Source organism: Camelus ferus, chromosome 12, assembly GCF_009834535.1.
Source record: "Camelus ferus isolate YT-003-E chromosome 12, BCGSAC_Cfer_1.0, whole genome shotgun sequence".
In the NCBI taxonomy this organism is placed as follows: domain Eukaryota; kingdom Metazoa; phylum Chordata; class Mammalia; order Artiodactyla; family Camelidae; genus Camelus; species Camelus ferus.
Window position 1 is genome coordinate 62,099,367 of NC_045707.1, and position 72,089 is coordinate 62,171,455.

Below are 72,089 nucleotides of genomic sequence, written 5' to 3' on the forward strand. Positions count from 1 at the left end.
AATATGCACACCATATTTATCTTATTAAAAATATTAAATACGGGGGAGGGGAGGGTATAGCTCAGTGATAAAGAGCATGCTTAGTATGCATAAGGTCCTGGGTTCAATCCCCAGTACCTCCGTTTAAAAAAAAATAAATAAAAACATAATTATCACCCCTAAAAAGAAAAAAATAAAAAAAATTAAACACAAGGATGGGGTGAAAAGAAGTGATGTCAGTGGGTTTTGTGTTTTCGGGTGATTAGGGGGCTCTCAAGTGAAGTGATAATGTAGAGAGATCTAAGCAAGGAAAGCGATCCTTCCCAGAATACGGAGAGGGCGAAGAGCAGGGCATTCCAGGCAGAGAGAAGAAATGCCCGCGCCCCGAGGTGGAAGCTTACGCGGTATGCCTGGCGACTCATAAGGAGGTCATTGTGGCTGGAGCTCAGGTGCCAAGTATCAATGCCTGTTCAAACACCAAGTGGCAGTGGCAGTGGCAGTTCAGGGGAATGTTGGGGCTGGGAAAACATTGCAAGATAATCAACTTATCAATGGCATCCAAAGGCACAGGACAGGATTAGGTCATTAACAGAGTAAGGTAGTTGACAAATGAGGTCCAAAGACTGAACTTTGGAGCACTCCAGACTTTAAAATTAAAATAAATAAATAAATAAATGAATAGGATCTGGAAAATGCCTGAAGAGGGGAGAAAATGAAGAAAAAAAGAGAAGGCCAAGAGGAGGAAATATTTCAAAAAGGAGTGGTCAGTTTTGTCAAATGCTGGTCCCATAAGATGGTGGATAATTATTGACATTGGGTTTGCCAGTGCAGAGCTCAATGGTGGTAGAATGAAATTTGGAGAGAGTCGTGGAGAGGAAAGTCTGTTTAGAGTAGATTTAGAAGAAAGATGAGGCAGTGGTAAATATACAGCAAAGGTAAATCATTTTAAGTGCTTTGTAGAGAAGGAAAGTAGAGGAAAAGGTTGTAGGTGGAGGAGAAGTGTTTCAAGGGAAGTTTATTTGCTGTGATAGGAGATATTATAGTATGTCCATGTGATAACTTTTTAAAAATCGATGAAGGAAAAATTCTGATAATCTAAAAGGGGACAAGTGGGAAATAGTCTAAGTGAAATCCTTCCAAAAATCAAAACATTGAACAGGGTAGAAGAGGCATTTTTATCAGGATGGAGATACCCTCAGGGGCTCTATATATTTGACCACTATGAGAAACTTTTACCTCTGTGCAACTCTGTTGAAAATGACTTGGAAATAGGCTAGCTTGTGGCTGGATACAATTTATAAGAAAGATAAAATCTATGTATTTATGCATCTAATAGGAGCTATTTTAAATTGTTAGTGTAAGAAGTGTATTTATGGCTTCGTGTGGGGACTCTTTAATAATGCCTATTATCTTTGGTAGATGCACATGGATATTGACTCATCTGAATTAATTAGTACCATTAGTCATAGAATCTTACAATATGTCTGTGGATTTGCTTTTGTCTTCACTTTTACTGAAGTACAAGGAGGCTAAGTGACTTGCCAATGAACATCAAACATGTTGGTAAAGAAGCCAAGAATAGATCCTAAGATCTTGACTCCAAGTTATTTATGTCACTGTATTTATTGACTTCACCTTCTGCTTAGTCATTTGTTGGGCACATTTACGATAAATATAATGAAAAGCGACACTCCAATGCTTTAAATAGAGGCCGTACTTCACACCCGTGGCAGGATGGAAAGAAAATAAGTCTGTGAGGCATATGGATTCTTGACTGAAGTTTCATAATAACCAACTGGATCATTCACTTAATGGTCTAATTAATTCTTCGGGCCTCAGTTTCCACATCTGTAAAATTGATGCAGTGGTTTCTTAGGTCCCTTTTAAGACCCACACTCTGTTTTTCTAGGAGATGATAATTGAGGATTTGGTCATTTTAACTTCATCTGGATGGTGACTGACTTTATCGTGGAGGGTTCCTTAGTCCCCCTGGTTTTTATCAGAAATTCTTAAAGTACACATTCTTAGGGATTATCTCATCACAGGCTCCACTGGGAAGTCCATGTCCTTCTCCCAGAATGTTAGCCAATTTGGCTTCCTTAACATAGAATCAAAGAAGTATATAGCAATATCATAACGTTTCACAAGAGATCTCATCTGTTTTTTTGGGGATCTATCTATCTACCTACCTACCTACCTACCTATTATCTATCTATCTATCTATCTACCTATCTATCCATCCATCCATCTATCTAGTGACTGAAAAAGTGTCTAGGACATAGTAACTCAATGAAGACTTGTTTTATGAATGAATTATTAAGGGAAAAAAAGAGCTAGAAATCTGCCCTCAGTAATTCCATTGGCATAATGCCCATGATAAATGTACTAGACAAATAATAAAGTTATCATGACTTTAAATGTTTCTCATTACCCCTCCTCCACTTCAAGTCCTAATCCTCAGAAGTTATCTTCTTTAATTTTTTGTTTTCAGTTTCTGAGTGTTACAACAATTCTAATTAAAGTGCGTTCACCTGTATTTTTTGTCGTCAGTTCTCTATGCTTTGAAAGATTTGACGAAGTGTTTCCCTGCACTAGTTTGCCCATCTGTATACTTTCCAAAGTTTTGTTTCTGATGATATTAAATTTTAAACTTTTTCTGATGTTTATCTCCATCTATTCTCTTTTAAAAATTTATGTAAGTAAAATATAGTGATTCACAACTTTTAAAGGTTATACTCTATTTTTAGTTATAAAATATTGAATATATTCTATGTGTTGTACAATACATCTTTGTAGCATATTGTATACCTAGTAGTCTGTACCTCTTAATGCCCTACCCCTATATTGCCCCTCCCTCCACTCTCCTCACTAGTAACCACTAGTTTATTCTCCATATCTGCGAGTCTGCTTCTTTTTTGTTCTATTCACTAGTTTGTTATGCGTTTTCTTAGATTCCACATATAAGTGATATCACACAGTATTTATTTTTCTCTGTCTGATTTATTTCATTTACCATAATGCCCTCCAAGCCTTTCTTTATTCTTAAATCTCTGTTTCTTTTTATTCCAAATCTTTTAATATCTTTTAAATTCTATATTTAAATGGATTTGCTTCTTGTCTCTGCTTCATAAGATGAGGAAATTAGCACCCAGCTGCTGCCCTTGGCTGCTTCTCATTCTCTACACGCAGACCTTCCTCACTGTGTCACTCATTTGACATGAGGGTGTGCTGGTTCCTTGTGGTGACCCAGCTCCACCGTCACCCTCGTGAAACATTTCTCCCGGTTGCGATGAGATTCTGCTTTGATTCTGTAAATGGAGGCAATTAATGGGAAGGGGAGGAGATAAGACGTATTTTCCTGATGCTGGTGGTCAGCACTGTATATCTTTCCCCAACCTTTTACTTTTAACCTACCTGTGTTTTTACATTTAAAGCACATTTAAAGTAGCATATGTTTGGATCGTGTTTTTCATGCAGTCTGACAACTTTTGTGCTCTAATTATAGTAGTTAGTCTATTTATATTTAACTTAATTACTTATATGGTTGGGATTTAATCTACCACCTTCCTGTTTATTTAGTGTTTGTTTCACATGTATGCCTTTGTTCCTTTCACTTGGATTAATTAATTTATTTTGGAATTTCATCTAGAACGTGTTGCTGGATTTTTAGATACTTGGGGACTCCCAGATATCCTTCAGGTACTGTTTTCTAGTTTAATCTTGTAGTCAAAGAGCATGCTTTGAACAATTTGAGGTTTTTTTTTCTTTTTTAATTGAACATTTGAAAACAGCTGTGTTCAGCTGTTACTGAGTGACACGTTCTTTAAATATCAGTTCGGTCAATTTTCTTTTTAATGTCCTTTAAGTCTTCTATAGTTTTACTGATTTTCTGTCTGCTTGTTCAACATAAAACCGAGAGTAGAGGTTTGAAAACTCAAAAGACAACTGCCCCTCTTCTTCCCTTTTAATACTGTAAGAGCCTAATATTTCTTCCTAAGAAGATTCTGTTGCAGTGGTCACCGAGGCCCTGCTCCTCTTTATCCAGCCTTTTCCCCACTCTGCTTCACTGTGGGTGTATTCTACTTCGACATCCTAATGTACAGTAAGCTTCCGTTCTGCATCATCTATTCTGCCATCAGGCTCATTCAGCAAATTTTCACATCAGATACTGTCATTTCCATAGCTAGCAAGTCCATTTAGGACTTTTTATCCCTTCCATTTTTATCTTCAGTGGTACATTCACGTTTCCTTTTAAATACTTTTACATAGTAGTAGATATTTTAATGCTCTTGTCCGTCAATTCTATTATCCCTCTCCTTTCTGGGTCTATTTTTATTTACAGTTTTTTTTTTCCTTGCCACCTCCCTTTCTCGCTTCTTGCGATGACCAGCATTCTTTTAAATTGTAAGCTGAACATTTTGACTCTGTGCCTGGACTTTGTTTTCTTCCTTTAAAGGATTTTGGGCTTTGAATTTTAACTTGTAGGCAGTTAACTCACTAGTGGTTCTATTTGCTACTTTTGAGATTTGTTCTTAATATTTATTTGGTGGATCCTGAGTAGCCTTTTATTATGTAAACAATGCAGTTCCACTACTTAGGTGGTATTTCCGTGGTCTCTACTCAATGTGTCTAGTGGTCAAGAGGGACCCCCGTCTCTGGTTGACAGAATTCCAGTGCTTCCTTGTGTGGGTTCTGGGTCAACTCATAGCCCTTTTGGTTGCTCAGCCTTGTGGCATTTCACCCCAGGTATGTACATTTTAGTAGTTGTGATGGTTAATTTTATATGTCAACTTGGTGAAGCTGTATCACCCAGTTATCTAACCAAGTACTAGTTTAAGTTTTGCTGTGAAGGTATTTTATAGATGGGTTAATATCTACAATTAGTTGATGTTAAGTAAAAGAGATTGGTAATGTGGATGGGCCTCAACCAATTAACTGGAGGCTTAAAGAGCAAAATCAGGTTTTCTGGAGAAAAATTCTGCCTCAAGCCTGTAACATCAGTTCCTGCTTAGTTTCCAGTCTGCCAGGCTGCCCTATTGTTTCAATCTTGCCAGCCCCCAGAATCACACCAGTCAATTCCTTAATTCCTTAAAATGTGTGTCTGTCTGTCTGTCTGTCTGTCTGTCTATCTATCTATCTATCATCTATCCATCTGTCATCTATCTCCTTTTTGTTCTGATTCCCTTGACTGATAATCTATAAATATTCAAGGGATAGCTGCTTGAGAATTTCTGAAACTGTTTTTCTTTGCAGCTCTCTCCTCTCTGGATTTCTGTGCTGCAACTTCCAGCTGTCTCAGCATCCATGAAGTCCAGTCTCTGGCTCCTCAGTTAAACAAGGATGCATGCTCTGCTTAAGACTCTCCCTGCTCCTTGGTTTGTCCGGGCAGAACTCTGGGACAATCATAGAGCTAACTTCTTTTATTTCTCTTCTTTCAGTGATCGTGGTCCTGTACTGACAGCTGTCCAGTAACCGAAAGACATTTCGTACATTTTCTCATTTTTTTTCCCCCGGTTGTTTACAATGGGAAGTTAAATTCAGTCCTTCTTATTCGATGGTGTCCAGAAGTTTGTCTCTTCATCTACAACATTAGTAAGGAAAGAACTCAGTGAATTAAGAGTCTCTATTTAAAAATCATATTGGAAAAGTTCATATTTTATAAAGAAAGATATTCACTGCTCCGTTTTCAGTAAACTAGAAATAGAAAAATTTCATATACAGGCACTCTCCTTACATGTTTACACCTGCAATTTATTTTCAACTGGGGTTGTCTTCCTTTTTGATCTCAGCTAGTGTATAGTCCATCTTTTCTGTGTTCATATACTGTCTTCCTAGGGAGTCTGAGTAAATCATGGGTGCACTGAGAGGTCACAGTCAGTTTTTTGCTTAATATGTTGTTTTATGTTTGCTCAGAACTATGCTTTTTGGGCTTTCTTGACAAATGTAAGTAATAGCCCTCTCATCTCTGCACTGTGATAGGACTGGCCAGCTACTTCTTTTACAGATTTCTTTCATTGCTTTGGGACATCAACTTGACATTAGGTTGAAAAAAAATTCCTCTTTGAGCCTAATGGTATAATTCCCATTTCCTCCTCTTCTCACCACTTTTCTGGGCTAATGAGTTTATTCAGAACTTTCCCGCCTGTGTTCACATACCGCTGCTTCTTTTCTTCTTTTATTGATTCATTTCAGGTCGAGGATAGTTGGAAAATTACTCCTTTCACAGCATTAAAGTTTTGTATTATTTTTTCCATTTCAGTAACTATATGATGGATATAAGACTTAGTTTCCTTTCTCATGTAATAATGATTGAGTTGCATATAATGGACAAATAGAAAATGTTTCATATAAAATGGCCTAATGGAAGCACTTTCCCTTGTTTAAAAAACACAGTATCCTCCATTTTTATGTCTATTTGATGCTGTTTCTCAACTCTCAATTTAGCTTTCCCTGGTGGGAGTCATCATTACTGGCTCTTGGCAAGCAGAAAGATTGCAACAAAGTCATTTAGTTTCTCCCATTTTCTTTATCCCATATTTTTGAAGTCACCTCTGTAATGAGATGGCTGTAAAGCTATTTCGTTTGCATTCTCCAATGCCATTTTTCCCCTTGTTCTGCAGTATTATCCTATGTGACTTGTACTCTATTTGAATCCTAGGTTAGAACTCGCGTGTGTATGTATGCGCCCGCGCGCGTTAGCTCAATGTATTTATTCTCTCCCAGTCATGACTAGAGCAGCTGTATTTTGACTAAAATTTACAAATCTTGAAGAATATGATTATTGTACAACTCTGATTTGTATGATGTCAATAAATTTGATAATTACATTAATATCATTAAAATATGAATAAGTTAATGTGAGATTGGATGCCATCATTATCTAATGCATTGTTCACTTTTTGTTTTGTGGTTATCTTATTAGAAAAAATAAATTAGTTAAGGACAATCAAAGAGCGTTACTCAAAAAACCTTTACTTCGTTTTGTTCCTCAGCTTATACAGTAATCTTATTTGCAATCAATAAGATCATTTGCTTATACAGTAATCTTATTTGCAATCAATAAGATTATTTGAGGCATTTTTAATACATGTTAGAAAAGGTTTGTTGTGATTTTAACATATAACATTAAGTAATAAATATTTTATAGTTAGACTTGTGCCAGTCCAATTTTGTTTTTCTTTATGACATGGCATTTCACTTGGCTGACATTCCTTTAAATACAAAATCTGGAACTACGTCTCTCTGAAATCCTGTCAACATTAAATTCAGGACTTCTACATATGTTGCTTAAAATAAATGTCACTTTTGTAGGTTTGTAGGTTCATTTTGATTAGTCATTCTCTGACCATAGAGGAGACCAACAGCATTTTCCATTTTTCGATGTATCTGATCTAAATTATTGTGGTTAAGTAAAAAGCTATGAAGACATGAGGATCAATGTTACGATCTTTTTAAGTATAATATATCCATTTTAGCTAATTTAAAATCAAATTTTCCCTTCTATAAGATGTAGTCATCTCTATTACTTCCTATGTCCAATTCTATAACAGGTAATTTGGATGTTTTTGTTTTAAATCTTGCAATGATCATATAATTTAAAAAATATTTCAAAGTACATAGCAAATAAATAATCAATTTTTATATTTATTATTAAACAGTCAAAATACATTTTTTGTTCTAAATGTTCACTTAATAAGCATTTTTTCTCAATGTTAAAATTTTTCTTTTATTCTTTTCTATTTCTCAAAGATGATGATAGCAAAAGTAGATATGGAAATATAATATGAAAAGATAAAATATCTAAAGAATTGTTTCATTAGACTAAGTTTTAAGAGAAATTTGCAAATTATATTCCTCAACTTCAAATACACAGAAACATGGAGCCTCCATCAGCCCTTGAATTGCTATGGTTATTTCACATCTGTTTTCTCATTTCTGACTCCAATAATCTGCTACAAATCATACTATCTACATAGCAGTAGCAAATGCAGATACCATAGGCTTTCGATTGGTATTGATTTCTATATGACTATTCTTATAGTCAGATATCTAAGGTCATTATCTCCTTCTGCACACTTTTTTTTCACACTTAATTTCTGACTTAACTTTCTCTGATGTTATTTCTACAGGTACAAACATTGATTTTTATATTAAGAGCTTGATAATAAAGCATCACAGTTTATGACATGTCAAATTGTTTTAATGATGTCACTTATGGTGAAATTATACCTTTTTATGGATATTGCATTACTTTATTTATAGGCGGAATATATGTTTGTTTCCTGTTAAATAATTCTTTTCACTTGTTAAAACATTTGGGATGAAATGGCAGGCACCATAAAAGAATGGGCTTCCCTCAACTGCTACTATTCCTCTGAATTTTAATCAGTATTTAATTAAACATTATTGGTTTCTTTCTCTGATACAGTGAATTATTAAACTGGATTTTCTCAAAATTTTGCAGCTTTTAATTTCTAAGAATCTAGTTTTCTGTTTCACATATCTAATTAGATAACAATTGTATAAAAGCAATTTTGGTCAGATGAGAAAGGACTCCATTAGGTTAGACAGGTGATCACTGGCAGAGGGTTAAAATGGAGCTCAGTAATGTAAACTAACCATAAATACACTGAGGTTCCACACTGGGTCATTGTAATGATGCAAACCATTTGTGATTACACTTCATCTCTACTTCAACTTTGTCCAACATTTATGCCACGTGAAAGGCCTTGCTCAAAATGCTGTCCTTTTAATTCTTCAGGAAACTTTATTTTGATAGATTTATCCTCCACTTCATCAACTCCTCCTAAACACTTCATCAACACTAAAACCTCTATCTTTCTCTGAAAGCACAACAAACATTACACTCCCCCAACATAATCTCCAATCCTTTCATTTTCCTTTTCAGTTATAACTCCTGCAACCCTTCTCCTTATATTTTGTTTCCTACCATTATAATCTCATTGGGACTCCCCCCTCCTACTTATGTGCCTAAATTCTCCAGTGAAACCCAAAACCCGGAAAAATGTAATGTTGGCTTTCTTCATGTCTGCACTTGGATTGCGGAGCCCTGGATTAGCATCGTAGTACCAGGTAGTGATAGAACTAACCATTTGTAATCACCAGCATCAGGGACCCTTTTGACTACCTGGGCAATCGATTACTTAAACAATTGTTTTCAGCTTTGTCAAACTTCCCATTTCTTTCATCACATGCTGTCCTCAGCAGAAAACTTTACTTTCAGAGAGAAAAGGGGAAAATATCAGTAAAGATTCTCTCAGATTCCCACTACCAACCTACAAACCACTGTACATTTTCACCCCTTCTCTATTCTTTCCTTTCTGTCACAATACTGGGGCTGTCATTCTTCCTTTCTGAAATCAGTCTTTAAATTGTCCTTTAAGTTATTTCATTCCAATTCCCTTTATATTCAGTACCTCCAACTTTTTCAACTATCTCTGCCTATACGTATTTATACATATTAAAAACATTTCAACATGAATCAAAAATGCCCTTTCTTAAAGATGCATTCAATTTCATCTATTATTCTATTTCTTGCATTTTATAGTTTATAAAGAAGTTTCTAAAATCTTTATTTCTATTTCATCATGTCTCATTTATTTGTACACTTACAATTCAGCTGAAACCACCTTGGCAAGTGGCACTAATGTCTTCAAAGTCACTCTAATCAGTGGCCACTTCTCCATCTTCTTGCTTACACTACACTTCTGAGTAAGTGACATTTTTATTAAAATACTTATCTTCTCTTCAGATTTGATTCCACTTTCTCCAAGTATTTTGTCTACTTTTTTCAATTCTTTCCAATGGTCTATACCATCTTTAAATGTTGGAATTCCACGTCTTCTTCCAACTGTATTTTCAATTTACTCTTACTCTTGTATATTACCATGCCTTGTCAAAGCCTGTAAATATGTATTTCTAATACTCTTTTTTGAGATTCAAGTATGTCTATTTATCTATCACCTACCTGTCTATCTGTCTATCATCATTGTCCATCATCTACCATCTACCTACCCCCACAATTTAAACTCAAGAAGCAAAACATCTATCAATCTGGACTTATTATCCATTTCTCACAAGCTACCAGAAGTGTGGATTTCTTCTAGATAGCACTCTTGTTCTCTCTCTAACCTCTTAATCACTCCTTGATTGAATAAGGAGTTATCGGATTGATTTTTGGAAAAAAAGAGCAGAGCAGGCTTAGCTCAGTTCTTTCTTTCCTATATCATGACTATTCCTTCAGTATGCTGCTTTTGTTTAGCTGTATGGTATACTCAATTGCTTCAGTCAGAAAGACACAAGAGAGAAGTTGATTCTGTCTTCTTTTCCCTCATGACCTTCATCCCCACATACCCAACCAACCTTGTACTTCTCCAAACTCTCACTGCTACCCTTCTGTTTCTGCCTTCTTCACTCCCTTTTCTGGCTACTGCAACCACATTCTAAGTGGTATTCCCTCATCACTTCTTGCACCCCATACAGCTTCAATGTATCTTTTACAATGCACAGTTATTTATATCACCACATCACTTTAAGAAAAAAATAGTCCACTATCTGTAGTTATCAATAGGAAAAATTCCAAACTTCTTAATCTGGCTTAAAACTGGTATATGATTGGGTTCCTGTACTTGCCTCCCTTACTGGCTTCCCACCAGCCTGTTCTTTAAGCATCAGCAATAGCCTCCTTCTGAGAATTCTTCCATGTGTTACGTATTTTTACCAACTCAGAATTTTTATGCAACCTGTCCCTTCTCTCTGGAACAGTCTCCACCTCCTCCATTTGTACCCCTTCACTTAGATAATATCCACCCTTCTTTCAGATTTCACTTCTCAGATTAACAGACAATTCCCATGGAAGCTCTTTACTGATTACCAAAATAGATTAGGTAAACCAGTTGTATGCTCTATATTTGCATTCTGCATTTTTCACAAAATATAATGGAAATTGTAACTCTAAATTACTTATTTGTAATAATTTGTATAATGTTTGTCTTTCTCACTAGACCAAAGCCCACAAGGACAGGGCCTATCTTTTTTATTCAGGGCCACAGTAGACTCTCCAACATATTGAGAAGTTCAATAGGTGTTTGCTTAATAAATGAGCATCCAACAAAGTAGAAACTTCACAAAAAAACTAAGACACAAGGAAGGCAAGGAAAGAGAGTATGGAAATAAGGACGATCATTTTGCATCCGGTAGATGTAAGTAAGAGACAATTACGAATATCAGTGGGTTTGAAATAGCATAGAATTTTGTTCTGTGATTACTGAAGTACTTAAATGATGTAAAATCATTGTTTCTTTTCAGACGTCTGAAATTATAAAATTGAATATAACATTAATACCATCCTATTACATTATAAAACCATGATCTAAAGTGCCATCTTTGACTCAGTAGAATAATTATTATGTGTATTATTTAAAGGTGAAGATTTGGCATTGGGTTTAAAAAAATACCTGAGCTCTAAGGAAAAACAAAATACGAATTAATGCACTGCTTTTTGTCTTTGTTTTTGGAGCACCTATAATGTCAGTGTAAGTATCAATTTCTCCCTTAATTTGTATGGTCAATGTGAAAGCACTGAACGGATATCACTATTGTGAAAGGCAAGAGCAGATATCCCTTTTACTCTTCTTTGTTATCTCACTCAGGCAGAACATCTCGAAATAAAACAGATTAAAGTGAAACATTTTGGCTACCTACCTCCTTTTAAATGTATTTGTCTTTTCTTGTGTGTTCCTGATTTTTTCTTATCTATGAATAATTACTACTACTACTGAATAATTATAACTACTGCTACTGTTACAAATAACATATTTAATTCTTGGGCACTTACCTCCCGGGGCATTTTTACAGAAACTTAAAGAGGTAGGTCTTGGGATACTATTGCTACCTCCCTTTTACATATGAGGGAAGTGAAATGCAGGGGGGATTATGAGATTTGACCAGGATCCCACAGCCAGGAGGGGCAGCACTGATTTGCACACTCAGCAGCAGGACTGCAGGGCCACACTCTTCAGCACTATTTTGTAATTCTCAGGCCACTATAACCACAGACTTACTAACACCTTTTCCACTCTCACTTCCACAGTCAGTCCTGATGTCCCCCAAAATACCATTTTCTAAAACTGCCATTCACCTTGCTGGTCTACTAGTTTAGGTCTTTCAAACGTGGTGGAAAAACTAGGTGCTTCCTTTCCAGTTTACTCTTCAGTTATTGCGATGACAGTTCCAGAGGACACAACCTTGGACGGAGATGCACCGTCTCCTGGGTGGGCCCCACGTACTCCTCTTCGCCTGCCCTTTTCGCTCTGGCACAGCTTTGTGATATTGGGGTGGCAGAGCTTTTCCATCTCTTTTTACTGATGAAAACATTCTTCATTTTAAGAGGACAACTTGTCATCAATCCACTTAAAGATTGCGTTACAATTATTAAGAAACTTTTTTAACCTCTTTGTTGACCAAGACTTGAAGTTTCCCGTATTTCTTTGCACACTTTGTGATGAGAGCCTAGGATTTTAGGAAAGAGCAGTTTGTGATTCTCGGTATCTTCCTATTTGTCTCAGTGGTTTGCCCCATGTCCTGAATTCTCTAATGGAAACAAAAAAGAGTTGCTGATTTTCACCTTGTTCAGCTTTCTTCTTGTGAGGATGGGAGTGATGACTTTCAAGCTCCATTAGTATGAATGTGTTTGTTTAACCATTCACCTTTTGAGGGACATCTTGGCTGCTTCTAGTTTTTAGCTATTATTGATAAACTTGCTATAAACATTCAGGCATAAATTTTTGTAAGAATATAAAAGTCTTCATTTTTCTGGGATAAATACCCAGGAGTGAAATTATTGAGTCTTATGGTAGTTGTGTGGTTGGTATTAAAAACAACAACAACTGCAAACTGTTTTCAAGAATAGCCGTGCCATTTTGCATCCTAACTTGCAATGTGTGAGTGATCCAGTTTCTCCACGTTCTCTCCAGGATTTGATGTTTTCACTTTTTTTTTTTTAAACCATTCTGCTAGGTGTTTCGTGATATCATCGAGTAGTTTTGATTTGCATTTCCCTAGTGGCTAATGATATTAACATATTTTATGTGTTTATTTGCTATCTGTATATCCTCTTCAATTAAGTACTTCTTTATATCTTCAGCTCATTGAGTAGTTGTTCTATTTTTTTTTTCTTTGACTTTGAGAGTTCTTAATATATTCTAGATATTAGTTCCTTGTTGGATATGTGTTTGCAAGTCTCACAGTCTGTAGCTGGTCTTTTTATGTTCTTGACAGGGTCTTTGCAAAACAAGAGCTCTTGAGCAAGTCCAAGTTATCAATTTTCCTCCAAAGGAATGTGCTTTTGGTCTAAAAACTCTTTGCCTAGCCCTAGATCCCAGAAATTTCCTATTTCTGGGTTCTCTGTTCTGATCTATTGACATGTATCTAACCTCTGCCATACTGCACCGTGTTGATTGTTTTAGCTATACAGTAAGTCTTAGTGTCAGGTAGAGTGATTCCTTCCACTTTATTCTTCTTTGTCAAGATTGTTTACCTTTTTATAAATTACAAAGGTAATATATTAAGGCACTCTTGTAATTTCAAATGACAGCAGATTCATGTGTTTTTGGAGAGTATATTTTGGTAACATTTTAAAGGAAAATTCCCCTTTTCAATCACAGGGGAGGGGATGTATTTGTTTCCGAAATATGCATCCTTTTTGATGGGCTTAAAGACTAATGCTTCTAGCTCCACACAATGGCTGAAAGGTCTTTACATTTGTAACTGAAAAGACCTGAAGCAGAAGTGGCCCTAAGGTGGAATTCCTCTTATACTGTAGTGAGAGATACTGACAAGATCACGTAGGTTTGCTTCCATCACAGCAACACAGGATGGTTGGAGGCCTAATCTTTTGTGTGGTATGACCAGGGAGAAGCCTGGAGCAATTCTGAAAAAGCAGCCTTTTGAGCAGAGTTATTCCCATATAGTTAGAGAGGAGATTAGCCTTAATCCCCATATGTTTCGTTTCCCTGGTGTCAGAAAGGCTCATGTTAAGCTGATGTTGTCCACACAAATTTGGAGATAAAGTGATTAAGCAGAAATGCCCATGAGCTATTACTTCCAGGACTGTATCAAATTATTCTACACAGGGAATTTCTGGTGCTAGGAAATAGGGCATCTATCTCTCTTCAGCTGATTTCAAGCTGGAAGTGTGTATCGCTGCCTAACAGGGATTAAAATGACCCTCTACTAATCCATAGTCAGAACGCTTCAGCAGGAAGACTGCCTGTTAAGGGGTGCTGCATCCTAGAGTAGACAGCATTTTGTACAGTGGATACTGGAGGAAAGCAGCATCTTCTATGGCAGTAATTTGGGGAGACTTTATGGAAAAATAATAGTTTTAATAAAAGTCCAAATATATTCCCTCTGTTACATCATCTTGTTGCTGAAAGATGCAAACAGTGTTCCAGGTTCTTGTCCCGTCCCAGAAAGAATTCAGAGACAAGACGTAGTGGTTAAAAAGGTAAAGTGAGGATTTATTAAAGGATGGATAGTGCACTCTCAGGGGAGAGAGGGCAGGCTCAGTGAGCGGCTGCCCTGAGTTTCTTTAGCAAGTTAGCTACATAGGGTGCAAAAATAAGTGGGCAGAATATTCACTGGAGAGGGAAGGGTTTGGGGTCGTATTCCCTGATTATCATTCCAACTCCACCTTCCCAAAGGGAAGAGGGATTTTTGTTCTTATTTAGTCTGGATCGAAAGTGTCACGGCATCAGTGCATGACGGGTACTTCTGATCTGCAAGGCTAATTTTATTGAAATGAGGCATAATGAGCAAAAGGTTACATTCAGACATTGGAAATTCCTGCCTTTTCTCACCTCTCGTTGTTCTTCTCCAGGCCACTTGTCACCCCAGAAAGCATGATCCCTTATCAGCCCAAAGGTTCCTGCTTTTCTTTCTCTGCCCAGGGACCCCTGCTGCTTACATGATGTGTGGTTTCCTGCATTTGGCTTGTGCCCCTACTTTATACCCGATTCCTGCTATTTGGTCTGTGTCCCCCTTTCTCTGTTCATATCTAGCTATCTGCCTGCTCTAACAATTTGACTTCAAAAGCAGGTTAAGAAAAGACAAGGAAATATACATTCAAGGAGAAAGTGATGTAAACGTGACATCAAGAAATTTAAATTGTAATTTTCTCTGCTAAGTAGTTTGTAGACAGAAAGAGGCTTGAGGAGGTAACAGCTTGACCCACATTACCCAAAGTGGGGTATTAGTGGGAAAGATACCCATAGAACAGAATGTTTCCATGTCATGGACCTTCGTCACCCAGAAACTTCCCTGCACCATTTTATTTAGTGAGATACTTCTCCCCTCATTCAAATCAGGGGGTGGAGACTGTTGATGACAGTGTTCTCTCTCTTTGACCACAGGGGTGACAATATGACCCAGTTAGGCCAACCATAGAATTTAGGCTCCTAGCCATAGCAATTGTTTCTATATGGGCTCTTGTCTGAGCCACATTTGATCAGACTCATTGTCTACGACTTCCAGCTGCAACTGACTGATAAGCATCTCACAGGTAAGTCAGAATACTTGGAGTCAGCATGTTAGACTTAGGGAAAGTAAGCCTGAAAAAAATAGTAGAGACAAGATTCTTTGGATCCATTTTTCTCTGAAATCTGTCATACCCTTTTAATTTTTTTTCAGTTTGGTTACTCTAGCCAACAAATGTTTTTCAACCTGTTTGTGTTTTTGCTTATTTTTTCATTGATGTTTTATAAAGACTTATTTGTTAGAGTAATTTTAGGTTTTCAACAAGATTGAGAGGAAGATACAGACTTGCCATACATTCCTTGCCCCAACACACACATTTATCTTCCCCTAGTATTAACATCAATCACCAAAATGATACATCTTTTACCAAAGATGAATTCACACATCAAAATCACCCTAAGTCTGTAGTTTTCCTTAGGGTTCAGTTCAATCTTGCTGTTATATATTCTATGGGTTTGGACAAATGTAAAATGACATACGTACATCATTATAATATTATACAGAAAATCTGCACTACTCTAAAAGTCCTCTTTTCTCTGCCTTTTCACCTCTCCCTGCACACTACCCTCCTCCCAAAGCCACTGATCTTTTTACTATCTCCATAATTTCACCTTTTCCAGAATGTCATATAGTTGTCATCAAGTAGTATGCAGCCCTTTCAGATTGGCTTGTTTCACTGAGCAATACACATTAAGTTTCTTCTATGACTTTTCATGGCTTGGTAGCTAATTTCTTCTCAGTGTTGGAAAATATTCCATTTTCTTTATGTAGTAGAATTTATGTAATCATTCACCTTTGGTTGCTTCCAAGTTTTGGAAATTTTCTTTTATTTTTTTTTTAACATTTTTGATTGATTTATAATCATTTTACAATGTTGTGTCAAATTCCAGTGTAGAGCACAATTTTTCAGTTATACATGAACATATATACATCCATTGTCACATTTTTTTCTCTGTGAGCTAACACAAGATCTTGTATATATTTCCCTGTGCTATACTGTATAATCTTGTTTATCTATTCTACAATTTTGAAATCCTAGTCTATCTCTTCCCACCCTCCGTCCCCTTGGCAACCATAAGTTTGTATTCCATGTCTGTGAGTCTATTTCTGTTTTGTATTTATGCTTTGTTGTTTGTTTTTTTTTTTAGATTCCACATATGAGCGATCTTATATGGTACTTTTCTTTCTCTTTCTGGCTTACTTCACTTAGAATGACATTCTCCAGGAGCATCCATGTTGCCGCAAATGGCGTTATGTTGTCAGTTTTTACGGCTGAGTAGTATTCCATTGTATAAATATACCACCTCTTCTTTATCCAGTCATCCGTTGATGGACATTTAGGCTGTTTCCATGTCTTGGCTATTGTAAATAGTGCTGCTATGAACATTGAGGTGGGTGTCATCCTGAAGTAGGGTTCCTTCTGGATATATGCCCAGGAGTGGGATTCCTGGGTCATATGGTAAGTCTATTTCTAGTCTTTTGAGGAATCTCCATACTGTTTTCCACAGTGGCTGCACCAAACTTCATTCCCACCAGCAGTGAAGGGGGGTTCCCTTTTCTCCACAGCCTCTCCAGGATTTGTCATTTGTGGATTTTTGAATGATGGCCATTCTGACTGGTGTGAGGTGATACCTCATTGTAGTTTTGATTTGCATTTCTCTGATAATTAGTGATATTGAGCATTTTTTCACGTGCCTATTGATCATTTGTATGTCTTCCTTGGAGAATTTGCTTGTTTAGGTCCTCTGCCCATTTTTGGACTGGGTTGTTTATTTTTATCTTATTAAGTCGTATGAGCTGCTTATATATTCTGGAGATCAAGCCTTTGTCGGTTTCATGAAATCGAAATAGCAATAAAAAACCTCCCTACAAATAAAAGTCCAGGACCAGACGGCTTCACCAGGGAATTCTACCAAACATACAAAGAAGAACTCATACCAGTCCTTCTCAAACTCTTCCAGAAGACTGAAAAGGAGGGAATACTCCCAAACTCATTCTATGAAGCCACCATCACCCTGATACCAAAACCAGGCAAAGACACTACTGAAAAAGAGAATTATAGCCCAATATCACTGATGAACATAGATGCCAAAAGCCTCACCAAAATATTAGCAAACAGAATCCAACAGCACATAAAAAAATATTATACATCATGGAAATTTTAAATAAAGCTACTATAAACATCTATGTGAAGTATTTTCTGTGTGATCATAAGTTTTGAACTCCTCTACCAAGGAACAATTGCTGGATTGTATTTTAAGAGTTTGTTTAATTTTGTAAGAAATTGCCAAACTGTCTTCCAAAGTGGTTGTATCATTTTGCATTTCCCCAGTAATGTATAAAGATTATTGTTGCTCCACATCTTCATCAGGGTTTGGTGTTATCAGCAATTCAGATTTTGGACATTCTAGTAGGTATGCAGTAGTATCTCATTGTTGCTCTGATTTGCATTTTCCTGATGTAATATGATGTAGAGAATCTTTTTCATATGCTTTTTTTTGCCATCTGTATATTTTCTTTGGTACAATGTCTGTTTATATCTTTCACTCCATTTTTAATGAGATTATTAGTTTCCTTATTGTTGAATTTGAAGAGTTCTTTGTATATTTTGGCTAATAGTCCTTTATCAGATGTGTCTCTTGCAAATATATTTTTCCCCAATCTGTGGCTTATATTCTAATTTTCTTGACATTGTCTTTTGCAGAGCAGAAGTTTTTAATTTCAATAAAGTCCAAGTTATCAGTTATTTCTTTCATGGATCATGTCTTTGATGTTAAAAAAAAAAAAAAGGCATCACCATCTCCAAGGTCATCTAGGTTTTCTCCTATATTACCTTCTAGGAGTTTTACACTTCTGCATTTTACATTTAGGCCTATTATCCATTTTGAATTATTTTTGTGAAGAGTCTGCATCTAGATTCGTTTCAATTGTGAGTGTCTAGTTGTTCCAGAACCATTTGTTGAAGAGACTATTTTTACTCCATTGTGTTACCTTTACTCCTTTGTCAAAGATAAGTTGATTACACTTATAGGGATTGATTTCTTGGCTTTTCAAAAAATTTTTTTTATTAACTTTTTTGTCTGTTTTTTCACCAGTTTTTTCACCAATTCTTCTCACCAATTTCACCAATTACTGTGGTATTACAGTAAGTCTTGCAGTCCAATAGCATCAGTCCTCCAATTTTATTCTTCTCCTTCAGTATTGTGTTGGCCCTCCTGGGTCTTTCGCATCACCATATAAATTTAAAATCAGTTCGTTAATAATCATAAAATAACTTGCTGGGATTTTTATTGAGATTACATTGAGTCTATAAATTAAGCTGGGAAGAAATGACATCTTGACAATATTGAGTCTTTCTATCCATAGACATAGAATATCTCTTCATTATTTAGTTCCTTTTTTACATTTTGTTCATCAGATCTTTACAGTTTTCCTTACATAGATCTTGTACACATTTTGTTAGACTTACATCTAATATTTCATTTCATTTTGGGGGGTGATAATGTAAATGTATTGTGTTTCTGATTTTAAATTCCATTTGTTCATTGTGGTATATAGAAAAGTAACTGACTTTTGTATATTAAACTTGTATCCTGTAACCTTGCTATAGTCACTTATTAGTTCCAGAGAGTTTTTGTTGATTCTTTTGGATTTTCTACATACATGATCATCTGTGAACAAAGACAGTTTTATGTCTTCCTTCCCAATCTGTATACTTTTTATTTCCTTTTCTTGCTTTATTGTATTAGCAAGGACTCCCAGTAGGATGTTGAAAAAGAGTGATGAGAGAGAATATCCCTGCCATGTACCTGATCTTACTGGAAAAGTTTTGAGTTTGTCATTATTTTAGTATGATGTTTTTTTGTAGGTTTTTTAAAAAATAAATACAGTTGTCTCTCAGTATCACAGGAAATTGGTTCTAGAAGCCCCATGGATACCAAAATTTGTAGATGGTCAAATCCATTACATAAAGTGGCACAGTACAGTGAATACAATCAGCCCTCTGTATTCATGGGTTTTACATTAGTTGATTCAACCAACCATGGTTGAATTCAACTAAATTAAATCTATTCCGTTCAATCTGTGGTTGGTTGAATCTGTGGATGCAAAATTTACAGATTCAGAGGGCTGACTGTAGCCTTTATCAAGTTGAGAAAACTTCTTCTCTATTCCTAAATTACTAATAGTTTCTATTGTGAATGGATGTTGGATTGTGTCAAATGTTTTTCTCTGCACCTATTGATGTGATCATGGGTATTTTTTGTTTTTAGTCTTTTATTGTGATTATTTACATTAATTGATTTTTTAATTGAACCAGGTCTTGAATACCTGGGCTAATCTCACTTGGTTATGGTGTATGATTCATTTTACATTTTTCAGGATTTGATTGGCTAATATTTTGTTGAAGATTTTAGCATTTGTGTTCATGAGAGATATTGGTCTATAGTTTTCCTATAATGTCTTTGTCTGATTTTGTTATTAGAAAAAGTCTGGCCTCACTGAAAGAGATAGAAAGTATTCTTTCTGCTTTTATCCTCCAAGGAGATTGTAGAAAATTTGTATAATTTCTCCCTTAAATGTTTGGTAAAATTCACCAGGGAATCCATCTGGGTCTGGTGCTTTCTGTTTTAGAAAGTTATTAATTATTGAGTCAATTTACTTAATAGATATAAACCTATTCAGATTGTATTTTCTTATGTGAGTTCTGGCAGATTATGTCTTTCAAGGAATTGGTCTATTTCATCTAGGTTTTTAAATTGTATGCATAGAGTTGTTCACACTAATTTTTTATTATACCTTTAATTCCCATGGCATCTGTAGTGATGTCCTGTCTTTCACTTCTGATAATAATTTCTTCTTTTTTTTTAGTTAGCTTGGCTAAAGGCTTATCAATTTTATTGATTTTTTTCCAAGAACCAGCTTTCAGTATTGTTGATATTTCTTCATGATTTCCTATTTTCAATTTTCACTATTCTTCTCTAATTCCTATTATTTATCTTCTTATGCTTATTTTGTATTTAATTTACTGCTCCATTTCTAGTTTTTTAAGGTGACTAGAGCAAACAGATTCACAATGTTTGACATATTCCTTGGACTAAGATGAGATAAACATTAAAAGAGCAAAGAAATTACTGCAAATGTAAAGGTGAAGAGAAACAACATGCACAAAAATGTACATGTGCATGTGTATGTATATGTATACATAACATGTTTGGTGAATACTGAATAAATGGATTTCCACTTCAAAAAGTGGACTATTTTCTGTTCCCCTATGAAATGAGACTATCAGGAATCCATGGAAGCATTTTTTTAGAAAGAAAATGCGAGAGTATCTAACTGCTTTCTTTAGTCTGGTCATTCTTACTTGAAATGTGACTACCATACCATCTATTCTCTACTTCTGATTCTCTTCTTTTAGTAGATAGATACTGGAACTTTTGGATCTGTTCATCAATTTTTATCATTTTATTCCTTACTATTTAGAATTGTATGTTGAGCTAATTCATACATTAGATTTCAGTCATTTAATTCACTACACAGAAGTGTAGTATACAGAAATTCACCTGATCTATTGAGATTATTATTACTATTACTATTATTAGTAACAGTTTATTCTACCTTCAGCAATCAAGCTTTAAAATTCTGCATGGTTAACTCCATTATTTATATACTTTCCCACATATTTGAAAATATAAATTATGCTTTGTTATTTTATTGGCTTTCCCCAAATATTTGGTCATTTCTGGATGTATCCTTGTAATGTTTGTCTCAGTTCTGATATTTAAAAGCATTCACCATTCTCCACAAAGTACACTCATATAAGCTTTTATTTAAAGACTAAAGATGAGTAAGTGAGATAGGGAATGCAGATAGATATCAGAAATCAAGGAGACATTTCACAGTGAATCTCCTTTTTTACATACACGTGGACTACGCTGTGTTTCTAGCTTGAAATTCTAGATTTGTATGAAAAAATCTTGGCTAAGGGAGGGTGCCTCAAAAAAGCTCTCAGTATCCCTTTTAATAATGAAGCCACACTTGTCAAATGGGTCGGGCCTGTTGCAAACCAGCTGTAAAGAAACTGATTCTGTGGGTCAACAGGGAAGTTTCAGACTTAAACATCACATCATAAATCCCACGACTCTGATCTTTCCAAGAGTCAAAAACCAGATGTCCAGGAGTCCCAAGATATAAAGACTGAGCTTTCCTAGTCCAGCTATTAATCAACTCTGGTTCCACATCACTAACATTTTATTTTGAAAGGCTTTATCCTGTCTGCATCTGTCATTATCATTTTATCAGACTTTGTCTCCAGATTTTGTAACGAAAATGTGGAATGGACTCATAGACAGTGGGTTTCAGTGCTAATGTTCCGGATATGGGGCCTCTCTCTCTCTCTCTTTTTTTCCCTGTTCCTTGACATGCAAAGCTGCTCAATATCTTATTCAATAATAGCAATAATAAACATGTAATTCTCTTAGTTAGAACAGACACTTCTGTGATCAATATTTGTCTCAAGAAGCATAGCCGCAGGCTGGAGACGAGAGTAGTTGAGGTTGGGACGAAGTTCATCTACCTGGCAGATACTAGTGTGGTGATTTTATTATTACGTTTGTCCCTTCTGCTCCTGATGCACAGCACATCAAGGTTCATAACCTTCCTGAAGTTTCCCAACTGTACATCAGCTCGTTCAAGAACAGATATTAAAATTCATTTTCTTTCTCCAGATTTGTCTGTCTCCTCCTTAAGAATTGCTCAGAATTTTGGTCCACCTAGGATAACATTTTTACCACGTGCTTGCCTGCTTTAGAATTTTATATTCCCTCCTATATTTACCTTGCATACTTCTTTTTCTACCTATCTTTTTCTCCTAGCTATAGCCCTATAATTATTCACATCTACCACGGAAAACTTTTCTTGAATCACCAATTTAAGTTAATGTCTCCTCTTATATTATGATACAGAACTTGAATTTGGCCTTTGGAGAGTTTCTGACAATCCTTTTTTATCCTCTATAGGACTTGTAGAGGAATTGCAATTTCTTTTGTCAGTTTTGAAAAATTCTCAAATATAGCTTCTGTCCCTCTTTTCTTTGGAGAGATTACAGTTACACATATCTTTTCAGATTGTTTTCTACTTGCCTCTTGCATTCTTTTTCACTGTTTTCCATCGCTTTTCCAATTTGTACTTCAACCTTAATATTCTGAATTCACCTAAACTCCTGATATCAATCTTCTTTTATACTATGTCTAATATGACTTTGAACTCACCTATTGGATTTTTATTTCCAGCTTTTGCATTATTTTAATATACATTTAATTTTAGAACAGTTTCATATTTACAGAGAAATTGTAAAGAGTTTTGAGAGTTTTCATCTATCTCGTACTTAGTTTATCCTTTTATTAACATCAAATTTAGTATGATACTTTTGTTATAATTAATGAATTAATATTGATAAATTATTATTAACTAAAGCCTATAGTTTATTAAGATTTCTTTTTTCTCCTAATGTCCTTTTTCTGTTCCAAGATCTCAACCGTGATAGCACATTACTTTCAGTCCTATGTCTCCTTAGGCCACTCTTGAATGTGACAGTTTCTCAGACTTTTTTTGTTTTGACGATCTTTACAGTTTTGAAGTATCTGATATTTTCTAAAATATCGCTTAATTAAGATGTATCTGGTGATTTTCTTATGAAGAGGTTATATGTTTTTCACAAAGCTAAAGTGCCAGTCTCATCATATTATACCAAGAACACCTATCAGTGAAATCTAGCGCCTATGTTAACCTTGACATCAGGCTGAGGTAGAGTTTATCAAGTTCCTCCACTGTAAACTTGATCTTCTGCCTCCATTTCCATGCAGACAAATATAGTCAATTTACCTTGACAAAGGAGCAAAGACAATTCAGTGGAGAAGTTATAGTCTGCAACAAAATTATTTTGTGAGATTTTATTTTTATTTGGCTAGGGGTTGGTCTGCGCTTAAAGTTTTCACAGCTGTATGTCCCAGAGGCTTCCAATTAATTAAGTGCCCTTGTTTCTGTTATCCCCTTTGAGGTTCCTTAAGTACTCCTAATCTCTCCTTAGGAGAGATTCTGATTCTTGTAAGTATTTCACCTATAATCCACTGTTATTATAATGGAGCCCTGTTGGTGTTGTGGAAGAGGTATGGGAAAGAGATGCATTCTATAATCTTTTGATTAAATCTCTGTATTTTTGTGAGTTTGTGCCTCCCGGTTGTGACCTTCATAAATGTTTCCGTAGTAGTATAGCTTTTTTATCTCCCTTAGATGAGATAGGAAAGTTAGAGGATGTCAGGGTCTGAGCAAATCACTTCCCTCACCTGGGATAAGGATCTGGTAATTTTTTTTTTTTTTTCTTCTTGGATAATAAGCAGTACTTACAGAGACAATTCTAGGGGCATCTGACAATAATTACTTGCCCCCTTTCCCTGTCAGAACCACACGGGATCTTTCTAGCGTCTTGCCTTAAAAACACAGTGGGCTTGCCAAATGTGGGGCTATTTCCAGAATTATGGACCCCAGGTTTTTCTTATTATCATGCTAGTCCACACAGCTTCCAGTAATTCATCAAAACGCCTATGTCAGCCTTTCTGCACGTTATGGCTTCTGTGGCTCCTGCTTTAAGCAAGCAGTTCTTGACTGTGACTCTTGATTTGCCTGTCTCTGAATTTCATGGTGGCCACTGGCCTTGCAATCTCAGGCACTTGATGAATTCAACAAAAGCCATTGATTTTTTTTTGTTCTGCTCCTTCTTGTTTTAAGGATGGGAGTGGCAACTTCAAAGCTCTTCTTTACATGTTGCAGCTGAAACCAGAAGTAGCCAGCCATTGGATTTTTAACTTCTAGAATGTTAAGTTGACTCTTTTTAAGGATTTGAAGTTTATACTGTTATCATCCATCTCTTTTCCATTCTTATCAACATATTAACATATTTATTTAAAGTTACTATCTGATAGCTATGATATCTTAATTACCTAGCTATTTTTTCTCTTGGTTTTTGGTCATTATTTTTCCTTTGGCATACCTTGTAATTTTTTGTTTAATGTTGGATATTATATATGAAAAGTCAGAGAAGCTCTGGATGGTATTTTCTTCTTCAAAGATGGTTAAATAATTTTCTGGAGGGCAAATAGAGTAGAGGCTGATTCCCTTGACTCCGTGGAGGATTTATTTTAAGCTTTTTTTTTTTTTTTTCTTTCAGGTAGAACATGTTCAACTTTGGCTTTACTTCTAGATCACAGCCCTTACCCCTAGGCTGTGCTCCTCTGAGGTCTTAACTACAAGCCAGGGTGGTTTGCCTGTGTTCTTCATCTTAGCAGATCTTGAACTCCAGCTTCTGTCTCCTTGGTATTGCACTGCTGATGCACTCTCTCAACAGTCCTGTAGCTTCCCAGCTGCTAATTACTGTGCAAATTGTTGTAGTATCTTTCTGAGCATGTTCATCTTAGGAGCTGACAAATACCTCAGGGGAAATTGGACTCAGATACTGGGGTTCACTTTTGTGGCTCTCTCCTGAGATTTTGTCCTTCGAAATTTGCAAACTCTCACCTCTAAATTAGCATAAATGTCAATTACATTAACTAGACTCTTACATGTTCCCATTATTTTTATTATCTTGAACTGTATCAATATATCTCTATATTTGAAAATAGATTCACCAAATTGCATGATATTTTAAGATCTTAGGAAAACATCATATGCAAAATATGGAAAGTATGATCAGTCTACACAACAGTAATCAAGAGAAATGCTTGCCAATTCTAGATTTTTTTTTTTATTTTAGAGACATTTAAAATAATAAATAATGGCTCTGTTATCATTTTAAAATAAATTCAATTGCCTTGTGCTTTATACTAATTATGATCTGCTTAAATCCTGTGATATTTTAGGGATCCCACTTTTAAAAAAATATGCTGCTAGTAAACTGAGAAATAGTTACCCTAGAAAGATCATAGACATAGTGGCTATGAGATATGGATTATAAATAAATAAAAAGAGAATTAAAAAAACTATTTTTGCTATAATATTTTTATGTGAGATTATATAGTTTAGTGTAGTGAAATGACATGAAGGTAGTTAAGTGGGGAAATACGCCAGTTCAAGACTGCTCACCTATTAAATACATTCTTTCCTTTAATGCCCTTAATTAAAAAAAAAGACACATAATCTATTATATATTTGGTTAATATTACATATTAAGCTTCATTTAGAACACAATTTAGAATGTGTAGATCTCTAGTAATAATGTGAATTTATCTGAGAAAGAATATACTTACTGTAATGGTTATTTAATTTATTGTAAATATATGTGGAGAATATAGAGAAAAGAGAGAAAGAGAGAAAATTTAGATATTGTGATTTAGCCTCAGTAACAAGCCAAAAAAATACATTTTAATCAAAATAAATTTTTCGGTTATGCTTCCTCCATGGAAAAAGTAAATTAAATATCAGAATTCAGTGCATGGTGCCAGCTTAAACTTTTCCTCGATTACAAGATTTTATCTGTAAAAGGTATACTACTGTCTGTGTAACCATGAAAGTTAAGCCAAAAAACTTATTTAAATAATGAGCTCTAATAATCACACACAAAAAAGTGTTTACACACTCCCTAGTCAATGTGTCCAAATATTTATTTTAAATAAATGTTAGTCTACATTTCTCATTTTACAGGTCTACACGGACTACTATTCTAAAAACTACTATAATTTGTTATTGCACACTTTTACACACACACACACACACACACACATATACACAAATACATGCAGACTCAAACTATTGCTTTTTTGTTACTAGGACATTTTCTAAAACAATTTTTTTTTTGCTATAATTAGACTTCGTGAAGAGTAGTATTCGATTATGGCAACTTTATCAGGGCATTTTTTTTTCTTTCTAAATAGTTAATTGGAGATAATTGAAGAAAGCAAAAAAAATGTCCTTGCTGAGTTTTAGTTGGCTCACTACTTGATAGGAATACAGCCTAACTAGGGCAGCATGAAATCTGCAAGAGAACAATGATAAAAAATTAAAGAACATTCTTTAGAAGTTCAAAGTGGAAAGTAAAATGGTTAGATATTAACATCCTATGCTATGTCTTTCAGAAAATATTCCATATTCATTTTGGTAATAACAAACTTAAAAAGAAGCCTAATTAAGAACTTACCAGTAGTATTACCTTTCTTTTTCCTTTCATTATAATTATTACTTTTCTCATTTATTTTAATTACTAGATTTCAAATAATAAAACTTAGGAACAGAAAACTAACTTGATAATAAGAGAGTAAGGAATTTTCACACAGGCCTAAACACACACACATACACACACAGAGAAAAATATAACAAATGCCTTTTTACTCACCAACAAGAATCAATCATTTTAACATCGTTATATTTAGTTTTTGTGCTTCACTGTTTTATTTAACAAATATAAAACATTCTACACGGCTAATTCTCTACTTAAATAATGTCTCTGTTAAATGCAATCTTAAGTACTATTCAGCTGTCTACTTCTCTAAAGGCAACTGGTAACATGAATTTTGTATGCATATGTTTACAACTGCCGTTTGTTACTTTTTATATATAATGGATTATATTTGCTTTTAAATCTGTGTAAATGTTGTAAGAGTATATCATTCTTCAATTTGTTATTTTACTAAACAATATGTTTTTGAGATCTATCCGTATTGCAAGAGAGAGAGAGAGAGAGAGACAGATGGATAGATATATTTAATTCATTCCTTTATCTGGTTGTAGAGTTTTTATACTCTTGCATTTCCATCCTATAAATATTATATTGTGACCTACTGATCTCACTTTAACAGAATAAAGCTGGAATTTTTCTTGTAAAAATTTGCTATAACAGGCTTTAATTGGTGAGTTTATTCAGTTTACATGATTATGTATACCTTAAATTTTTTTTTTCTTGTTCTGTGGATTCTATTTCCAACATATTTTCTTTGGTTCATTTTCTTTTTCTTTTTACATTTTTACTGAATTCATAAATATTCCTTATTTTATTTTCTTCTCTCTATAAGAGTTTATTTTTTCCACAGCTACTTTTGCTTTTTTGCCAACTCCTTCATTTTTCTTACATTCTTAAATTATAGTTCAGCTTGGTATAGAATATTTGATTGACAATATTTTTCTTATGTGCTTTGAAGATATTATTCTTTTTCTTCATGTTATCATAGGATGAGAAATATGCTTGACTGGTGTACTTTTGGAGACTCTTAGATTTTAAATCTGATAGCTTTTGCTTTTTCTTCTTAAACTTTGAGATTCCACAGTTTCATAGAAATATACTTAAGCTTTAAGTTTTCAATCTAAGGATTTAGATATTTCTTTAATCCTGGGAAATTGTTGGCTTTCATCTCATTAAATATTGCCTCTTTCACTTCTTCCATTCAATTATTTTTCTATGCCTCTATTCATTATTCTGCTAACCTAAATAGATCTATATTGGACCTTCTAAATCTATCATGTTATCTACCTTAAGATAATTGATCAAGCCTATGTTGTAATTTGTCTATTGAGATTTCTTATGTTATGATTCGGATTTTTTTTTTTTTTTTTTTTTTTTGCTTTTTAAAAATCCATTTGGTTCTCTTCAAATATGCCTTTCTTGTTTCAAAATCTTGATCGTTTTTGAGATTTCACCTCTTATTTTATCTCTTTGAATATTTGGAACATACTATAGAGTCAATTTAAATTTTCTTTAAATTGTTGCATTATCTCTAGTTCCTTGGCTTACAATTCTGCCACTGTGGATCTGTCTGCAGTCATCTTCCACTGGACTTCATTATGAATCTTATAATTTAATTTCTTGACCAATCTTAGTGGGATAAATCTGAACTCCTAAAAGTACCAGGAATTATAGAGGCTATACTGTGGGACCATTTTTCACACTGCACCATGTCTTTATAGATTTCATCAATTTGGGACAAATTACACCATTAATTTGTATGCTCAGTGTTCTGGTTTAGGTATATTCCTTTCAGGACTGATAATAGAGCTTTGTTCCATATAGCTAGCTTGAATGTAACCTCAAAACTCTCCCATGTGCAGTCTCAGATACTTGTTTGTTTCTGTTCAGAATCTGGTGCAGTAACCTTACACAAGCAGATGAAAAATGTTTTGTTGGCATATTGAAAATATACATGGAATCTAGGTTTTCAACCTTTTGTAGACTGTTCAAATCCTAGCTATAATTTCTTTATACCAAGTCTAAATTCTTCCACCTTCAATTTTATGACTTACATGCCTTCAACCTCCTTTGAGGACCCAAAGCTATTGATTGTTATTCTATCCAGTAATTAATTACATATGTCTGAACAAGGAGAAAATAATCTGTCAGCTCAATCTGATAACTGAACATAGGTAAGGTTCACAAAAATTTATACTTACTTGTTATACTTACATTTGAATTACATCTTTAGATTCAAATAATTACTTGGAAATTTTCCTTTCCACAGCAAATACATAAATGTTCATTATATTTTTGATCTTTTTATGTATCATCAATACATTTTCAGAAGGTATTTCAATAAAGAAAATTTGTATTTCCCCAGGAGATTTACACATCAAAATAATATGTGCAAAGGGATTGAATATGAGGACCCATATTGAAAACCAAATGTATTCATATTTACTCATGACTTAGTATCTTAGGTTTACTTATAAAATCAGTGAGATGAACTCTTACTGTTGTTTGATAACTAGCGCTTAAATTAACAGACCTATTTAAACAGTGAAGACTAAGTCTGTTTGCTTCAGGGTCAGCCAGATACACCACCAATCTTTTGAATCAAAAGAAATATTGGCCTTCTTATAGTGGTTATAAGAAGAATCATAATAAGTTTATTATTATCAGAAAATGGAGGAGAAATCAGAGCCATGTGATATTCATTATACCTGTCCATCAATTAAATTTTAGTCAATTTGCAACATACAGAAGTATCTATGTTATGCCATGTGCTCATCCCATTTCCCATTACACCCTAAATCAACAGATCACTAAGATAATTTAGTTAATTTTGTCTGTTCAAGATCATATTGAAAAGAAAATAAAACCAAGTTTGGATCACTGTTCTATTGTTAATATATCTCACTTGGAAGAGAACTTTTTGCATTTTCAAATATTACTTTCATGATTCATAGCAACGATCTTAAGGCACTGGTTCTCATGTGAACTGCATATCATTTCTCTTTTGTAATGGCTGGGCAATTAGCATGGTGTAAAGACAAAAATAATCATGAGGCATAATTTACACAGTAACAATACATAAGAAAGAAGTGATTAACTGTACCTAAAACATTTAAGATTAAGCACTTCCAAAAATGTGTGTTATTAGACTATGTAAACTTTATGAATTTAAGGCTTTATATTTCCCCTAGTGCATAGAAAATAAGTGATAAGAAGCTAATTAAATGTTATTTAGAGTTGTCTCAGATATTTAAAGATTGAATTAAAAGGGCTAAACCAACTAATATAATCAACAAATATTTTTGAGGAACTAGGATGTAGGAGGTATGTGGCATTAATTGGACATATACATTTTTAAGAGACATAATTTGCTTCTCAGTAAGATTAAATCTACTACAAAGGAGCTCTCTTAGGCAGTATTAATTAATGCTTATTATGTTTAAAATAATAATAATAATAAATGATTAAATAATACACTAATAAATTAATTACTGAAATAAAATGAAGAAAGATATGAAAAAACTAATGAGATGCTTTGAGAAATGAGAGTCGTATAAGGGCATATGGATTGAAGAGGAATGAAGAAAAGAGAAGGAATGATTACACAATGAAGAAAATGAGAAATAAAACTAAATAAATGAGAAATGAAACAAACTACAGGAAAATTAAAAAAAAAAACAACAAAAATCAGCAAAATGTGCACAAGGCTTCCAAAATAATTATTTATTTACTGAAATTAAAATTTTATTTATATTATGAGGCTTTAATATGGACTGTCCTTAGCAAAATCATAAAGCATGTTTTACTAATATTCTGAAATAATAAAGTCACTATTGTTTTACAATGCAACACTGTATTAAGCATTGAGGATCTTCAATGCACTAAACTTTTATAGATATAAAACTCTTGTCAAATAGTACCATTTCCTTTGTTTTGTATAAATATTTCAGATCCAAAATTGTGACTTAGGAGCAGAATATTTACCAAAAAAAGCAATTCTTATATAAAAGCAGAAAAAAACAACAAAAAAAAGTTAAGCTATCTCAACAATCTGACATAGTTACAGGGGTTTTATGGGGCTTTATGCTTCTGATAAAATTATTAGTCATAATTCTTATTCCCCTTGATAAAATAATGTAAAACAGCTTTCTTAATTCTCTCCATGGAGACAATTTTAAAAATGAACAAAATAGATAACAAAAAAGCATCTTATAACTACCAAAAACTATCAAAAGAGTGAGGACACAGAGTCAAAAATCTAAAAGAATATAAGACCACAAAGTACTAAGTCTAGGAATGAAAAAAGCTTTTTATGAGGCATAAAATTTAGCTTCTGATTCTTTTTTTTTAAAAACACAAATATGTGTAACAAATAGTCGAAAACAAAAGCAAAGAAAGGGCTGAAGTAGCAAAACCGGAGGAGAATTCAGAACCAGATCAACAATGATTTCAGCTTTAGATTTATCAGCCACAAATTAAATTAAATTAAACACACACACACACACACACACACACACACACACACACACACACTTTACCATGCTCATGGAGATTTAAAAAGTGCTTAAAAACTTTGTCAGGAATAAAAAACTATAAAATGTGACACAGTAGTTTTATATGAGCCAAATAAAAATTTTTGAAAAAACGTACCTTAACCAATAGTAACAGCAAAAGCAGGAGGCTACTAAATGGTTTTCAGAGGCAGATATTATATCTAAGAGCAGGTCAGACATACCTGGAGAAAGAACCAGCCAACTGGAAAACAGATCTGAAGAAGCACTCAAAATACAGAACTGAGATAAGAAGACTCAAATTGGAGAAGAGATGATAAGAAAATTGCAAATACAGTGAGACATTCTGAAATTGGTATCACTGGAGTCTCAAAAGAAGCACATAGAAGAAATAATTCAAAAGCAATGTTTGAAGATAAACCGGTTGAGCATTTTTCAGAACTAATGAAGTCAACAGTCCACCAATTTGAGAAGCCCAGTAAATCCTTAGCATGACAAATAGGGTAAAATACACTTGGAAAACTGTTTAGTATTTTCTCAGATTGAACATAAGCATATTCTATGGCCTAGTGGTTTTGTTTCTAGTTTATATCACAAACATAAATGCATATGTACACAAAAAATACATATAAGAATGCTCATAACAGTTTCATTTATATTTGCCTTAAACTGGAAACAACCTAAATGTGTATCACATACAAGTGAAGCATTGTCTATTTTTCAATGAAAGGAAAGTAGAAAATTATACAGCAGTGAAAAAGAACAAACTACTGCTACCTGAAATATCACGTATATATCTTTTACATATAATGCTGTGCAAGTGAGGACAATCATAACAGGTATACACCACATGATTCCATTTATACAAATTTTAAAAACAGAAAAAAACAAAATAATGTGTTAAAGGTCAGAATAATAATTGTGTTTGGTGGAGGTTGATTGGGAGGGAGGATTGGAGAAGTTTCTAGTGTGCTGTTAAAGGTCTGTGTTTTGATCTGGGTGGCAAATAAACAAACTTGTTTGCAAAATTTTATAAAGCTATCTACCAAAGATTTGTACATTATATTACAAGGATGCTGTGCTTTTATAAAATAAGACCTTGCCATTAAAAATGTTAAAGCTATTGAGAAGAGGAAAAAGATACATAAAATTTGGACCAAGAACATGGCTAGGGAAAGTTTCCTTATGGAGAAAACATGCATTTTGTATGATATGAGAAGAAATTGATAAATTTATCTACATGAAAATCAAGAGCTTCTTTCCATCCATAGTAACTGATGAACAATTCATATCCAGAACGTCCAGAAACTCTACTTAGCTATAAGGAAACAAATAAAGGACAACCCACTTAAAAATTGGCAAAATTCTTGAACAAGAACTTCAAAACAAACAAAAATGCAAATCGTATCAACAGCATCACTTAAAAAGTTGGGCAACATCTTCAATAAACATGGAAAATCTAACAACTCCATGTGTTAAACAATTTGTGGAACAACAAGCATTTTCATACTCTACTGGCTTGTATATTCATTTTTATAACCATTTTGGAAAGCTCTTTGGAATTATCTGCTGAAGTTGAAGATATGTACATTGTAAGAACAAATAATTCCATTCTTGAATGAATGACAAGTAAAGGTGCGCCAGGACCTATGCATAGAGATGTTTGTAGCAGCATTGTTCCTTGTTGCCCTAACCTAGAAATGACTGAATGGTCATCTACGTTAGAATGGATAAATGAATTCTGTTATATTTATAAAATGTAAGTCTACCTAGCAAAGGAGCTAAACAAACTGATTTTGTTGTTAAACTAAAAACATTCTAATGCTAAAATCAGTTTGACATGAACAAAAGTTGATTTGCTTTATTTGTTAAGATTTCAAAGGAAAAGCATAAAAAGACAGAAAGGTTTTACAATGTAATTAGGTAAAGATTATAGTTCTTATGATATACATGGTATAGAAAAATATAGAAATAAAATATATACATCAAATTTGAAAAAGAAAAGCTAGACACATAAAGCAGAATTAATTCAGAAGGGAAATATCTATTTCATTTCAAGTTTCCCCTAAATTATTTATTTCTTTGTTTTAAACTCTGTTTCTAATTTTTTAAAATTACCCACTTGCGGGGGGAGGATATAGCTCAAGTGGTAGAGCGCATGCCTAGCATGCACAAGGTCCTGGGTTCAATCCCCAGTACCTCCTCTAGAAAGAAAGAAAGAAATAAACCTAATTACCTCCCCCTTCAAAAAAAAAAAAAAAAAAAAACCCAAACCAAAAAATAATAAAATAAATTAAAAATAAATAAATAAAGTTACCCACTTGCTAAAGCTAGGGTTACATTAAACGGAGAGTACTGTACCCAGCAGATATCTGAGAAAAAGCTTCAGAATTGTTTTTATTCGTTTAAAAAAATTTAATTACCATTATATACTTTTTGTTTTAAATTTTGAAAACTATTCATTTTATATGATAAATATTCAGTTGATTCATGTTATATATATCAGATTAGTTCCCCCCTAGTTTTCTGTGTACTAGAAATTAGACTGTGTAATAGAAATATGTACAGAAGACTTTATCTCCTCACGTGAAATAACTTTAACGTCGTAATATATATTGATGACTCTCATTCTACCATCATGTGCATTGTAGGTGGGACAAAAATCTTAAGATCTTTCAAATTTGAAAAAAAAATTAATACGTTACTGGGGAAAACAATGTCAAACTCTGAGGTAGATATATATTTTATTTTATATATTTTAAATGACTTTTAAAAATAACTGAAGGCTAAATTAAACTTAATGAAGCACTGGGGACATAATTTATTATTATTATTATAACTATGATTAAACTATCTTTTTATGTCAGATCTACTATTACTTCAACTACAACTACATATAATAATGTGATAATATATAAATTCCTTTCACTTTGAAGTAACCAGAGTTTCTTTTGATTTATGTTGTACATGATAAAACTGACCTCCACATAGTTAGGCTACTTTGAGACCTGACATCACTTTCTCTCTAAACAATCTTGAAGCTCTTTTTATAGGAGTTAATTGCTCACTGAAGGCGAGAGGAATTCATGCAGGAAAGTGTCAGGGTCATTATGTGCTCAGCCATGTCTTACACAGGTATTTGAAGTTGTTTGCTTAGTCTGTGGTGTATTTTAATGTAGAGATATAAATGCTGGCCAGAGTTCTGGGCTTTAATTGAATACTGTCAAGGTATTGATTAGAGTGTATTGATCCATAACTGAATATACTATCTACTGAGCCACAGTGCCAGGAAACTCGGCTATGTTTTTAGTTCTGTTCTGATTATTGTCTGTTATCAGGACAATGTGTAAATTACAGTGTCATTATTTGAGAACAGTGTTACATAGCCGTTGATAAGACATGTTTCTCCTTTCATTCCTTTAAGCTACAAGTTTGGATAAAAAAGGACACAATATTAGTTTCATGTATTTTCTGATGGCATCTTTGAGAATAAAGGGACGGCTTTAGTAAGACAATAGGTTTAATTAAAATCAATTTGGAAATTATTTTGTACAAAATGGATAAATTACCTAGAAAATGTTGTTATTTTTCTCTCTCCAAAGACATTGATGGTCCTCTTTTTCCTCAGTCATCACTGATGTTTCCAATCCTCACACAATGAAACTTAATTTCAGTACAATATAGTCTTCCACCTGCCTGTCTCCCCATGTAGCTTCTAGATGGTGTTCAGTGGTTTCTCTATATTGTTGGAGAGTTCAGCATCATCACTGAAACTTTGCACGTTGGACTTGAAGTGTAAACTTAAATAGAATCATGTCTACATTGCATCTTTGGTCTCTACTTACGCAGTATTCATATGCTTTTGTATGCATTTATTTGATAGAATGTTCACAAACATTAAGGACCAACAAGAAAAATGTCAAAGAATCCTGGCTCAGAGCAGCACATTGGTAAGGATTATTTTCAAATTTAAGATATGCTCCCTGAAATGACAAAATAAAATGTCTCAATTTCACTTTTCAAAGCACAGAGTAATGGAGTCACATTACCTACATATTTAATATGCATTAATACAACAACAAACAGTTGATGAACAAACAGTAGACACTTTTTCCTATCATTTCACTCAGTGGTCACACACTCCAGGGCAAGCATAAGCTGAGATAAATTTTTTCATTCAATTAAATTTCTTACAAGCCTTTTAGGATATGGATATCTTGCACCATTCTCGTCTACTATTGGTGGCCAGAATTTATATTTCTATTGTTTTAAACTTACAGTGTTTTTTTTTAAAGACAACTATTTCCACAAGCACGATCTTTGGTTTACACATTTTGTTGTGTTGTTCAATTCCTTTGTGTTTTGAATTATGTCCCCTGAAATATATGTTCAAGTGTTATTCCTCAGTACCTTGTGAAAGTTGTCTTATTTGAAAATATGTTCTTCGCAGATGTAATCAAATTAAGATGAGGTCACACTAGATTACAGCAGGCTCGAATCCAATGACTGATGTCCATACAAGAAAAAGGAAATTTGCACATAGGAAGAATGCCATCTAATGATGGAAACAGAGAATAAAGTTGTGAGGCCACAAGCTAACGAGTGCAAAGGACAACCAGCAACCATCAGAAGCTGGGAAAGAACACGGAATAGGTTTGCCTTCTGAATCCCGGAAGGAACGAATGTTGACGATACTTTAATTTTGGACATTTGGCCTCCTGAACTATGAAAGCATAAGCTTCTGTTAACTTAAGCCACCTACACTGTGGTAGTTTTTTTTAATGGCAGACCTGGGACACTAATACAAGCCCCAGAGGAAAACAAAAACAACAAAATCCTGGCTCTAATTCCTTAGTGTGAGACAGTCAATGTGGATCCTTCCTAAGGGATTTTTGAAGGTAATATTATGAATGATACCGTTTATATAGGATCCTGGTTAGAGTCAGCATCGAACGTATCTTGATAGTGGGAACTCTTCAACATTTTTGAAAGACAAATTCATGGTTATAATGTTGGTGATCTAATTCATATAGTTACTACATAACACTTTGTATATTTTTACATGTTAGCAATAGAAATAGTGGTTAATTACTAGAGTTCCTGAGTTGAGGGAAAAAAAACAAAACAAGTATTTATATCCAGTTCTACGTGGCCATGGGCAAGTTACTAAGATGATCTGAACTTGTTATCTCTCTATGAAACGGAGCTGATAATAAGAACTAATATATCGGGCTGCTTTAAGTTTTAAATAATGTAATTTTCACTAGAATGTAAGCTACCCTTGACAAGGGGCATTTGTCTTTTTTACTCACTGCTAGAGCCACACAGAAGAGATTCTATGATCACTTGTTACCTGGATTCGCGGATGAATGAGTAATGCCTGACCCGGCACATGGAAAATATTCTAAAAGTATTAGATAACAATGCCCACCCCCCCAAAAAAAACCACTATCAGATTAATTTACTTTGGACTTTTCTAAAGATCTACGATGGACTAATTTTTCTTCTCTTTTCAAAATAGACTTTCACTTTTATAGTTTGCTTATAACACACAAGCATTGTTCATTTCATGCAACTTTTAATACAAGACAAAATGATTTATATATTGTTTGATGGATTCGATGTTACATGAATAAATAGGTGGCTAGGAAACATTATGCTCTTGAAATTCATTAGAACTTTTACGCAACTAGGATGTTATTTATCAAATCAATTTAGCAAATTATTGAAAGGTGGCTTAGTAACCAACGATATACTAATTATCAAGAACAGTTCTGCCTCCTCTGGGCTATCTAGTGATAAAAGAAAGCACATCAATCATTTTCAGACTTATGCTATTGTCCACCCGGTGACTCACGAGAAGTGTAAATGGCTCATAGTGAATCATCTCCTTTGTCCAAAAGCGGTTTAAAACAAACATTGCACTTTTTAATGGATGAATCACTAGTGTTGCATCCAAATGGGGATTGAGACAAAATCCAGTCAACATACAAACCTCTGAATTAAAGAAAAATGACCTGAATATAAGGGTTCCAAAAGTTGTTTAATGGCAATTTGTATCCTCAAGTTCTTTATCTTTCTCTTTCTCTTTTTTCTCAGTTCTTTCTTATATGCATACATATATCAACAGATAATATATATCAACACATTCAGTTTGGCTCAAAAATAGTTATATGAGATGAGGCTAGAAAACCAGGGAGAGGATTATAAAGGGATTTGCATTTCTTATTAAACACTGAAGGTTTTTAACCAGAAAAGTGATAAAGTGATATGCCCCCGCCAAAACTCTATTGATAATATGAAATACTGACAAATATAGAAACTTAATTGATGAAAAGAGACAGAAAGAAGAATTAGCAAGTTACTGGATTAAGACAAGAAAGGACTAGTTTGTGCTAAAGCTAAGATAGTAGCTACACGAACAAAATAAGAATATGTATATATATATTGAGGAGGAAAAAAGCAACCTGACAATTGTTAAAGCACAGGAATTACGTGAAGGTAATGTCAGAAAAAGGGAAAGGAGTCACTTTGGCCTTAATCCCAGGTTTCTACAGAGATACGCAAGACATTAACCAGACAGGAGAATAATTAAACATATGTTTTTAAAATTCAGGGAAGCAATCTGGGTCAGGGATACTGACTTGAGAGTATGTAGTCATGAAAACGGGTGAAAATTCAGCCAGGCAAAATGAATTGATGGATAGAGGAGGAAGTTAATAATGAAAATTACAGAAAATGCAAGTGATAATCTTTTAAAAATTTTACTTAATATACTTTCCTTTCCCCCAGCTTTACTGAGATACAGTGGACATATAATTTTGAGTAAGTTTAAGGTGTACACGGTAATGATTTTAAATATGTATATATTGCAAAATGCTTACCACAGTAAGATTAGTTAGAACATCGCTCACCTCACATAGCTATAATTTTTTGTGTGCATGATGAGAATTTTAAGATCTACTCTCTTAGCAACTTCCAAATAGACGTTATTGTTAACAATCATTACCATGCTGTACATTACATTCTGAGGACTTATTCATATTATAATGGAGGTTCATACCTTCTGACCACCTTCACCATTACTCCCAACACTTACTCCCTTAGCCCAGCAACCACCAGTCTGCTGTTTCTATGAGTAGATTTTTTAGATTCCACATATAAATGAGGTCATATAATATTTGTATTTTCTGTCTGACTTACTTTACTTATTAGCACAGAGCTCCCAAGCTCCATCCATGTTGTTGCAAATGGCAGGATTCCCTTCTTTTTTATATGTCTTGTCTCCATGTTGTGGCTTTTGTAAACAATGCTGAAATAAACTTAGGAGTGCAGATTATCTCCTTGAAACAATGATTTCACTTCCTTTGGATATATACCCCAAAGTAAATCGTTGGATCATATGTGGCTCTATTTTTAATGTTTTGAGGAAACTCCATACTATTTTCCATAGTGACTGCATCAGTTTACATTCCCGCCATCCGTGTAAAAAAAGTTTTCCTTTCTCCACATCCCTGATAGCATGTTATGTCTTGTCTTTTTGATAACAGCCATTCTGTCAGAAGTGAAGTAATATTTCATTGTGGCTTTGATTTGCATTTCTCTGATGATAAATGATGTTGAGTATCTTTTTAGGTACCTGTTGACTATTTGTATGTCTTCTTTAGATAAATATATATTTAAATTCTTTGATCATTTTTTAAAATCAGATTTTTTTTTTGTCTTTGAGTTGTATGAGTTCCTTACATATTTTAAACATACCCCCTTATCTGATATGTGGTTTGCAAATATTTCTCCCTTTCCATATGTTACCTTTCCCTTTTGTTGATTGTTTCCTTTGCTTTGCAGAAGCTTTTTAGTTTGGTGACATTTCACTTGTTGATTTTTGCTTTTGTTGCTTGAGTGTTTGGTGTCATATCCAAATATTGTTGCCAAGGCCAATGTCAAGGAGGCTTTTCCTTAGGTTTTCTTTCAGGAGTTTTACAGTTTCAGGTCTTGCATTTAAATCTTTAATACATTTCAACTGCGTTTTTGTGAGTGGTATAAGATGGGGTCCAGTTTCATTCTTTTGCATGCGAGTATTCAGTTCTCCCAGCACCACTGATTGAATAAACTACCTGTTCTCCACTGAGTATTCTGATTTGTTAATTGAGTTAACATACCATGACGAGCTTAGAGTTGTGCTATTACCTGGTAAACATTATGTAAGTGTTAGCTAATACTATAGATGCTGAATTAAGGAGCCAGTTAAATGTTAAAATTGAAGACACAAAAGTAAAATAAGAAAACTGATAGAAAAAGAGAATGGAAATAAAAAGGAATGTGATTAATCTTCTTAAATTAAATAAACAAATCTTATTCCTGAAGTAGACAATGTAGAACAATGATTAAGATTAATTCAGGTATATTTTTAAGTAATGGATTGATGGATGATGGCATTAGTGATTAGGAAGGTAGAAGAAATTCAGTTCTTTTGGCTATTTCTATTACTGTTTTATAATAGGTAAAAATCACTTGAAGAAAGAGATAATTTAAGGATAGGAGGGTTGAAATTATTATTATTTTTTTTTTCAGTTTTTAATCTAGATTTATTTTGACCTCACTCGCTCACCTGTGAGGAGAGTTGAGATTATTAAAGTTTTGCCATAACCATTGTCTGGAAATGGAAAAAAGATGCTAAATAGGAAGACAGAGGAGAAAAATGAAATGGTAATTGGAATACAGCTGAAGTTGTGGACCATAAGTTGTTCTCAGTGTTAACAGAACAATATTCCTTTGAGACTCTCAATAGATACAATGACCAAATTATTTTACTAAAACTATCCTCTTATTAATTACTAGAACCAGTTTTAAGAGCATACAGTAGCAGTTATAGTTAACTAACCATCATCTATTCCCCATGAAATAATTAGCCTAAGTCAACCTTAATACTTTCTTTAAATCTGCCAGTGCTTAGTTTAGAGATGGACAAGTTTAACAACGTAAGACCAATGCAATGTGACTAAATATCTGCTTTGGACTTCTACGGCAGTGAGTTCCGCCTCTGCTGTTGGATGTGAAGAGAAGTGCCTGTCATCCCAGTTCTGCTAGCAGGCAGCTCATGCTCGTGAGACGAGCATCCTCAAGACGAATCTAACTTTTGGTGGCAGAACAGAGACACAGAAATGACCTTGGCTTTTCATACAGTCCTTTGGAAAGCAAATCAAGTATCCCAAGAGCCTGACCTAAATCTGGACCACCTAATTATGTGAGTTTATACATTTTCTTTTTTTAAAAATACAATTTAAGTTGAGATTTTCATTATCTAGAGCTGAAATACTTCAATCTAACAGAGAATATGTATCTGGAACTATTCTTCCAAATACTCATGATAAAATGTAAGGAGCAAAATAAATAAATCTGAGAAGAAAATTTTTTATTTAATGAAAATTGGGTTGTTACATTTATATATGTTAACTGAATTTATATTTAATCATTATTATGTAGTTAATGACTTTATCTGGAAATTATGGATGCCTCCCAAACTGAAAATCCCAAAGGAGCAACCAGAATGGTTGAATCGATGGAATTCAAAGCATCTGAGGATAAAATAGGAAACAATCAATTGTACAAGCTCACATTTGACTAAAAGTAATTCTGAGATGTATGAAAATTGTGTAATTTAAATTGTGTTACACAATTTAAAAATTTAGAAAATGTATCTGATAATGTGGTAAGAGACTTGCATTTGCTTCTGTCCTATTTTTAGCACTTCTCTCTAGTAGGAATTCAGCAAATAAAGCATTTCATTTGACTATATTGGTTTGAATCATTACAATGACTCTGGATTATAAATGGCTTACAAATTATAGGAGAGGGTTTACATTCTCCTAACTGCATCTTACCTTCTTTCTCTCTTGACTTATAGGCAATCTTTTCAGTATACCTCATTACATTACTCTCAGAGTACATTAATCTCACCACTTTTAAAAATAAACACCTGCCAGACTTCTCGTACTGATTGTACCTGAAGAAACTCTTCTAAAATTGTCCCTTTACACATCTCTTATTCCTAGGTATAATTAGAAGAAAGGCAAAGTGATCATAAAGCTAAATTCAGTTTTGTTATTTTAATACAACAATAACCAAGTGCTCCAATGTAAGTGTCCTTTAATTCCTTCTTAAACAGATGATAAAAACTATACTAGAGCATGTCATTTGGAAGTCAAATCTTGTATCCTTCCCTAAATACGTGCATGGGTTAGAAACACACTAATTAAATTCAGAACTCATTATAGTGTGATTCCCTTAGTGAATGGAAAGGTAAAGTCTCACTCAGCACAGTTTACCAAGCAAAAAAACAAAAGAAACCCCCCAAAAAACCCAGCATTAAATGCAATTTCTTCCAAAATCACATGATGCTCTTACATGCTAGAAAATCATTCAGGCTTGACAGAAAGAAAACACTTTTAAATTGGAAAAGTCTTTTGTTTTCAAACTTTTCCCCCGGTTCTTATTTCCCTTTTACATTCTCAAGTCACTAATGTTCCACACAAGTATACTCCTTAGGGCTCTGTGCACCATTCCCCGTGTGTTTATTTCCCACTTGAGTGCTAGAAGGAAATGTTAATCTGCCATTACTTTTTAAAAATAATTGTGTCTTCCTGATTGATATAACTTATTCGATTGAGCCACAAGAAAAATGATCCATATTCAGTCATTTTGATCTACAAAAAAGTATTTTCAAATGGCTACAATGTTATCAAAGTATTGAGAATTTCTTCAAATCAGAAAAAGGTATTCTAATACAATCAATCATATAAATTAGTTTTTTAAAATTTACTGTTTCTGCGACTTTAATTTCCCTAGATTTAGACTTACTTGTGGGTAGATTACTTGCCTTTTGCCAAACGATATTTTCTCCCTTTGCTAACTTCAGGGATTATTTTAATCTGAGTGTGGTTAGAAAAAGAGTATAACTGGAATAATAGGCTTTAATCGAGGGATTTCAGCTTATGTATTTCTGGCAGAAATTAGGGGAGTGAAAAATAGTTTAACCTAGAGCTGGAGCACTAGAAAGAGAGTTATTAATGATGTCAGCTGAAACACAGACTGAGGAGGTAAGAAGCCCCAACATTACAGGGACTGTTGACAAGATTGCTTTTCCCTAGACCTGCAAGTCAGAGAGATCTCTAGGCCATCACACCTGACCCCACTTTCTTTCACTTTCTTAATTTTACTCAAATTCTTCTTAATGGGAAACTAACTTGTGCTAATACAGGGAAAGGAATTCCATGGAAAGTATGTCCTGGCCAAAGAAGGAAGTGTGATGGCAATTCCAAGTTGACGATCACACACACATATATGTGTGTGCACGCACACACACACACACACACACACAGACACACTCAACTCAAAAGATCTTGCCAATAAACTAAGCAGCAATGCTTTTCCTAGATCTTTAGGACATATTGACCACTTTTGCTCACAGGCATGATTACGAAGGTAACTGATAGGTAAGTCAGGTCTAATAATAAAACATTCTTCTCACACTCTGAAGGAAAGTGGGTCAGCCTGCTCAGCTTCTGTATGAGCAATGACTCTCTCATCTGTCTGCTCAGTTCTGATGCCTTCTCCTTCTGTTACAGGATTAAGTAAGTACTTGTGCTTTAAAGCCTCTCCGGACTAGATATTCAAGTCATCCAACAATCATTAATGTAAGTAAATATGAATAACTATGGAATGAGAAAAACAGAACAAAATTCTTTTTTTCTTTCCCCACAGAGAAGCTCTTTCCAAAGAGACAAGCTCTTGTTTACAAATATTGGGGCATAATTATTATACCATCTAGTCTTACCATTTGGAGAAAACTATTTGTGAAGTACAAAAGAAGTATGTGAAAACAAAGTGTCCCTTATTGTGATTTTAAATATTTTAAAACTACTTACTGTTCTTTCTTTAGAATGTTGTTTAAAAATAAACGTTTGTCACCAATTTATGTACATCAAGTATCATTTTCCTACAGGATATATTTTATTTTTCTTCTCATTTCATGATCTTCAGAAATACATGTATCTGACTGTAATCAAAATTTAAGTGAAAAGATTGTGAATCTTGTAAGTGTATCATCATTTGAAATATAGGAAACCACGAAAGAACGGAGACCTAAGAGTGTCCACGAATGTCATACTTGTCTAAAATTACTGTGTTACTGCATGAATGGGAGAACACAAGTAAGTGGGGTTAAGAAAAGGGCAATTGTTACAAGGTTGCGGGGCTGACAATGATGTTCAGTCGGACAGTAAGATGGAGGGATATGAACATGGTGTTAGAAGTAAGGGAAGGATTTTAGAGCCTTGAAAAATAAGCAAAATAATATTATATTTCTTAGTGAAGAATGAAATCAGTTGATGGCTTTGAGAAACACAGTCAACGTAGAAGATGAAATTTTATTTTCATCCCCAAAATTCTACCCCAAAAGACTTTTTGATGTGTTAGTCTTGGGTACCTTTGTTTGCTAACTAACGCCAAAGCAGATGGACAGTGTTTTGTCTATTTTATCTTTCTCATGTCAGAAACTTGTTGGCTTCCTTGAAATTTAAATTCATAAAATGTATCACTTAATGATTAATTCTGGTGTTATAATTTTAACCAGAGATGAGTCTCATTATTGTATGGAATTAGATCATTTCCTAATATGACAATATAAAATTTTTGATTTTTTAAAAAAAGCCTTACTTTTAAATGTCTCAAGGTATTTAGATCTAAATCTTGGTGGTTTCTGTTAATACTGAAGTAGAGAATTAGGCGGCTTACACTGCATTTAATTAAAATTAGGACCATCTATACTTGAATATTTTTATTTTAGAATATAGATTTATAAGAGTTGCAAAGACAGTACAAACAGGCACTGTATAGTCCACACTCAGTTTCTCCTATTATTACTATGGTACATTTGCCACAATTAATAAATTGATATCTGCACATTATGAACTGAAGTCCATGCTTTCAGATTTCTGTAGTTTTCCCCTAATCTCCTTACTCTTTTCCAGGACCCCATCTAGAACAACTCATTACAGTGAGCTGCCATGTCTACTTAGCCTCCTCGTGGTTGCCACAGTTTCTTAGACTTTCTTTGGCTTTTGTGACTTGATAGTTTTCAAGATTACTGACCCAGGTATTTTGCAGAACTTGGATTTGTCCGATGTTTTTCTCACGGTAAGACTGGGCTAGTATATACTTGAACATTATAGAGGGGAAGAAGGTTTTAAAACTGTTACTCAGAAATGACCATTATCTAGTAAATAAAGATAAATTTATAGGGAAATGAATGAAAAATTGTAATACGTATTTCATATCAAAATATAAAGTTCAAAGAGCAGATTTTTCTAACTTTGTGAAACCTCAATCCATGATAATGTATATAATTTATATGATGCCTCAGTAGACATACACACCTATAAAACTGAAAAAATAAGATGCTCTGTTTTCTTTCTCTAATTGCTTTTAATCTACTAAATTCACTTTACAATCAACTAATATGCCATGACTTGCAGTTTCAATAGACTGCTCTAATTTACTATGTATCACAGAGGAAATCAAAGAAAGGTTTTTTTTCCTTCGTAGCTTTGATTGAATATTGCCAAAGACAGAGGGGGAAACTGAGCACAGATAGTGGAGAGATGATGTAATATCTAATAATACAAAGTTCCCTAAAGAATTTCTTTACATCTGCTGGAAACACAAAAGGCTAAGTGAGAAAAAACTAAACACACGTTGTTGTGATCTCCACTATGGCCATTATAGTTAAATTAGGTGTGAATCAAGAATAAAAAAGTTAATTACATGGATAAAGGTTGTACAGTAAGCCAGTAGTACAGAGGAAAACAAAAACCAGGCATCTGTCCCCTGTAGTCACTGTCACATACGTCCCACAAATGATTGATTCAGCAGTAAATTGCATTCTCTTCAATTATTACATAGGTCTGCTTTTCACTATAAAAGAGAAAACGAGTGTAGGGATTTCAAAACTATGTACAAATGATTTTGATTCTCAATTTCATTTCTCTACAGAGTATGAAAAAATTGCAGGAATTGTGTAATTTTTTACACGATTGAAACAGAATGTCTTCTGTTTCAAGTGACTTGCACTATAGCGGTCCCCACGGCACAGTCCCACACTCGAGCTAAAAGGTAATATTACAGGGATCATTTCCAAATGGAGATAAAAATAAGACAAGAATCCTTCACCCTGCATCGCAATAGGAAATGTGACTCAGAAGCGTGTTTTCTTATTACTTCTGTTTGCTTAAAGGGGTGAACGCGCATCTGGGGAGTATTTTCAGAAAGGGCAGATTGTGGCAGGGACGTTGTCAAGGGACTGAAGTATGGTCTAGGCATGTAAGGAATTTTAATTCAGGCATTTGGGGAGTCTTATGAATTCAGTTCTTGGTTAAGAGCCCAAACAGTAGCTCGTTAGTGACACTGTTAATGCCAGAAGAGACATGGGTTCAGTTCCCAGTGTCAGTAGCTCCCTCTTCAGGCCATTTGGCACACATGATGTATAGAGGTTGCCTGGGGTTTAAAAAAAAAAAAAAAAAAAAGCTGAAGGCCAGGAAGTGTGTTGCTCACCAACAATTTTGCTGGCCAAGAAATGATCAGCATGTTGACAGGCACTCTGATTAGCTATCCATGAGGAGATGCACTGTCAGGCTGCATGCATGTGCATAAAGCAAGAAGGGGTGAAGCTGAAGGTAGAAGACAGCTAGGCACACACGCCGTTTGAGCTCGGCCAGCTCAGGTAAACATGAAGGTGATTCATCTCGTCTAAATATAGATAAGAAAAAAATTGCAGCCATTGCAAGCTAGTAAATTATCTACTCTTGATTCATATAAATAAAATCAAGTCCTATTCAAAAACAACTTGGTTTGTTGACTTTTGCTTGGCTAATTTTTCATAGGGCTCTTTGTTTTGGTCGTTATGCTTTGTTATTTTAAGTCTACAACGCCCGTAACTTCATTTGTGACTTAGTGCTCCTTGTAATGGGGATGACGTTTCAATTTCTTAAAACATCTCTTGATGGTATTTTTCCACATTAAAACAAGCTTGATAGAAAAAAAGTACCAGCATCTTTAAACGAGCCATTATTATATTCATAAACAAAGTAAGACCAAAGGGAGCGAATGGAACAGAAGAAAGGTAATTTTCCATAAAGCATGACAGCATTCTGACACGTAGCTCAAAGTGTGCTGAAGTCAGTGGTTTCTACACTTGATTCAATTAATTCCTAAAAGAGACCTGAAGTTGTGTGCAAAACTTTGAGCAAATATGTATTTGTGCATTTTTTATGAAATAAATTATCAATAGTTTTCATAGCATTTTGAAAGCATTCTCAAGTGGATACATGACCAAAAGTGGTCAAATTCTCCTCTCCCTCCAAATATATCAGATTAATGTGCATTTTTTCCAAACTTTCAAGAAACTAGATCACTTATGTCTTAAATTGTATTTTGTGGTCAGATGAAATTTCTTCAAGATTTTTGTCTTCAATTTCCCCCAACTTTCTATCCTACTTTATTCTACATTATCTTAAGAGATATTTCCACTGTGCTACTGGTTTGTTTTTTTAAATTTTCCAGAGTTGGTTGAATCTGCCTTTAAACTATTGCCCAAATGCCATTTTAAAACAAAGTCTATTCATTTTTCCCCAAAAAAGGGTTGGGTTGGGTTGAAAGGCAGAATAAGGTATTTAGAGAATACGTGACAAAAGACAGACATGCTAAGTGGTTGTTGCCAGGGGCTTTCCAAGAGGGGTATCAGGGTACCACCGATGGTCAGGCCAGTGGAGCACGGCAGCGAACAGTTTAAGAGCTGTCACTGCTCAGAGATCCACATGGATAAGCTAAAAAAAGAATGCATGAAGTAGCAGGGTGACAGACATTAGGGGATTAGTTGCAGTCTCTGGAAGGTGGAAGCACAGTGGTTAATGAGAGAGAAAAAGCAGGGGTTCAGGCTTGAGGGACTGGAGACACTCTAAGATAGGCAATTTAAGGAGGATCCTTGGTGCAGGAGACCAGCGACAATCAACTGTTACAGGAACAAAGCAGAAGCATGATTTCTTGATCTGGCCTGTATGGTCAAGGCTAGATTGGTAGCAATGACAACTTGTTGCTGACCATGTAGCAGTGAATTAAATTCTTGCTGGCAGGGAAGAATTTGGGGTCTAGAAGCAATGGCAAGGTTGAGCTTAATGCCAAGAAATCTGGCAAAAGGGAAGTAGTACCCAGATCCTGATGCTGTGGATACCTGACCTGTTTCATACACACATTACTTTCAGTAGTCTTTAATTATGTTCTTTAATTAGGGACAATAGAACTTTTTAGTAATAGGTCCCCCATTATTATTGAGGACATATTATGTGTAAAATACTCTTTGTTCTTTACTAAACAGTATTAACAATAAATTAAACCTAAGACAATTTTGATTGCTCAAAGTTTGCAAATGTCTACTCACAGGGAGTTTGCTGTTAAAATGTTTATCTCAGCCATGTCATACTGTAGGTCACATCTTCTAAATCAAGAAATACAGAATATCCTTAAACTTGAAATACTGCCCTGTTACACAAACATCACATTTTAAATATTCCTTTCAAATGGAAAAAAAATCCGTCAAAATTTCTTAAATAATATTTTCAATAAATGCCTTATTTTACCATTCTTTTGCAGAGACCCCATTATTAAGCCAGTCTGTCAAAGCATACATTTTTACTTACTTTCATTGCCTCTCTGAAAACCGGTGTAGATGTGGATGTCAACCCTTTCTTATACAACACTACTCTCTGGGAAAAAAAAAAAATGGTAAATTATTTCGTAAATACTAATTTTAAAATAAAGTGTGCACTAAATTTTTTTTTTTTTTTGTAATCTACAATGCAAATCAGAGTGCTGGAAAGGGTGGGGTGATGATTAGAATATCACTTTTACTTCTACTCCTCAAAGCTCCTATTATGAGGAAGATGCTGCTAGTACCTCTCGGTTCTTGTATCAGCCTGTTGACTTTGCAAACTGAAAGCTCTTGATCTTTAATGAGCTGTAGCACATCTGTATGCATAATACTGTCTTCCAAACTCCTCAACGATACAAAAACATTAGGCACGTATCACGGAGCTCTTTTAATACATTTTCCATGCAACAGTGCTTTTCCAAAATACAACCCATTTTTGCATAAAAAATAAGATTTTACTGTGTGGGGATAATCAGGTAGTTATGCTGAACTAATGAGCTTTTTCTCTTTCTGACAGTCCTCAGATACAGTAATTGGGGAATTTAGTTATTCCTTAGGTCTAGGAATAATGAGTTCTCTACCTTTGGTCATCATGAAAGATTTCCTTACACTGGAATATCCTGGCCAGGCAAGCTCATTAGCAAGCACCACTCCAATCCATTGATTACATTATATGAAATAATAGGCTGTCTGTCTATTCATTCGTATAAAACCATTCATTAAAACTGAGCTTTTCTACATATAATGGAAATTGATTATGCCCACTTGCCACTGTTATTTTTATGACATAAATTAATCTGAAAAGATGTGTTAGTTTTCTTCTTTACTACATAAAGCAAAATTTAAAAATTAAAAAAAAAATCATCTAAGGGAAGGGATAATGTATTAGCTGGGATAACCTGACTTTATATCTTTAGAGGAAATCTTTTTTTTTCCCCTCTAGCTTGGAATCACATTTTAAGAATTCCCTTGTCATAATTTTTAGACACTCCACTGCTTTTTCTGTTTATTGCATTGTGCTCCAGAATTCAGCCTTGGTGCTCCCCAGTCATACAAATCCCCTATTCTGAGAGGAATATTCAATCGAAAAGGGAGAGGAAGGGCCTGTGAAATTCATTTAGACCAACAGCGTATTTATTTAGCACCAAAGGGCAACAATCTTATCTTGAAAAGACGTTTTATATTTTCCCCCCAAATGACAAACAAGCTAGTGAGAAGGTGGCAAGTCTTCAGCCTTTGACTAGTGTGTTCTCTGAAGCTCTGGCCTATTTCTTGCGCTGTTGTGGAAATAGCTGCTGGGTTCCTATTTCTTTCCCTCCTCAGTGTCACTTCTTTCAATAGTTCTCTATGTCCATGATCAAAGGTATAGGAGCTGGAGGGGTTTCATGTGCTCCCAGCATCAGAAATGCAAGCACATGGCTACTTCTTTGAGTGAGCATAAGACTTAGCTTCAATTCTATGTTTAGAGATTAAAAAATAATAGTTTATTATTATTTTTTAATATTTCTGATTTTAATAGAAGTCAACTTGTTAAAAAATGTGTCTTTTTGGGTACTCTCTCCATTTTCTGGCTTGTTTGGGGGCACCAAGAAAATAAGAGTAAACTGATGAGAGGCTCAAGAAAAGGGCATGACTGATTTAAAGTAAAAGAATTAACAAATGAACACCATCATCTGCCTGTTTAACAGCCAAGAGAATAAAAACCACAATGACCAAAAAATAAATAAATAAATAAAAATAAAAGGAAGAAGGAAAAAGAAAGAAAAAAGTGTACCTTAGTTTTCTGTAAGCTAAGGGAGCAAAACAATGGCGTCTTAACAGCTACTGCAACCACTGTTAGGACTGAAGCACTGAATCATCCCAAGCCCATCTGTCAGACAATCAGGAAACCTCTACACTTTAGCTGGGTCTTTAGCACAGGGATGGAGGTACTCACAGGTAGCTCTCTTGTAGCGAAAAGTTTAATGCAGTGTACAGCACATCACTGAAAATTGGCCAAGACAGGCAGGGACTTGGCAGACACTTTCTGGAGCTCCTAGTGCCAATAAGATGTCTTTGCTAGGTGAAAACAAGTAAGAACCAAAATTCTTTCCAGCCTGCAGAGATAAAAGGTTCCTGGGCATTGCTGAGCATTAGCTAGCCATCCTAAAACCCTTCATTTTGTGCACTTGTTCTGAGTTGTGTTTTTGTTGCAGTTGGCTCCCTACGTGGGAACTGGCTATGCCCTGCTGGGTTAACCATGATGGGCAGGTGGTATGAGGGACTTTCGGTGTTTTGAGTGTAGCTCAGTGGAGTTTAGGATGACCTTTACCACAAGAGGGTGGTACAGATCTGTGGAAGGCAGGTGATGTTTTAATCCCCACCCCACTTCCCCTTTTAAATCAGTCTCCGTTTTCTCAGTCTTTCATGTCTTATCTTTTTCTAGAAATACCTACAAAGGCCATTCTACAAGCTTACATTTCAGTGTCACTTTGTCAGCTTCAGATGTGTCAAAAAACAAAGTGACCATGGCTGGGGGGACGAGGGGGTGCTGGGATTCAACAATTAAATTCTATATTGACGCTCTGGCAAACATTTAGAAACTGTCTCCTTAAATCCCACAGGTAAGACTCTGGAATGTCTTATCAGCATTCAGTGTCTATGAAGGAGGAAAAGGGAAAGAAGGGAAAGGGATTAGCTGAAGGTTAATATTTATTCACAGATACTTATGTCCTTACAAATTGCAAGAATAGTGTCATTTCATTTATAAATAGTTTATTGAATTTCCACTATGTTCCAAGCAGTTAAGATACAGCAATGGACCAGAGGCAAAGCCCTGCCCTCATGTAGCTTAAAACATGAGTGGGAAAGACAAAAGCCAAGTATATTTACAAAGACATATATGTCAGGTGGTGGTAAGTGTTAACAAGGAATGTAAATCAGGTTAAAGAGACACTCGGGGAAAAGGGTCGTGCTATTTACATGAAATAGTTAAGTAAGGCTCATCTGAATCAAATATAAAAGTGAGTTTGTATAAATTGAGTAAGTATCCATTCATTCAACATGCATTTATTGGCTACTTATATATGATGGAAAACAGGTATTTTATTTAGTATTCTTGCATTCTTCAGGCATTATTAATTGTTGCCACTCTGGCATAGCATAAAGCTCGAGAGCTTAGGTTTCGATGTAATACACCTGCGTGTGTGTCTCACTGTAGTACGATGTGTAATGAGAAATTACATAATTTAGTTGGGTTCCAGTTTCCTCATATATAAAATAATATTTGTAATAATAAATGAAGAAGCACCGAGAATAATGCCTGGAACACAATTCACACTTGTTGAATGCGTTACTGAAATTGTTAAAATAAATGCATGGTCAAGTCTTTCAAGTTAAAAAAGTATCAATTATGTGCACTTTTAGTTTTTTTTTTAAAGTTATTAAAGCCTTCCACTTCTTTCAGTGGTAGCATTTTTTAAAATGCTTACAGACTGTGATAAGAAAAAAAATAAATAGCTGCCATTACTTTTCTACAAATAAAAACAAGTTAACCCAAAGACCTCCTTTTCAAGAGAACTCAGCTACCTCGAGAATTCTCTTTCTATAGTTTCTACAGGTGTTCTACATTTAGGAGCAGAGGCAGAATGTTATGGATTATCCAGTGGTAAGGAAAGAGAGTAGGGTCTGTATTTTTTTTTTTTTTTCTGAAATCTCTCTATACTCTGCCACAGCCTTTGGTCACCAAGATCCTCAGACTCTGAGACCTCCTTGTCCTGACTTTAGATCCTCCCAACATTTCTGACCCCATTTGAGGGTAACAGGAACTCTCGTCTACTTGGGATGTGAAGCAGTTGTCAGGCTTCAGCCTCACTCAGGACAAGGTTGAAAGGCTTCCATCCTCCCCGTAACACATGCTCAGAAGGCAGGCATGAGTCCAAACCCAGGGCTTCCTCCTGTACCCTCAGGGTGGATCCACTGGCTACTCCCTGACCTGTTCTGGGCTCTGGGCTCTGGCCTCTAGCTTCTGGCCTCTGGATGGGGCAGGTGTAAGGACTTTTTTTCAAAGAACGATGTCTAAATCATTCTTATCAAATTTCTTTGAACCTGGATCAGTGGTTCTCAAGGGTGCAGTAGAATCACCTGGAGGGCTTTTGAAGCACAGACTGCAGAGCACTATACCCATGGTTTCTGATTTAGTAAGTCTCAGATGGAGCCTGATAACTTGAACGTCTAATAAGTTTCCCTGTGCTGCTGACGCTGCTGGCGCAGGAACAGTACCTGGGAAACCACAGACGCAGACGACCATTTCCTTTTGGGCTGGAAGAACATCATGGTGAATTATCCCATCTTTATATTTTTTAATATAAGTTGTATTTCTCAGTCTTTCAAAATTGGCTCTTAACATTTCAAGTGGAACTTTGGAAATTCTAGAAAAACCTTTACTCTCTCACCAAAGTCCAGTTTTTACAAATCAAAAGCGCTTTGTCTTTCAGACCAGTGGTTTTCTCTTTTTTCCTTACTATATTTTGGATCTGTTTCCAACTAAGATTAATGAAATGAAATACCAGGAGGAAGAACAAGATTTTATTTCTATCAAATGTACCTATTCATTTGGAAAAACAAACAAACAAACAAAAAATCCATCTGCATGTATTTGAAAAGTATTCAGCGTTTAAATATTCTCTGTTTTAGCCTTCTGATTGCTACATATGACTTAATCACATAATAGTCTTTCAAACTCTGGAGGTATCATACTGTTTTGCAATTATGTTCTGTTAAATAACGCTTAGGCAGATTACAAGTACTTAGCTAAGTTAATATGAGCAACCGTTTACAATCTGTTATATTTTGCTTATGGTAATTTTTAAGAGATTATGTTAGATGCACAAATAAGCTAGCTGAACCTGCTAAATGAAAGTGCATGCACTTAATCCTTTCCTTCTTACATTTAAATTAGACCATAAGAATTGCTCTTTTTATAGCATGTCCCTAAGAGTCAAAATAAACACCTGGCCCATTGAAGGGAGTATCACACACAAATGCATACATGCAGATACACACACATATATAGTCACACATTTTGATAAACTGTGATGAGATAAAAACCAGATATAGCACATATATACCCAAGAGCTTGCTAATGTAATTTATGTGAATAAAACATCATTCAAACTTTCAATTTTCCTGGCTTCAAGTAGACTACACAATGCACTTGTTCTAAATTTTTAATCACCCTTTGTTTCAAGTAGCCTCAAATTTAACTGTGATTTAATTATAGAGTCTCTGTTTTGATTACTGGGATTTAGGGATGAAAATTTTGTTGCTAGTTTGTTTGTGTATTTGTCTGATTGGCTGGTTGTTTTTCAGACAGACTCACTATATTGTATGGATCCATGGGTACTCTCGATCAGCACTAGCTGTGTTTGTGTGACATTTACACCCATATGGTATAAAAACGTTGTTAATATACTTTAATATTTGTTACAGACTCTGCTAGTGGAGAATAAGGCTGAAAAGGCCAGTATTTGTTCTGAGGCAGGCAATTATGAAAGCTGCCCTCTGCTTAGCAGGTGAGGTTGCTGCTCTCATGGCATGCCTTTGTATTTGAAGCACGACCTCTTGTCTATTAATCTCTGTAATACAGATCTGCAGAGACTTTTCCCCCCCCCAAAATGGTATCAACTCATCTCTAATTCCTCCCTGCCAGCTGCCTGTTCCTATTTCTGTTTATTTCAAGCAATCAACAACTCTTTTCCACTTCTACAGGCTGAGTTTCTGTGGTCCGGTCTTTCTTTTGGCTGGAAAATATATTGGCTTCATTTGAGAGCAGGTCTAGTAAGCATGGCTATAATACCACTGATGCATTTTGGTCCAGGATCTTGATAATTTCAGCTCCATTTTGCTAATTGAAGACAACATTAACACAGTGCTTGCCAATAAATCCTGTCCAAATACTGAACAAAGGGAGTGATAATGTTCAAGGATTCTCTAAGCTCTGAGCATGCATTATTATTCTTAGAGTCTGTGTTAATCTTCATTGCCTCCATGGGTGCCATTTATACTGGAGATCTATTATTTTGCCCACCCAATAACAATTTCCCTTTCATTTGGTAAAAGCACTTTGCCTTTCTTTTTGGAAGATATTAATCAACGTGATTTGAGGGGAGCTGATTCAACCTCAACTTTGGCAATACATGTGACCATTTAGGCCATTTAGGGCATTTCAATCTCCTCACTAAACTCATTACCTCAGCTGGACCAGTGAGATCCTGACATGTGGCTTTTACTGTCAATAGGGAAAGGAAGGGTTTCTGTTTGTTTGTTTGTTTGTTTTTATGTCTAAACTGATACAGTATCGTTTTGGTGACACTAGTTATCATTTGGCACTACTTGTGGTTGAGGATAGCTGTCTAAAAACAAAATTGATAAAGACAAAAGCAAAGCAGTGGTGAAGAGTTACTTTTAGAGAGCTCCCTTGAATAGCTCATTTGAACACCTATAACAAACCACGCCTAAAGCTGTTTCTACTTAGTCTTCTCTGTTATACCAAACACTCCATTTTTGCTTGCACCAATTTGAACTGGGTTTCTGTCACCCACAACTAAACTGTATTGTAAAGTACGTTGATTAAAACAATATCCCTAGTTCCAAACACTGGTGTTAGTTAAATAAAAACAACAAAAGTATGATATAATCATAGACTTTAGCATAAAGCCAATGGTTTATCCTATGATAAACTAGTAAATACTGTATTTTACTGGCACTAATACCTAACATTTCACCTGCTGCTAAGAAGCCGTTTGATGTGATGTGCATATGCATTCAAATATGAGAGGTGCTTGTTCTTTCTTATCTTTCTTTTCATTTTTGGTTATCTTCTCAGTTTATCTAAGTACCGTATAGCTACTTTGGTTTCATGGTATTTAGTGATCTTCCCTCTTTAATTTAGCCAATTTTGTTTAACAGGAAGCTGGTGTATAAATATAACACAGTGTAGTGGAGACAGTATGAGCTACGGTAGTAACAGAGCCCAATGACAGCTCTAGGTCAGGAGAGAGTTGCAGCCAAGTGTAGTATTTGCCCAGCAAGACCTTGGTTTCCAGGATGATTGTCATTTCATTGTATTACACTGAGCCTTTAAACAATCCATAATTTATTGCATGTCTTCTTGAATGTGTACTTTCAGGGCAGAGTCAGCAGTGTAGAGACTTTCCCAAATAACTTTATCAAGGTCTTCAGTGTATACCTGCGAACCCCGGGAGTAGAAGAGTTTCCCTCATTGTCCAAAGTCTGGGTCCCAGGCTTTTTGTTCTATAATTGATCAGTGTGGAATAAGACCTAGAGTTACTTTTACCTCCATGCCTCTGGCCTCATTAACGCACACAGGGACTGATAACTTTTTGCCAACTGGAGTATTTTCCCAATGTGTGGAGATAGTTTTTAAGATCTCAGAGTCCTCTGAATTGTGATAAAGACACTATTCTAACCCTGGCTCTTGTGCTTCCTATCTGGAAGTCCTTTGGACTTAGATTCCTCCCTTGTAAACTAGGATTTTTTTTTTTAAAGGATAATCTTAATAGGCTATTTTATTGGGTGGTAGTTACTTATTACTAAATTAGATAGTCTTGATTAGTCCACAAAATGTGATTTATTAGTATCAATGTGAGTATTATAGTCCTATGTAAAACTAATCATCTAAAATGAGTCCAATTCTCAGGCAAATTATTTTTTTAGTAATAATTTCTAAGACATGTGATTCATTCAAAAAGATGCTCTCTGACTCATACGGGCTATGTCATGAAATTATTTGCCTGGGGTTACGGCTTGATTTATATGTTCTACCTGACCTCTCCCACTCTTTTTCCTGTGTGAACACATCATAAGTATATCATCGGCCATCTGTTTCTACTTGCATTCAGCGCCCAGAGTGTGCACAAACATGAAACGTTTCCCACGAGGGAAGAGAAACACAGACCCTTGAGACAAATGACTTCTCCCAGAGCAAAGGAAAGATGCTCTTCTCTGGAATTCAACGTAGTCATGGAATCAGAGCACACAAGAAGTGATCTATCAGTATAGCCTCAAGGTCACAATTTTCAATTCAGAGAATCACCCAAGAGAGGGTTTCAGAATTAGTAAGTGCTTCTGGGACTGCAGCAGAAAGCAGTGCAGGAGGAAACACCATTTATAAAAGTAAAGCAGCTACAGTGAATACTAATTTTTTTCCCTCCTTTCTGGGCAAGTGACAGAATAGGCTTTCCTACAAAATGAGAACTGACAGTAATTATGACTTATTGGAGGTGTTTCAAATCATTATCGTTGGTGAGGATAAACAAACAGGGTTATCCAGGACAGGAGGGACAGTTAAACAAAACATAAAGACTAAAAGAACGTGAAAGAAAGAGACTCAAGACGATAGAATTACTTTCTTAAAATAAAGAAAAAATGGAAGGAGGAGAAAAATTAGGAGGTTGCATGAAATAAAGGTTTAAAATTTAAGTATTCAGGAGTTTGAAGGATTAAACTTAAGTTTAATAAAATATATTTAAGTACTCTCACTAGAACAAACATTTCTATTTTATTTGAAACATGTTTATAAATAAATAATATTAAAGCTGATATTAATATTATTAATGATATATTACTTTTACATTTTTCATAAACTCTTAATACCATGTTTTTAGATAGTCCCAGAGAGAATAAGAGGCTTGTCAAGACAATAAGGCAAATTGGGACAAAAATTTATATTTTCTAAATGCTCAGCCAAATAATCTACCATCATATTACATCGTCTCAAATAGGTTTTTCCAAATTCTGTAAACATGTAACACAGAGACTACCATCTCAGTCGGCCTTACTAATATGTATAATTCCATCAATTTCCTAAATTCAGGGTATATTCTATGTAAACCAACTAGTTATTATATTGGTTATTACTTGTTTCCTTCAGGAAAAACTGATACTGAATGTGTTCTAGTAATAGTTTCTTGTTACCCTTAGCAATACAAAAATTTATAAAATTGGAAACGACATGGCTCAATTTATAGTAAGAGTGTGATATATCTGAGAGACTGCAATTCTGTTTCATTCAGTAAAAATAGTCATCTGTGCAAAGGAAACAACAAACAAAATGAAAAAAACAACCTACAGAATGGAAGAAAATATTCGTAAATGAGGCAACTGACAAGGGCTTAATTTCAAGAATATACAAACAGCTCACACAACTCGATAACCAAAAACCAAACAACCCAATCAAAAAATGGGCAGAAGACCTAAACAGACATTTCTCCAGTGAAGACATACAGATGGCCAATAGGCACATGAAAAGATGCTCAATATTGCTTATTATTAGAAAAATGCAAATCAAAACTACAATGAGGTATCCACCTCATACCAGTCAGAATGGCCATCATTAAAAAGTTCATGAGTAACAAATGGTGGAGAGGGAGTGAAGAAAAGGGAACCCTCCTATGCTATTGGTGAGAATGTAATTTTTCAATCACTAAGGAAAACAGTATTGAAATTCCTTAAAAAACCAAAAAACCAAAAACAAAAAGCAACTGAAAATAGACTTACCATATGATCCAGCAATCCCACTCCTGAGCATATATCTGGAGAAAACTGTAATTTGGAAACATATGTGCACCCCAATGTTCATAGGAGCACTATTTACAATAGTCAACACATGAAAACAACCTAACTGTCCATCAATAAATGACTGGATAAAGATGTTGTATATTTATACAATGGAATACTATTCGGCCATAAAAAAGAATGAAATAATGCCATTTGCAGCAACATGGATGAACCTAAAGATTATTATACTAAATGATGTAAATCCAACAGAGAAAGACAAATATCATATGATATCACTTATATGTGAAATCTAAAAAACCAAAATGACACAAATGAACTTATTTACAAAACAGAAATAGACTCATAGACATAGAAAACAAGCTTATGGTTACCAAAGGGGAAAGTCGCGGCAGGGATAGATTAGGAGTTTGGAATTTGCAGATACTAACTACTGTATATAAAATAGATAAGCAACAAGGATCTACTGTATAGCACAGGGAACTATAGTCAATATCTTGTCAAAACCACTAATGGAAAAGAATGTAACAAGGAATATATATACACATATATGTATAACTGTACACCAGACACCAACACAATATTGTAAATCAATTATACTTTAATAAAACAACAACAACAACAACAATAACAGTCAGCTGTGGATCTTTTGTTTGATAAGTTTCACTGCATCTTAAGTGCAAAGCAAGAGTTGGCATGTTGCTTTGAGGTTAAGACTCTGGAAAAATGTCACGAGTGTGACCAAGTGGAAAGCTCTGAGGACAAAAATTGAAATTAATCTACAAGATTGGGGACATTTAGGGAATTTAACATTTTATACACAAAACTATTCAAACAGCTAACCCCATGCTAGTTGAAATTATCAACTCATTACAATTGCTACTTTGCCATGAAAGTGGCTAACTTAAAAGAAAAAAAAAACTCCATTAAGATTATAGACAGAATTTTATTGTCTGGCTAAGTGGTATTTTAATTTTCCTCTTCTTTTCCAATTGTTCAACTTAGAGGATTTAGAATATAATTATCCTTCATTGTTGTGACACTGAGCTTTACAGTTTATCAACAAATACACTAAAATAATGTTCTCCATAATTACTTCGTATGTATCTTAACTTCTTATTAGCTTGTATTTTTCTGCTGTATATTCTTCTCCTTCAAATGCATTATTGTACTATTCTTTCCATTAAAACTCATCTCTTTCTCATCTGAATCATTTCCCCAGATGTCCAGATCCATCTGTATTTTTGATCAAGCTGATTTATTATCTCTAGTTTCTAGTATTTTATTATTACAGATTTGGATGTGCACTCGTTTACATTTTCCACTGACTGCTTAATGAATATGTTGAATAGTACCAATGTGCATTCTGATCTCCGGGGACCTTCCTTGAAACTTCTGTCTTCCAATGAGGCATAAAATAATTGAAGTTTTCTATTTGCTGGGCTAATCTGTCTATTCTTATTGTGCCATTATTTGTACGCAATAAAATCTTAAGTACTGAAACCCCTCATTTAACTAGATTTTTTTTTTCAACTCTCAGCTGTTAGAAAAAAAGGAGGAATTAATGGTATAACAGTAGCTCGCAGGTATTGAGTTTAAAAACGACTGCTTTGCAGAGTCCTGGCTCAGTCTTGGTTAAACTTATCCTCCTCCATCTTTCGTGGCTATAATGACAAGGTTTTAAACGGTAGAATTTGGCAACCCCAATATCCCTGGGCACTCTATTAGGAAAATATGCCCCAGACCCTACAGTAAACTGAAGGAAATTGGACCTATTGGCTTCATGGGGAGGATGCTCTCTGGGTAAAATTCCATCCTCCACCTCTAGGCATATACCCATGTATCCCCGGAGGAAATAATCAGTAACTCTTTCAAGAAAAAACAAAGAATTACGGAGGCCTAGATCGCAGTCTCTTCATGATCCAATAAGGTGAACTTGCTCGTTTAACTTAAAATAAATTGACTCATCTCTGGTTCCTAAATCACAGGTTTTGAATAAAAAAATTTTCCCACACATTTCCGTGGAAATACAATACATCTGGGCACATAGTCTCTTCTGTCTTACCTTTTGAACAGTTCTACCCAAATCAACTCCATAGCAGTGTGGGTGTGTATATCCTAATGCTATATTTAATTCAGAGCAGAGAACTGAACAGCTCAAAGTGAGTCTGACATTTATCACGGTCGGTCAAGCTCAGCATTACACTCCCGTCTGCCCGTCAGAGCAATCACTCCTGTGTCCACCTCTGCTACAGCGACTGTGGATCCCTATGCACCACTTTACTTCTCTAAGAAAATACTAAGACAGCGCCCCAGATTTGCAGCCCCTGATCTTGGTCCTATATCTTTGCTGCCTATTTCCAACAAACTTTAAATCCTAGCTCTAATCAAGAAACTTGATCAGATTCCCTGGTTCATAAATCACAGGTTTTAAAATCAAAGAGACTTTATTAAGCAGGACTTGTTTGGAATGAGCATATAATCAGTCCATGGTAAAGTGAATATATATCTAAAATCCCAAATCAAACATTAAATGTGGTTTGCATTTCAATAAGTATAAATGAGGTAGTCGCGATGCTAAAGGAAGCATCTTCTAAATGGAGAAAATATCATGAAAAATAAAACAGAAAAAGATCTAATACACGTTGGCTAATTTGTATGAAATTAAAACTCAGAATAAGAAGGGGAGATGTTAAAAGAAAGGGAGGAGGGTATAGCTCAGTGGTAGAGCATCTGCCCAGCAAGCACAGGGTCCTGGGTTCAATGCCCAGTACCCCCATTAAAAATAAGTCAATAAATAAAAACTCAATTACCTACCTCCCAAAATTAAAAAAAAAATAGCATAAAAAATAGTTAAAATTTCTGTTCGAGCATGCAAATTCTACTATATGGGTGATTTGGGTTAAATTATATAACAAAACCAGTGCCTGTTATGTCATTTTAAAAATGGCAATTTCAAATCCTGAATTGTTCTAGGGGTTTAAAAACAAAAATAGATAAATCACATATCAAAGTGGCTTGTTCATAATAGGTAAGTGCCCATAAAATGTTAGCTGCAAACCCCTTCTGTCCCAGGGCAGCCCTTAGTGACTATTTCTCCAACTATTTAAACAAATTGCAGCATACTATGAGGAGGGCATGATGGAGACGAAGTGACACAGATTAGGAAGAACTAGGAACACAGTGTTTAAGTCTAAAATCTCCAGAGAGGAGATCTACAGTGTGCTAATTCATTGGATCAGCGAACCTATTAATGTAGCAGAAACGTGACAACAGTTATCTTATTAATACCGTTACACCGGGCATGGTGTAACACTAGGCTAATATAGATTGCTGCTGGGTTACGTTACATTTATTTACTTAGGAAGAAGCTCTTTTAAATTATTTGTAGTTAAAGTTCTTTGAAATGTTAATGGCTCTTAAAATTGTCATAGACCAAACAATAGAAGGTTGCTTGGGGTTGAGGAGATATGGTTATTATTTCTGGTGCCATGACTGGACAACCATTGCCCTTCCATTTTTAAATCAACAGGGTATTTAAGAACCATTTGAGAAAAAACAATATGGTTTCTCATTGTTGCCCAAAGAAAAGCCTTGAAATCCTGTGGGAAGCTCAATAGAGTGACAAAATCTAGTATGCTGAATGGAAATAGGTGACACGAAAAAATATTTTGGAGACACAAGTAGCAAATTCTCTATAAAGGAATTGTGCATCATAGTGTCACTAATATTCTTGATATCACCACAGGGCAAACTATTAGGTAAAATACAGAGAATGACGATTCTGTGATTCAAAAGAGTCAGACTCTGAATGGAAGGTTTTAGGAATAACTCAGTCAAATTGTTTCTCCTATATTTTCCTTTTAATGTATATACAAGAGTGATATAGGAAACAAAAGTCTAAACTGAGTCTGAAAGATATATTTCCCTAAGTATAAAATAAACAAAAATGTATTGAGTCAGCTTTTAATTGGCAGTGTTTTCTTATTGTTCTCTCATAATGGTAATTTCCATAACAGTGTGTCATACAACTGACTGTGTTTTGGATTTAATGAAATACAGTAGAGATGCTCAGATGCTGGAAGATAGTGACCTAGAATGTGTCCTAAGATGAGCATTTTTATAAATATGTTGAAGTTTCCGTTGCACTTCCTCACTGAGTAGGAATAGCGGTCAACAGAAACACCACTGCGGATGCCACACAAAGTTACGAGTTTTGCGTTTTCAGACATGATAGCATAGAAGAGTAAACAGAGATTACGTTCTTAAACAATTAAGAGGAAATGTAAAGGGACTCTCTGCTTAAAACAAACGAAGAACAATTGTGGGATTATACAAGATTCATTCTCCTATGACATTTTATGGCCATGTCCCACAAAGTGCTCTATTCTCTGGAAAGCATGACTGGCTTAGCTAGATCATATTTGTGGAAATAAAAATACGTAAGGGTGCCCTCTTCATAGTCTGGGGAAGTGCAAAGTTATCTCAGAGGCGAGAATTTTTTATTCTAAAAAGTAAAATACAGCAATCTCATTTTTCAGAGATCTTAAAGTAATATAAAATAAGTCTGCTAGGCAAAGAGAAAGCTGAAAAGAATCAGAAGAAAATGATTTACATGGCCAAGCATACAGATGAAACGAAAACACAGAGATGCTTAAGTCCAAATTTGCTCAATTGTGGCCTCCCTTTTGCACCTGCAGTGTGTGGGCACCATTCAAACGGGACAACATCTGGCACATTGTTAAGCACAGTCATCAACTACTGCAGAAGCATTTAAGTTGTGGCTGTATTTATGGAGAAAGAGAGAAAGTGCAATTAAGAAGGTGTGAGTCTAAGATAGGTTTAAACTCACCATTTCCACATGACTCACTCTTCAGACGAGAGACTAGAGCCAAGTCTGAACAGGATCAAAGAGGGAACCCAAGGTCATGAAGCTACAAGTAGTTCGATCATGGAGTGGTGGGAAGAGAGTGGGCTTTAGAGATGATGACATGTCATTCCACATACCCTTTCTAGGGGTCGGGAGTTGAAGCAGTTACTTAAACTCTGCATCGCAAGTCTCTCAGTTGTAAAAGGAAAGTAATTGAAAGGGTGTGGGGTCATAGTGGGAATCATAGAAGAATGTTGAAAAGTAAGAGGCACCATGAATGAGTTTCCTTCCACAACCTTCTTTTTTCTTTCTTACATTTTTGCCCCTGTATTTTGTATACAATGATGATAACTTTTATGTATTTAACTTGATGAAGTGTGTGTCAGTTTGATTTAAAAATTCACCTGCTTCACACCCTGGGGACTTGAGAATCATTCATTCTAAACCATGTATCAGAAGCCTCTTGCGTGCAAATGAATATGCCAGGTGCCTGAATTACAACTGTGAGCACAAAGAGACAAGGACCCTTGGTTTGTTGAATGTGACAGACATTAATAATCTGCTGAATGAATGAAACAGACATTAATCAACTGTACAAAAAAGTTAACGTTACAAACGTGATAAGCACTGTGGATAAGAGATATACCTTGTAACAGGAGAGAGTGCCGAAGTCAAAGAAGTCAGGGAAATATTTAGGGAAATGACGGAGGAAGAGAAAACATGTAGGCAAAGGGGGGAGAAACCAAGAAAGGCTTTTTTGGCAGAAAGGAGCACTGTGAAATCAAAAGAATATGCTTGGTATTAAACTGATGACATGGATGAGACACAAGATAGTTGAAAAATTTATAGAGGTCTTTATTAGACGACGTGGAAAAAATAGTAGAGTTATCCATATATGGTCAAAGCCATGAGTTATGTTCAAAATGTGTTTGAAATTTTGTAACAGTGAAAGTATTCCTTCAAATGCAAATTGTGCCAATAATGGACATTTTGAGGGCAATCAGATTAATTTAATTCACTCTGATATCCCTTTGAATTCCAAGGCCTAAATTTGAGAGAGAGAGAGAAAATATGAACATGAGTGCGAACACTAGAATTTGGCATGACAGATGTTCACACGTACAGCCTTCCTCCCGATCACGCCTACTTTTGTCTGTACCTTGCTCAAGGGGCGTCAGAAAGAGAAAAGGAAGAGAGAAGAGTTTCACATCTAAACTAGACTGAACTATCATTTCTGAGAGAGATTATACAAATATAGTAGTACAGTTAGTATGTGTGTGCGTGTGTGTGCCTAAAAGAAGTATTGATGTAAGAGAAATGCAGCTGTTGAGAAGTAGTCCAAAATTCGACCTGGAGTATAGATATTTTTCAAGGTTACAAATCCTAAGGAAAGTTAAAAAAATGTGATAGTAGCTTAAAACACTGGGATGGACACCATAAATTAGACAAATGACACAGAGTGTTATTCAAAATCTTATTCTAAATTATTTATCAGTCTCAAGACATTCTGCTCATAGAATATATTAATGTAAGTTAAATATTCATGTTTTAATAAGAATAAGCTTCTCCGAACCACTGTCAATAATATAAACAACATCTGGAAAGGAAATCCAACTATTTAGCAAAATTAACCCTAAAAAGATGTCACTGGAAATGAGAGTGCTTGTCAGCAACACTTCCTCCTCCATGCTCCTTCTGTTAACACTAGTTGTGGAGCTATCAAGGGCAGTGCAGATGGTAAGGACTTCATATTGTCTTAAAGCAAGAGCTGCATCTGCAGGTAAGCCTGACATACAACTAACTTCAGAACTCAGAACATCCCGGAGGAGGAAGGGAGGTGGGCTGCTCAGTGTGCAGAACCTCCAAAGGCATCACAAGTTATTTTTATTTTCATATCCCCTTTCCGTAAGAAGTCTTGAAAAACTGCCTGTTTAAAAAAAAAAAAAAATCTGAAGGGTCGCTGATGAGGAAAGGGCTGGAATTAACTGATTATTGTCAATTTAAATTTTACAGATATTTTACTTCCATATGTTTATATGATCTACACTCATTCTAATAGTTAAGCTTAACTACAACGGCAGATACTTTAGGAAAAATATAGAATTGCAATGTGTAACACAACCAAGGATAAGTCACTTATCTATTACTGGGTGTTTCAGACCATCTACATTAATCTTTTTATTCATGGAGTGTATTTAAGCCCCCACAAATTGTTGAAATGTTGCCTTTTAAAAAGACGCAAGTATCAGAATTTGACATAATTACACATCTGCTTGGTGTATTAGGGTGGTAGTCATACGTCTTGACATGATTTCAGATTTAAGGTTTATTTGGGTCAGTCTCTAGATGTGTAACCTATAAGAGTCACATAATCTCCCATCAAACTGGTCTAATATTTTACACAGCATCACTTTACTCTCAACTTGATCTGACCCTTATGCAGTTGGGATTCCAGAGAACAGCACAGACTTCCAAAGATTATATCTTTGATATTCTCTAAGAGCGCTTCGTGCTAATATGCTGCCTAAGTTCTAAAAATTTTTCTAACACTAATTGTGGTATGTTTGACCACCTATCACACATTTAACTGTCATAAATTAGATTTAACTTCTATTTGTTCAGTTCTCGTTTTGAAAATGTTAATATAAATATATTTTAATGGAGACAGTAGGAAAGCAAGTGTGGAAGGAATTCAACACAAGGAGCAGACAAACAGCACATTGTAAGATTCAGCTGCAAGTAAGCCAGCCTAAAGCATTGGACCTATAAGATGTCCAACCGTGAATTTATTACCTTTCTTTCAATTGGCTACATATTTCTTTAAAAAATGATTAATTGAATGTCCTGATATACTGCCTTTATTTTAAAATTAATGATAAATTCCTATACAAAGATATACTGGGTTCCACTTTACAGAAAAAGAGAGCATTTATAACACCATAGCTTTCTACTATTATTTTCTTCTAAATGGTGAATTATTAATGTTGCTAATTACGTTCAATCTAAAGGTTAAACGTTTCCATAATTTTATGTTTGTTAATTTTACGAACAACACAGTTGGTGATTCTTTGAGAGCTTTCTTTAAAAAAATATTTTGTGTTTTAAGAAATGGCAAATTAATTTTACAGTTGTATTTTTCCTTTCTTTTCTTTCTTTTTTTTCCCACTAATTCACAGAAGTTGAAGTAGAAGATGCTTTTACTCAGAAAGAGATCAGGTAATTGATATACCCAAGGGTCGTGTCAGACAACTTACATAAGCTAACATAAACATAAGCTAAATGCTTGAAACACAAACTCAAAATTTAGTAAATGATGAGAACCATGTAGCCGTTCTCTTTATGTGAAATTGCAACAAACAAAACACATAGAAAAGGAGGATTAAATCAATAGGTCCAAAGCACCGAACACTGCTAAGCATCTGTAATATTTTTAATATTACAGATGCTTAGCAGTAAATATTTTTAATAACTCCTATTTGTATATAGTTATTTCATTATTCAGATTTGTATCCTTTTAACAAATGAGCACAGGAGGAATGTGACCGATCAGCACAGTACTATAATCAAAAATACCCTAATGATAAAAATATAACATCTTTAATATATCAATAATATCAGGAAATGTATAGTTTCAGCCTGAAATTCTTGCAGGCAGGAATCTAAGGCCTGGGAAAGACGGTCCTTCGTCAACTTTGTTAAAGGCAAGGAAAAGCACTGTCCAAATAACGGAGAATGCAGAAATATGTGAAAATAACCAAATGAAACGTACCTACTTCACACTGAGTAATCCACAAATATTTATATTTATAACAGTTGCCAGTATGTGATTAAAGTCTTAATTCACGGAATTGCCAGGACCATGCAGAAGGAGCTATTCTGCACCCCCCTTCCCGTTGCAGTGACAACAGGCTCTTTCTGTATGGCTCGCTTTCTGGAAGTAGTTGTAATAAAACCATAACATTTAATTGTTTTATTTTTAATCCTATAAATTAATTCACTGGTCATGTACATTTTATGACAAACTACCACTGAGATATAAAAATTTTGTAATGTGACAACTTCTTTGATGTATAGTCTAAAAAATTGTCATTAAAATCTGGTTGTTTTTTACATCTATAAAATACTTGTTTTTAATCCTCTGACATTACTGCATTGTCAATGAACTATAAAGCTTAAACTCTGATTCAGTTAAGGTTTCGTCAATTTTTGGCCACACTACAGTGAATTTATTTTGACTGAATTTCTTGTGATTGTATATATCTACAATGTCGCCTCTAAATGATGGTTGCAATGTCTGTATACCTATCAAAAAATTATGAGCGTATTTTAAACTACACAGTGCATTCTAGGCTTGAGGTCACTTATGTCAGGAAACAAAAGATGACAAAATCTGTAAATCAGGATAATTTATAACAGTGACAAACATCTACTAAGTTCCTAAATTCTCTCTTCTGTGTTTATATGATATATTTTTGGAAGGTGAGATAGGAGACCATTTTCAACATTCCACACACAAACTCTTCAAACTTGATGATTTTATAGTATGATTTCTGCTGCCTTACTTAAAACTAATGTGGTTGAACTTTCAGATATAATCAAACAATTCATTTAAATATTTAATCCTTAAATCTCTTCTTACATTGAGTTGTCATTTTGGGTATCTTCAGAAGTGCGAGCATGAAGGTTTGTTACAGCCAATTGCTGATCGTCCAGTTGACTAAAGACCAGATTGTGACCTATTTCAGAGCCACTGTTTCCAATCACATACCCTCCCCGTCTGTGTAAGAGCATTTAACAATTCTAGTGCCTTCTCAGGGAAAAGCAAGGATCACAGATCCTCAACAGGGCTCACTGTTAGAATACCTGACACCCGACACGTTATGGAAAGAGACTTACTCCCTCTTTCGTCCTCTCCCAACTGTACAACGTATGTCAACTGTATAGCTTCTGAAGACAAGTTATTGCCCCCAGAACAGATAGTGATCACATCAGTAGAGCAGAAAATTAATTGTGTGTTTGTATTACTTTAGAGATATTTTATTTTATATTTTAACAAATAGAAGGAAAGTAAAGGGATAAGAAAGTTATCTGGACTACAGTCTCAAATAACATTTTCTGTGTATGTATGAAGTTGACATGCTTATCTCTAGAAGTGATTTAGACAAACAGGTGGGAGGATATCAATATTAGGGAGTTCCCTCTACAATCAGCCACCTGTCTTGTGTACACAATGTGTCATGTCATTCCAATCAGACCAGCAACCTGTCTAGAACCAGAGCAGCTGTTTAATTGCTCACAGTCACCTTCCAAGCAGCGGCACTGTCACCACTCCCTAAATTGTTCTGGAACACGTGATACTTATTCAAGTGATGGAACTTGGCTCTAAGTGGAATGCTGTGCAATAAGGAAGAGTCAGGTTTTGTAACATCACATAGAAAAGTGTTTGTGTGTATGAGAAAGAGTGCCTACTGCGTGTTTTCGTAGGCTTCTACTTAAACATATTAACAGCTGTTCGAAAGATTATTAGCCTTATTTTACAGATGTGAAAACTGAGGTTGAGAGGTTGGGAAAATCATTGACTCCCAAACACCAGCCAGTAATTAAGCTCCCATCTGTCTGATTCCAGGTCATTCTCAAGGACACTGGGAAGACTTTAAATTCTCTCAAACAAGTAGTGGGAAGAGGGAGAAAAAAAAAACCCATCATGTCAGCCTCATATCTCCGGGAAATAAACTCAATGCTTTCTCAACTTGTCCTCAGTATTTTAGTGAAAAGATTTACTCAGGATTCCCAAGCAATTTCCATGAAAGCCCAATTGGTTTGAGAATTTTTATCTCAGCACTAAATAATAAAAGGCTTAAAAAAGCAGTTTTAGACTCACACTGATGTAGTAATGGCATCATTATGTTTACAGGTCTGAAGCTAGGTGTGTTTTATGGGTAGCAATACTTTTCACCAACCACTTGGAACTAATCATCAGATGCTGAGTTAACCTGACTTACGGCAAAACTCATCCTGACTTCTGCTATGTAGAAAGGAAAAAGGCACAAATCAACAGAAAACTGGGGGTGGGCTAGACACAGCCTTATCTTTGAATTGTCCAATTTTGGTGAGTTATGCCTTCACCATACTTTTCAGCAATATAGCTTTTTGAAGTGATTTTTTTTTTTTGGCAAAGAAGAAATAAATGAGTAGATGAATAAAGGAAAAATGAGGTACTGGAGACATGAAAACTTTCTAATATATCTTCCATCTACTGGGTACAGTATAGTTACTTTTATATTTAACAGTTTTCCCGATCCTTAAAGCCATGGCAAGATTTATTGTTGAATACTGAAGATGAAATAATACTTGAAGTTACACAAAATATCATACATTGCAGGTATCAAACTACTATCATTTAAATAAATTATAAATCAACTCTCTTGTTCATCAGACAGAGATTTAGCTGCTGTAAATCGGTAGGATCTTCCTGCTTTTCCACTAAACCATTATTGTCTCTTCTATTTGAACAACTATCATGTGAATCCTCTCCAAAATAATAAAGAACAGGGAGTCATTGCTGTAGAGAAAATTCTTTGGAGATCTCTCACAAGCAAGGTATTTCTGTATTTCCTTTCTAAGGTCACATAATGATTCCTTACAGCAGGAGTCAGCAATTTTCTCCTTAAAGGGCATGACAGTAATTATTTTAGAATTCTGCTGGCCACAGGGTCTTCTGTCACAACCACGAAACCCTACCATTGTAGCAGGAAAGTAGCTATAAACAGTCAGTAAACACGTGGCATGGCTGGGATCCAGTAACATTTCATTTATGAAAACAGGGCAGAATCGACCCATTGATTCTCATTTTCTGGCTTCTGTCATGCAGGGGAGCATCACCATACCATCCATTTCACCTGTGTCCACCCCACTGGAGGTTTTTTTTTTCCCACTGTTTCCAAATTTACTCACTGCCAATAATCAGCCTTTGTCTTTGCTCTTTTTTTTTTTAGTATAAAATTGCCCTCATATTTAAACCATAGCCATTCTTCAAATCTCTCTGCAAACCTATCTCATCAGAGAATTCCAGTGAGCATGCTATTTTGAGTATATTAAACTATCATAAATATTCCACCCATTAAGCAATCTTCTCTCTGTTGACTTACAGTGTTCATTATTTGTGCACATAGAATCCTGTCTTTAAGAAAGAAAAACAAACAATCCAATTTTAAAAATGGGCAAAGAACCTGATAAACATTTTTCCAAAGAAGACATATACATGGCCAATGGGAACATGAAAGGATACTCAAAATCACTAATCTTCAGGGAAATGCAGATCAAAACCACAATAAGATATCATCTCACACCTGTTAGAATGACTATTATCAAAACGATAAGAAACGGCAAGTGTCGGTGAGGCCATGGAGAAAAAGGAGCCCTTGTGCACTACTGGTAGGAATACAAATTGGTGCAGCCATTATAGAAAACAGTATGGAGGTTCTTCAGAAAATTAAAAATAGAACTACTAATGACCTGGTAAACCTACTTCTGTATATAAATCCAAAGGAAATGAAATCACTATATCAAAGAGCTACCTGTACCCCCATATTCAATGCAGTATTATTCACAGTAGCAAAGTGTTCCTGGAAATAACCTAAGTGTCCATCAGTGGATGAATGGATAAAGAAGACATAGTATATAATAATCTAATAATCTAATCTAGTAATAATATAATAATAAATCTAAAAAAAATCTGACCTTATAGAAATGGATAGTAGAATGGTGGTTGCCAGGGGCTGAGAGGTGAAGGGAATGGGGAAATGGATATAAACTCTTAGTTATAAGATACAAAAGATCTGGGGTTCTAATGCACAGCATGACTGTAGTTAATAATACTGTATTATATACTTGAAAGCTGTTAAGAGAGTAAATCTTAAATGTTATCATCACACATAAAAAATCATAATTATACAAGGAGATGGGAGTGCTAAGTAACCTTACTGTCAATCATTTTGCAATATATTCATTTATCTAATCATTCACATTGAACACCTTAAACTTATACATGTTGTATGTCAATAATATCTCAGTCAAGCTGGGGAAAAAAACATTAAAATGAATTGAAGGGAACCTTAACTATCATGTAGCGCCATCCTCTCTTTTGGGCAGCGTGAAAACCAATGAGGCTAAGTAATTTTCCATAATCAAATGAAGAAAAGGCAATCGTAAAGCGCAGCTCTCTTGAATCTACTTTAGTGAGCTTTATTAAAGCTGTAAAAATCTTAGCCTTTCATAAGGATTCCTAAGAGTATATAACTCAACATTCCATCCAGTACAAAAAGCCCCTCAATCAGTGCACCAGAAATTAATATCCAGTTCCAATATTTTCAATCATAGGGTAATAGCTACTGACATGCTTCTACTTATAAATAGCTTAGTTTTTTAAAAGACCTTTCTGAGTCCATTTCCTCTTGAGCTACAATGACACTTAAACTCTTTGCTAATGTATGCAGAGTTGCTGAAAAGGTGATCTGGTGAGTGTCTTTGTTCTTATTAATAAAAATTGTGAGTGGAAAGAAAAATGAGAGGCTTCATTACCTCCTACGAGATATATCCCTAGTTGAGCAGGTCTAATTGCTCTTATATTAAGCAAAACCATCCTCACTGTAATATTTACTCTCTTGCTTTGCTCTACAGATTTACTCTCACAGTGTCTTAGCTCACTTTCCTGTGACTAACCTTCATGTATGTGAGAAGTGTTGTCATGTATCCTCAACAAATTTTTTTCAGATTAAACAGCACCAGAACTGCCATTATTTATCGTAGTACACGATACCAAGAACACGTCCAATAACTCGCTTATGTGCACGTATGTCACTCTTAAAAATGGTGGTTCCCACTGTGGCAGGTGGTCTGATTGGCACAGAGTACAGTGAGTCTCCTTCTCCTGCTTTCCATGCCTTGTAAGTGGGAATTCTCTTAATACAGACAGACAGTACTAAAGACAGACTCTCTTGGCTAAATCTGTTAATAGCTTGCTTATATTTCTTACCATTAAAGTACCTTTCAGTACATTAAAATCAGAAGTAACTCAGTTATGTTTCAACAAATTCCCACATAAACTATTTCCTGGTCAGCTGAGTATTCAACAGGTGCTTGAAATTCATGTCCTGTCCTCTAGGAAGCACCCCCTGGCCTGGAGGTATACCAGGAGGAAGTCGTCTCAGCTATCAAAAATAAAAATAAAAATTCTACACCATGCTATGATGTAGAATTCTAAGTTGTATGACAAACTCACAGGTTTTCACTGGTAATGCTGCATAATTGGAGGTCTTTGACTTAATTTCTTAAACCAGGGGACCACTGTACAATTAACAAAAAAGGTTATTTTATGAGTATTAAATTCCCTAGAAAAGAAAGTTTGAAAACAAATGTTCTGTTTGAAGGCTTCACAGTAACGTCAAAGACGTAACAGGGCACTGTGTATTTAGATCTATATTTCACATGTTTTTGCTAGGATAAGCACTCTCTGGGAGAAACTCTCTGAATGCTGAGGGCTGAAAAGGATTCATAAGAGTATATAACTCATCATCTCACCAAGTACAAAAAGCCTCTCTATCAGTTCAC